The sequence below is a fragment of the Muscardinus avellanarius genome (genome assembly GCF_963383645.1).
Source record: "Muscardinus avellanarius genome assembly, chromosome: 9".
Lineage (NCBI taxonomy): Eukaryota > Metazoa > Chordata > Mammalia > Rodentia > Gliridae > Muscardinus > Muscardinus avellanarius.
This window is the reverse complement of record NC_137795.1, coordinates 64,512,259-64,573,206: the sequence shown is the minus strand read 5'-3', so window position 1 is coordinate 64,573,206 and position 60,948 is coordinate 64,512,259. Positions and strand designations below refer to the sequence as shown.

General features: G+C 40.3%; 1 protein-coding gene across 2 annotated transcripts; it reads left to right on the top strand.

Moving 5' to 3' along the window:
• Positions 1-7,810: 7,810 nt before the first annotated feature.
• HEPACAM2 (HEPACAM family member 2) lies at positions 7,811-53,100 on the top strand (the record flags this gene model as incomplete). Of its 2 annotated transcripts, none has more annotated exons than XM_080700955.1 (9): positions 7,811-7,889; positions 15,320-15,670; positions 19,700-19,984; positions 29,026-29,322; positions 47,127-47,252; positions 47,343-47,367; positions 47,455-47,492; positions 49,220-49,293; positions 52,987-53,100. In XM_080700955.1, the coding sequence occupies 9 exons, from the start codon at positions 7,811-7,813 to the stop codon at positions 53,098-53,100; spliced, it is 1,389 nt and encodes a 462-aa protein (XP_080557081.1). The 2 variants fall into 2 exon arrangements, with proteins under 2 accessions (XP_080557081.1, XP_080557080.1); XM_080700954.1 differs by having other exon boundaries at positions 15,317-15,670.
• Positions 53,101-60,948: the final 7,848 nt, after the last annotated feature.

The window sequence follows — 60,948 nt, the reverse complement described above, 5'->3', positions numbered from 1 at the left end:
GGCTCAGTAGCAGAGTGCCCCTGGGTTTAATCCCCAATACTAATAATAACAGTAAAAACAATGAAACAGGTATGGAGAAATTAAAGAATGTCCCTGTTATGTGCAGATGCACTACACAAATTAAGGCAAAAACAGAAAAACGAATTATTCAGATGTTTTAAGCAAGGGTTTCATATATTAAAAGAGCAAGCTCTAAAGCATTGTACCAGAAGCATTACATTTACTTCAAGATTTGTTTATTAGGGGAAAAAAATGACAATCCAGGGTTTCAAATGAATTTCCAGGACAACTAAATATTGTTAAAATATACCAACCTCATGAAAAATATTAGTCAAGCCGATCCTAGTGGCACATACTTGTAATCCCAGCTTAGACAGGAGGATTGATTGTAGGTTCAAAGCCAGCCTCAGCAACTTGAAGCTCTCAGCAGCTTAGAGAGAAACTGTTTCCAAATTAAAAAAAAAAAAAAGGAATGGGGGTGTGCCTTGAAGGTAGAATGCCCTTGGGTTCAATCCCCAGCACCATAAATTAATTAACTAATTAAGAGAAAAATATTAGTCAAACAATAAAATGGATGGCAAAGGCAGTAAAAACAATACAGGTATTTTGCAAATGACTGAAGTTTGAGAAACATAGAGGTTATTTTTAATCCCAAAATATCTGTTCTCAGAGACTTGTTACTTTTTTAAAATGAGGTTATAATATTTTATTTAGGATTTTGTAAGGATGATATAAGAGAATGCAACTTATAAATTGTAAAGTACAATAAATTCTTATCAAGAATTATCAGTCATAATTCTTCCTACTCCTCTATTTCTACAGAACCACCTCATACATACATCATAGTGCTTAGCAGTTCCTTTTAAAATTATGTTCCTATATGAGTCTCTGACTTTATTATTTTTTGTTATCTTTATATGCATTTATTGGTTCCTTATAATCTCACATCATAATGTAAATCATGTTGACAGTGACATACATGTACACAGCACTTGGTGCCCCTACCTCCCCATGTCCCCCCTTCCCCATACAGGTACCAAGACTGATGTTGGTATTTTCACATATGTGCACATAGCTGATGGTAGTAATTCCTTCAATGAACCTCACTCTTCCCCTTCCCCTTCCCTTATACCACCTACCTGGCTCTACTGAGATTTCTCCTTATTATCTAGAGTCCCTTTGGTATCCCTATTACTTCTGACTTCCACCTGTTAGAGAACACATATGACCCTTCACTTTCTGTGACTAGCTAATCTCACTTAACATGATGTTCTCCAGGTCCTTCAATATTTTGGAAATTACAGAATTTTTTTTTTTAGTGGTACTGGGGATGGAACCCTTCTGCCTCTGGGATAAACTCCCAGATATATAGATAGATAGATAGATAGATAGATAGATAGATAGATAGATAGATAGATATAGATATATATAGATATGTGTGTATATATATATATATATATATATATATATACACATTTTTTTTTGAAACAGGGTCTCTTAAGCCAGAGAGGCTGGCTTTGAACCTGCGCGATCCTCCTGTCTCCACCTCCCAATCGCGGGGATTACAAGCGTGTGCCACCACGCCCCGCTAAATGACAGAATTTTGTTCTTTATTGATGAATAGAATTCCACTATGTGTATTTCCCATAATTTGGTGATCCATTCATCAACTGATGGACACCTAGGTTAGTTCCATAATTTGACTATTGTGAATTGTGCTACTATGGACATGGGTATGCATATATTACTGTAGTTGTCTGGTTTCAACACCTTTGGGAAGATACCCAGGAGTGGCATATCTAGATCATATAATGGATCCATTCCCAGTTTTTTGAGGAGTCTCCACGCTGATGACTTTGTTGTTTCTAACCCCTTAAAATTTTCCTGTTAATTTAGGGCAATTCTAGTTTAGTTCATTTTTCATCTAATCTTAGTTGTTAGACTGTTCTTCTTGTATGGAAAACTTCAATATTTAAAAGTCCCTGAAAACATCAAAAGAACCAAACCTACCAACCATATTAGCATATAAAATAAAACCCAAATTCAATAAGCATTTATTGAATATTTGGCACAAGGTGACACTACATTGAGAACTTTAGAATACTGAGACATGGCCGTGGTCCTCAAGGAGTTCACAGTTTAAATTAACATCATAGCTTAAGGATGATTCCATTCTAGTAGTTCTCTACCTGCCTATTCAGATTCACTTGAGGAGTATGCTGTTGTTATTATTTGGGGGAGTTGCTGGTTTAAGATCTTCAGTGATTCTTATAGGCAGCCCAGCTCTACCATTTTAAATCCATTCCTTAGAAATGAGGGAATTTATACATAAAAGGCTTTGGGGCCACACATTTCATTAGGGCTCAATCCAGGACTAGAACCCGTATTATTTCTCGTATTGCTTCCCTTATACACTCAGACACACAAAGGTAAAAGTTATCAAATAAACATTTTTATCCAGTATATTTACTTTATTCTCTAGGCCAAACTGAAAAAAAAAAATGATGTTTTGCATATCTTTTTTTTGGGGGGGGGGGTCTGTGGATGGAACCCAGGGGCATTTGACCTCGAAGCCACACCCCCTGCCCTATTTTTATTCTTTATTTGGAAACAGGGTCTCACTAAGTTGCAGAGGGTCTCACTATGTAGCCGAGGCTGGCTGAGAGATCATCCATTCTCAGCCTCCTGAATGCTGGGATTACAAGCATGCGTCACCACGCCCGGCATTTTGCATATCTTTTGAAACAAAAAAGCAAGAAATCATTAAAACTTTTTTGCTCTAAAACTTCACAGTTTACTATACTTCTTATAATGGAAAAAGATAGACAATCCAGGCTTCTACAAGCCCCAAAGCTATTGGTGTAATATTGAAAACATATAAATTTCTGCTATTATCTAATAAACTGTATCAACATATACTAACACTGTATAAAATAATTAAGCCATACATGCTGTAGTTTCAGCTTGATAAACTTCAAAATGCCTAAAGAACACTTCTTAAAAGGTGGGTAATGTCTTTTTTTTGGTGGTGGTGGTGGTGGTACTGGGGTTCCTGGAAGCCCTTCTACCTCCGGGCTACACTCCCAGACCTATTTTTACATTTTTATTTGGAAACAGGGTCTCCTAAGCCAGCGTGCGCGGCTGGCTTCGAACCTGCACGATCCTCCTTTCTCTGCCTCCCAAGCGCGGGGATTACAAGCGTGTGCCACCACGCCTGGCCATTTTATTTAAAAAAAAAAAAACATATGCATAAGATTTCTTTTTGACTCTCATATTTGTCTGAGAACTGTTGTTAGTAGTCGGCCAGTGCAGACTAGTGGGAAGTTTGAGTGGCATGTCAACAGGTCTTGAGGAAAGCTTGCTGTAGAATAGTCTCTTAGTAAAAAAGTGTCATTCCTGATTTTGCAGATTGGAACATCAAAACTCAGAGTTAAGTAAATTGATCCCATATTGGATAATGTTAATATCAGTAAGTAAGATAAGAGACTATTTCTAATGGCCTAAATAGGAAGAGTCCTCAAATCTTAAGAAAAGAGCCGGAATCATGGCTAGATTAGGAAAATAAATTTCTTAGGATGCTATAAATACCAAAGCAGTGGAGAAGTTTGCCTTCCAGGATGACATGACTACTTCCTGAGCAGGCAATAGCAGAAAACAGAACACTTCCTGGAGGTGAAGCAGTGGCCTGAGAGGTCCCGGGAAGGAAGGCATTGCTGCGTAGTTAACTAGCCATAGAAGGCAGATGTAGGTCTCTAGGGTACAGCATTGCAGACTCTGCCATATGGGAGTGAACACCTGCACCGGCATAGGCATTTGTGATGGCCTGATCTCGGTACGACAGTAAGAAAATGCTTCCTTTCCCAGTTCCTCTAGGAGCAAAGTCATTGTACCACCTCTGCTTCTCAATTATTTTTGCCATTACAAAATAATTTAAAACTGTTTACTGGAGAATATGGGCATTTAAATTTTGTGTAGCAGACCTTTGCTGCTGTGTAAAGCAAGATCAGCGATCAGCCTTGCAATTATTTATTAACTGGGTTGAATCCAGGGGCCTTTTACCTCTGAGCTACACCCCAGCCCTATTTTATATTCTTAATTTTGAAACAGGGTCTCACTAAGTTGCAAAGGGCCTCACGAAGTAGCTGAGGCTAGCTCCGAACCTGCGATCCTCCTGTCTCAGCCTCCCAAATGCTGGGGTTACAAGCATGTGCCACCACACCCAGCCAGCCTTACAATTTAAATAGACTGTAAACTATGAACTGTGACTTGAGAGATAACAAAAGATCCCTGCCCTCCCAATACACACGCAATATCCTCATTCTCTCTCTTCTCTCTCTCTCTCTCTCTCTCTCTCTCTCTCTCTCTCTCTCTCTCTCCCTCTCTCCCTCTCTCTCCCTCTATCTCCCTCTATCTCCCTCTATCTCCCTCTTTCTCTATCTCCCTCTCCCTCTCTCTGACCATATATGTGTTTATATAAAATTGCAAACACACATACAATACCCCACTGGCTCCTTTCATTGCTTGAAATTTAATAATTATAGAAACAGATCATTTTACATTAATCAGCCTTCTCATCTAAGTGCAAATATAACTAAGATCAGTAAACAGTAAGGCTATAGGCCCTTTTTTCCTGAAGATGATAGAACAGAATTTCCCAGTGGTTTGCAAGAGAGGTGTGAAACATTGATGGTGAGAAGTTTCTTATAATGATAAGATACTTCAGACTTTTTAAAGATCATGTAAAAATTAGCAACAGTTGAAGCTAAACTTGAAAGTTACTTGTATGACTTCTGTGTAAACACTGAAAAATAAAAAAATTACTTCAGCAGATAAGAGTGTCTTTCTACCAAGCCACCACTAGAGGGCACTTTGTCGTGTTTATGCCAAGCAGCACTTTCCTGACATATACCATACTGATAGTGTCAATTTTTTAATGAGTCATGACATGAAAAGATCACAAGTATGGTTCATTCTAGTACTTAATTTACTTGAATAACATCTACTATCAATTTGTGTCATAAAATATGTTTTTAAATGTAAAGAAATTAGAAAAAAATCAGAAAAATCCTTTAAATTGAGTACATTTAACAATAGAAAAAACACATTACAATACCTTTATTCCTCTCATTTGCCAATGACCCAGCAAACTTGAGCCATAACTTTATTGTAAAATACTAGAAATCGCTTATTTAATAGGGTAATTGGAGATTAATACTGATCTAAATGGAATTGGGAGAACTTATGTGATATTTGTAGAGCTTTCACAATACAAAAAAATGTATTTTTGCCATCCAGTACTAAAATTTGTGTGCATCTGGATGTGGTGGCACATACCTATAATCCCATTACTTGAGAGTATAAAACAGGAGGATACAGGTTTGAAGCCAGCCTCAGCAATTTAGTAAGGCATTCAGCAACTGAGCACTACCCTTCTGTTTCAAAATAAAAATAAATAAAGGCTAGGGGTGAAACTCAGAGCTAGAATGCCTCTAAGCATTTTTAAGCATCTACTGATAAGGGGAAGGCATGAGCCAAAGAGCATTTGAAATTTTTTGGAGGGGGGAACTGTGGATGGAACATAGGAGCGTTCTACCTCCAAGCTACATCTCCAGCCCTACTTCTTATTCTTTATTTTGAAGCAGGATCTCACTGAGTTGCAAAGGGCCTCACTAAGCAGCTGAGGCTGTCTGCAAACCATGATCCTCCTGTCTCCGCCTCCCAAATGCTAGGATTATAAGTGTGTGCCAACATGCCCAGTAGGACACATCTTTAAAGTACTAGTTGAAGCTAGGTGTTATGGCACACACCTGTAATCCCAGTGTTTGGAAGGCTGAGGCAGGAGGATCACAGGTTCAAGGACAGCCTCAGCAAGTAGTAAGAGTCTCAGCAACTTTGCAAGACCCTGTTTCAAAAACAGTAAAATTATATTAGAAGGGTGTAGCTGGAGGTAGAATGCCCCTGGGTTCAATCCCCAGTACTACAACAACAAAAACAACAACAACAAAACCTAGTTTAGTACTCTGTCTTGATGCCAAAGATCCACAAATACAATTATTCTGTATTCATGGAGTTCAAACGGAAAATAAACATTTAATGAAGTAAATTTAGGCTAATGAGATACGTGTTGCAACAGATGTAGGTACAAGACTTAGAGACAGCACAGAGAAAGTCGTGCTGTAATTGTGTCGGGTTGGAGAGCTCTTGCCATTTTTCTGAAACATGGAGAGATGATAGAGTGACCGGCCTCTGAAGAGGACTAATTTCCTGAAAGCTTCTTTCCTTCTAGACAAGTTGGGAGCTTGGATGCAAAAAGTATTTTCAAACTTGGATTCCATAGTAATGATTATTCCTTTTTAACTTTTCATTTCACTTGAACAGTATTCATTGTTCCCCTCTCATCTTTGAACTTCTTCAGTGGGCGTCTAAAACTGACTTATACAGGCTTTTACTTGATCAGATGCCAATTTGGTTATACACTTTCCACTTTATAGAGGAAGGCTTGAATGAGAGCCTTCTTGCAAGTGAGAGTTAACTTATAACTTAGTCAATTGAGCAGAAGTGCTTAGAGTACCTGCTTCCATGACAATGAAAAGGATAGGCTGGAAAACTGTAGCCAGGACACCACGTTAAAGATCTTTTCTGGATCGCTGATTTGCTTCCTTTAAGTTTCAGCTGTGAAAATGTAGCCTCCAATATCATCTGTTGGCATAGGCTTTTCATTGTAATTATGCACAAGCCATGCTTCAGACCTTCTTGGAAACACACCTGCAATTTGCTTTTTTTTTTTTTTTTTGGTGGTACTGGGGTTCCTGGAAGCCCTTCTACCTCCAGGCTACACTCCCAGACCTATTTTTTCATTTTTATTTGGAAACAGGGTCTCCTAAGCCAGCGCGCGCGGCTGGCTTCGAACCTGCGTGATCCTCCTGTCTCTGCCTCCCAAGCGCGGGGATTACAAGCGTGCGCCACCACGCCCGGCTGCAATTTACTTTTAAAAATAAGATGAACCTATGGATTCAATAAAACCATAGCATTCATTTGTAATGGAAATACTACTTAGAAAGATATATTTTTAAAGATACCCTGGTGCTCTGTTTTGATTCCTTGGTATGATTTTTACATATTAATCAGTGACTTCATGGAGATTTATAACTGCCGAGCTTGTGCACACACTACTTTAATTTTCATAGAAAAATATTTTTTTGGTGGTATTGGGGGTGGAACCCAGAGCCTTCCTACCTCTGGGCTATACTCCCAGACCTATTTTTTTTACATTTTATTTGGAAACAGGTTCTCACTAAGTTGCTGAGAGCCTCACTAAGTAGCTGATTCTGGCTTCAAACCTGTGCAATCCTCCTGTGTCAGCCTCCCAAGCACAGGGATTATAAGCATGCACCACCACGCCCGGCCCATAGAAAAAACTTTTTAAATTTCAAAATAATGTTATAATTTTGCATGATAGGAAGCCAGCTTAAGTTTTTATTATTAGAGCATGCCATTTTTTCAATAGTCGACCCAAAAGGATTTTTCCCCTTGTGATTATTAGTAACTAAGAATAATTCATAAACTATACTGACAGTTACTGATAATTGCTAAGAAACTATTCTGAAAGTCATAAGCCTGTAGTCTTGCAAAGCACATAACAGGTGTTCCCACTCCCTGTGTCCTTTGTATACACATTCATTCTGTATTCAAATCACAGGAGCAAGAGGCAGGGTAGGGTCTGTTACCTCACTGCTAATTTCCCTAGCAAATAAACCAGCAGCTGCTGGTCCATGAACCAACTTACTCCTCAGAACAGGGCACTGTATGCATGGGACAGGATGCTTTTATGGAGCCCTTTGGCAGCAAGATTGGGATCTTTCACTGCATAATATACCTCCTTCTCTTAGGTAAGGTCTTGTGTGGATTGTATTTTAAGTGTTTGGGTTTTTTTTTTAGTTTTGTTTTTTATTGTGAGCATAAGATACATATTTTCTTTAGACTTTTGATTCTGTCAGATAATTGAAGAGTAAATCAGAAGCTTTTAACAACAACACACTGTTCCAACAAAGAAGTAGGAACATTTAGGAGAAATGGGGTTCAATGAATAGATTGTCATTGTTTACTTAGGAAACTGGTATTGTCAGCAGCACTCATTAATAAAGTTAATACATAAAAATCTAATGAATTTCTTCTTTGATGGAATTTACCTATAGGACCAATAGCCTTTAAGGTATTTGTTTTAGCAAATATTCTAATAGGCCATGAAATTGTGACCGCTTAGAATGAAACTCAAAACAATTTACGAAAGTGGTTTTCTTTTAATTAAGGATGTTGCCATAATTAAAGATATTGTTGCAAACAATTTATTCTTTTTTATTTTAAATTACCTATCTTATTTTATGAAATAGGGTAAAAGGCCAAGTTTTCAACTGAGAAAAAGGAGAAATGTGTTAAAAATAATTATTCCTCCAAAATGCCTTGCGCTTTTCTCTTTGCCCAATGTCTAATCTATTAAATTGCTTTATTTTTATTTTTTAATTTATTTTTTATTTTTATGTGGGACATATTGAAAATGGCATACGATATCTTAATGTTTTTTCTCGTTCTCCTCTTTATTCTTAGAGTTTAAAGGTGTCTCTCTTCAGTGTTCCCACTGTTTTTATCCATCGAAACTATTTTACCATATTTTCATGTTTCCATTCTTCCTATTTGTGGGTTTTAAGTCAAGTTAGTTTCTGTTTTGTTTACATTTGACAAAAATTTAAAATAGGCTTTAATCCTTAAACTTTAAGAAAAATTTAGCTACATAACCAATTTGAGTTTTAGACTTTTTCAGTTAGTTAGAGCCTTATTTTCACTTGTGTACTTTGTTACAGTTTCACTTGCAGATATGGTTGTTATTCAAATGTATGCCTAATGTACTATATAGCGCCCATATGTGAAATATATAGTTTATAAAAATGATGTGTTTCAGTTTTCCATAGTTGTGATCGTTCCAGTTATTACAGTGTTTATGTCATCACATTCAAGCCTATGCTATATTTTTATTTTTTAATTTTATGAAAATTTGAAGAATTATAATGACAAAATTGAAGAATTACAATAGCTTTGATAATTTTCTTAGCTTTGAAATTACTGTGTCTATATCAACTTAAATTTTAATTTTAAAGTCATAGGGCAGCTGTTGTTTCATAAGTGAGGTTTTGTAATTGGCCTTGAGAAGAACTTAAGAGACAATCCAGTTGAGATACTTGACTAAAATAAAATGAGATACCCTAAATCGCATGTTCATAAATAAAGCTGTTATTATATATATGAAGACTTACTTTCTTATGCAAATTTACCTTCCTCATAGGTAGTACATTGAAAAGACCACTGTGAAAATCTTCTTTGCTTTAGGGAGTAATACATTTTTGTTTTTATCTTTTTTAAAAAAAAAATCTTAAAAATGAAGCCAAACATACAGTTTGTTCAGGCTATTCAAAACACAACTTTGTACTTCCTATTTTCTCTAAAAATTCAAGAGTTTATTTTCAGTCAATAATGTTGTGTTATGCTTGCTAATATCGTGCATGGTAAAAGAGAAATAAATGACAGCTATTTTGAGCTATGGTAGAGGTCACTTTGTGAAGCCTAATATTTATATTCAATACAATGAAACTGGTCAAGGGAGTTCTTTGTTTCTGAAATGCAGGTAAAAGTGTTCCTTAACACTACATATTTTAAAGATACTATTTTGTACATTTTAAGAAAGATTCTATAAGAAAAATATTGCTGAAATTTTGTATGCAGATTATAAAGAGCATTATTAAGTTTCTCCAGATTAGCGTTTATGTCTTACATGCGAGAAGTTTTCCTGTTTTAAAAATCACATTAACTACAACTATATATTTATTTTCGTATTTTCTATTTTTATATATTTCACAAATTTTTCATTTTATTACAATTCTTAATGCATACTAATTGTATAAGCAGAACTCACAATGGAATATCCAGACATTGCATATATTATGTGTTGATCATGTTTGTCCTCCATACTTCTACCCTCTCCCCAAGTCTTCCTTTTTAATACTTAGAAAATATTAATGAGTCTAATAAAATTAAGTTTCTATTAATTTGAATAGATCAGGCTCAAATATTTGAAATATCAAAAGGAAATTAAAATTTCAGCAACTCTTTATATTATTTATTTTCTTAAAGTTTGTTCATTTAGAGGATGACTTTATGAAATCATTAGTTTTAGTCTTTTAGGGCAGTTAAAAATATCTCTCAAGTTGAATCTAATTTTTCTAAAATTAGTAAAATACTGTGTTTAACAGCATGAATTTGTTGCATCTGTCTCAGAAAACACATCAATGGCGAGAACATGTGTTCCTAAAATATAGAAGCATCTAATTACATATTTTTTCACTAAAGTTTACTCTAAGTATTTTATCATATCAGTAGGTATGTGTCTTTTCTACAAATGAACAGAATTTAGGGAGGTGAGATAAAATATTGTCTATATAAAAACTTCTTACTAATATCCTTATAAGTTGTTACCTATAATTTATCTCATAAAAATAATACAGGTAATCTCTAAAGTTGTTACCTATAATTTATCTCATAAAAATAATACAGGTAATCTCTAATCTATTTTAGCAGCTATGTTATCTCTTACTGTCATACACATGTTTGAAAAAGAAAACACACATATTTGGAAAAACATTTTTTCATTTGATGTGGAATCATTGAATACATTCAGAGAGGCTGATGGCAATATATGCTCTAGGGTATTATTACATGATGCGGCCTAAAATGGCCCAAAGAACCAGTTTTGGCCCCTTAAACAGTGAATATAAGTACAAAATAAGTTATTTTCTACTAAAGCAGTTTCATTTTTCTCTGAGCTGCAATATTTGCATTATTTTATTTATTTATTTATTTCTGGTGGTACTGGGGTTCCTGGAAACCCTTCTACCTCCGGGCTAGACTCCCAGACCTACTTTTTTATATTTTTTTTTTAATTTGGAAACAGGGTCTCTTAAGCTGGCGCGGCTGGCTTTGAACCTGCGCGATCCTCCTATCTCTGCCTCCTAAGCGCAGGGATTACAAGCATGCGCCACCATGCCTGGCTGCATTATTTTATTAAATAAAATTTTTTCTTATAATTTTAGTCATAAACTAAGTAACAAGTCTTTTCATACTTAAGATCCAACCTTTTGAATCAAGTTCCAAAAGCCAGCAAAATTTTCCTTCTACTGACATTGTCACTCCATAGTAATGGGAGTGCTACCCAGTCACTTCCAGAATATTAGCTAAATCTTAATCAATTGATATTTTTATCTATAATTTCAAAAAGTAGAGGGGCTTCTACCCTTTACAAAACAAAAGCAAAAATGAGAACTTCTGCAATGACTTCCCCAAATGACAAGAACAGATTGCCCAAAATCTCAGCCAGGCTATCTATATTGACATCTCAGTCTAGCTGTGGTTTCTAGATTGAGCTGTGAAATGTCTTAAATGGACCAATAAGTCAATGACAAAACTGCTCATTGCCAGGGGCAACCATCTCATTTTATGGCAGCAGCCAGACAGCTTTTCCCAGTGCATTCTCATGGCAGTGATGTGCATTCCCATCATTCCCCTTGATTTCTTGGTAACACACACAATTGCCACTTTATTAAAGAATATCCAGAGTCTGACAACTTAATAAGCAGACTAAAAACTGAGACTCAGTATTTCAAAATTCTTTTGACCCTTCATCTTTAAAGGTAAGTTGCTGCTACCCCGAGAGAAACATCTTAGATGTCAAGAACATAAACAGAGATTCAAAAAAGACTTTAGACCCCATCTAATATTACCCCCTTTCCACGCATAAGAGGCTAAGATTTAAACTGCCTGCAATTAGAGGATATGTTCCTGAATATCCTTATTTCAGGGTAATTAGCAAGTGACAAATTTGAGGCTGGTAGACATAAGACAAAGGAGTCCAAGATCAGTACTGAACCATGAGAACTTCATAAATATTTTCATGTTCATTTTAAAAAAAAGAGAGAAAGACAGGAGTCAGGTATGGTGGCTCATGCTTGTAATCCCAGCATTTGGAGGCTGAGACCGGAGGATCATGGTTAGCAGACATCCTCAGCTACTTAAGTGAGGCCCTTTTCAACTCAGTGAAACCCTGTTTCTAACTAAAGAATAAAAAAAAAATAGGGCTGGGGATGTAGCTCGGAGGTAGAATGCCCCTGGGTTCCATCCCCAGTACTGCAAAAGAAAGAAGGAAGAAGAAAGGAAGGAAGGGAGGAAGGGAGGAAGGGAGGAAGGGAGGGAAGGAAGAAGGAAGGAAGGAAGGAGAGAGAGAAAAAAGAGAGAGAAAGAAAGGCAGCAGTATACTTAATAGATGTAATGAAAGTTATATTTTAACTATCTTAAGTTAGCAATAATTGGTACTACTATTTATTGCTTACTAGGAACTTGTCAGGAGTTCCCTATCTCCAAAGTTAATGTAGGCAAATATATGCATTTTGTTTGGTGTAGAAAGCATGTGAACTAGGAAGAATTTTTCATGTCCCAGACTTCCATTCAAATGCCTACTGTCTTTCTAAATCTATGGCTTTAAGAGCTTCACCCCCTCGCTGAGCCTCTTAGACCTATCTTAGACCTCACTAGTTTTAAGAAATAGATTTAGTCTGGCATGGTGGTATGTGCCTGTAATACCAGTTCTTGAGTATATACCATATACCAGTTCATGAGTATATCAAGTTCAAGGCCAGCCTCAACAACTTAGTGTGAACTTGTTTCAAAATTAAAAAAAAAAATACAGCCAGGCATGGTGGTGCACGCCTGTAATACCAGAAAGGAGGATCACAGGTTCAAGACCAGCCTTGGCAACACAACAAGGTTTTCTGCAACTTAGTGAGACCCTGTTTCAAAATTTAATAAAAAATAGGAATGAGGGTATAGCTCATAAGTAGAATGCCCATGGAGCCAATCCCCAGCACCAAAAACATTAATAAAAAAACAAATGAAATTTATTCTCCATCTTCCTTTCTCTCTTTTACCATTTTCCTACAAAACCTACTACTCTTTTTCTATAATCTACTTTATCTACTATCCATGTTTCTCAACACCCTGATTTTTATTTTCCTAATCAGTCAAATTTGGAAAAACTCCAAACTTAGCACTCTTGCACTTGCCAGAATAGAACACAGAAGTAAGTGCTCTTCTTTTCCTCTTTGTGCTTTCTTTTGAATCCTTTGCTCTAACTTCCCTGCCAGCCCCAGAGTCCTACTGATAACTTGCCAGAAGCCAAAACCATGGGAATCTTTGCCCTTGCCTCTACCTTGGGAAAGAAGAAGAGGAATTTACTGTTGATAGAACTTGATTCTTCATAAGAGCAGGTTTACATATTTTTCTCCAAAGAAATCATTGCAAAAAACAAACAGATCTTTTTAACCATACCTTTTTTTATCAGTGGCCATCATAACATGGTTTGAATGAAGCTTAAAGATCTATACCCACTTCCTAATGATAATGAGAAGGGAAAGCAACCAAGAGAATAGACATTTTGTATATAAGAACATTGAACTTGTACAATCCCCCTATTTGTGTCTAATTTTCATCTCTTATCACCTGCTCATGGATTCCACTCCATTTTCACCCATCTCTATTCTGCTTCATCAACATTTCCCATTTAAGTGGATCATTTGCAATGGCTAAAATTTCAATTTAACATTTTACGTTCCTGCCTGGCTTCTAGCCCATTTCTCTGCTCTCCCTTACCACAAATGCCTCCAAAATGTCTACAGTGTGTCTCCAGTCGCCACTCCATTCTCTTCTTTATCTCACCGTTCAAAATACTGTGTTTTAAGTTCTTACATTCTCTTCCCTACTGTTGCTAATGTTCCTGCGATAGAGGAATCATATTGACTCCCTTTTAAAATGAAGATTTAATTGAGTTCCAGAAACATGGTAGCCAGGACTACCAGGACTCTTCTTTTCACTGAAAATACATGGAAAGGCTAAATAAAATAAACCAATATATCATGATTTGAGATGAGGCTATCTCCAGGTGCCAGAAACTAGGAAGACACCTGCAGAGTTAAATCACCAACGTGAGTACAGGGACTCGAACAGCCCAGGCCTTGCCCAAAACTATGCACTAGGCTGAGCTCCAGGCACCAGGGCCATCTGAACCTCTTTCATTCTCTGCCAAACTTGCTTTACTCCGACTTTCATGTCAGTATATTTACGCAGGGTTGCCTCTTATATTCCTAATGAACATTTCAAAATTAATATGTCCCAGACTGACTCATGTTCTTTCCCCAAAAAGTCCTGTTCTTCCCCATAATTAATTCATCAGTTGCAATTTCTTTCATTCAGTAGGTCTAAGTCAAGAATATGGAGGTCATTCTTGAATCCTCTTTGTTTCTTATATCCCACCCTCAGTGTGTCAGAAAATCTTTTTCATATCACTAGGCTTTTCTCATGATGTCATTTACTACCACCCTGGTCAACAGCAGCAACATCTGTTTCCAGTTTTATTTTGGTCCCCTCTAAGTGGCCTCCCTGTTTCTGCTCTTGTCCTTAGATCTGTCTTTTCTCACAGCAAGCTGGAGTGAATCTAATAAAACATAAGAAAAATACCAGCCGTCCTCTGCTGGAAGGCTCCAGTTGCGTTTCCATCGCCGTGGTCCTAAGGTCCTGGGCAACTTGTCTTGGCCATCTCACTGACTTAGTGTCCTATCCTGCTCCTGCTCCATTCAGCTCCATCTGTGCCTGCCCTCAAACAAGGTTCCTCTTCCAGGAAGGAATGACTGTTCATGACTGATAATGGTTTAATACTACTCTCCATGAATTATTTGAACTTGGCAAGGCTTGGCTAAAGGAGAAAAAAAATCCAAACATGGGATATTTATCCATTTATAAAGCTTTGGGAAAATACTTAGAAGGAAGTATCCCCTAGCCCTTTAATCAGAATATATGACACAGACATTATTAGCATCATAATGTCAATTTTAAATGTTTTCGGTGGACTTTAGAACTAATAATCTTTCCCAGTTCTCCTTTTTCCATTACCTCTTAACAGTCGTAAATAATAACTTCTGCTTTTCCTTTTCATCTCACCTTTAAAGAAGCCATGCAATCAGCATGGACTTTGGGTGGAGTCTTCTAAATGCATGAGCTTTCAGAGACAAATATTTACCTCTGCCTGACACTGGTACTAGAATGGTCAGTACTTAGAATCCTCCCTACTTTGGGAAGGATTACCACCTGATCAGTTCTCTCTGCAGTTGCCCTTTGGATTATGAGATGTGGCTCGGAATCCTCACTGCTTTCCTTTCCTTTGCAGCAGTTGTTTGTTCGGGGCTTAAGGTGACTGTACCATCACACACTGTGCATGGTATCAGGGGTCAGGCCCTGTACCTTCCCGTGCACTATGGCTTTCACACTCCAGCATCAGACATCCAGATCATATGGCTATTTGAGAGGCCTCACACGATGCCCAAGTACCTACTGGGCTCTGTAAATAAGTCTGTGGTTCCCGACTTGGAATATCAACACAAGTTCACCATGATGCCACCCAATGCATCGCTGCTTATCAACCCACTGCAGTTCACTGATGAAGGCAACTACATCGTGAAGGTCAACGTCCAGGGAAATAGAACACTCTCCTCGAGTCAGAAGATCCAAGTCACCGTTGATGGTGAGTCTCCTGTGGCTGGACAAGGCAAGCTAGTGTGGGTTTAAGCAGAAGCTCAGGATGCTAAATATCCTAGGTTTAAGGTCCTGAGCCCTGGCTCTACAACTTTGGGGAAAATCAATTAACCCTCAAAGTCTTAACATCTCATCATGAGATGTTAAGACTAATGATATTACTTCCTTACAAGGCTTTCTGAGGATTAAATTAGATGTGTGTATAAGAGATATGCACATTGCCCAGCAAAAGATAATTAAGTAGTAAGTATAATTATTATTCTTAGTTTCTTTTGGAACTACCAAGTATAAATTTGCTAATATAATTGAGATAAAGACATTTTTATTTTTTCTGTAGTAGAATGCACTGTGGGAAGAGCCCTATTTTTGCTACATAAAGTCTTTTATTTTGATACACCATCTGAATGGCGGATGAACTGAAGAACCACACCTAAGACTAATATAAGTTTCTGGAAATGTTCTCTCAGAAAGAGTGGGGTTAGCAAACTTTCAGACATTTATTTATCTTATTAAGATAGGTAGTCAGGTGTGGTGGCACACACCTGTAATCCCAGTACTTGAGAGGCAGGAGGGTCACGGGTCTGAGGCCAGCCTTGGCAATTTAGCAAGACTTTATATATAGATATGTGTGTGTGTGTGTGTGTGTATGTGTGTGTGAGAGAGAGAGAGAGAGAGAGAGAGAGAGAGAGAGAGAGATAGCTTAAATATATTTTGTCCAAAATCCCAGCTTCTGATTTTTCTCTCTAGATCTGTTTATTTGTTAATTTTTCTTATTTAATAAATATTAATTTCATTCTATCCATTGATCAGCCATAGTTTAATCATAGACACCCCCCCCTTTTCTTATAACCCACACCCAGTCCACAAGAAAACCACACTGGCTTTACCTTCAAAATACACACACAGTCCAAGCACTTCTCACCACCCGCATCACTGCCCAGCTCACCCGCACAGCTGTGGCCTGGCCTGTGCTACTAGCCTGCCACCTAGCCACCCTGCTTCTTCTACTGCCTCTTGCCCTCTAAAAGTCCTCCCATAGCTTTCTATCTCACTCAAAATAAAATGTTAGTACTAATCCTCCTTGAACAGACCAAACACACATGGCAGGGTGTTTGCCCTTGCTATTTACTCTGCCTACATGTCTTTGTTTTTCTTTTTCTTTCTTTTTTTTTTTTTTTTTTGCCATACTGGGGATTGAACCCAGGGGCATTCGGCCTCTAAGCTACACCCTCAGCCCTATTTTTTTGTTCTTTATCTTGAAACAGGGTCTTACAAAGTTGGAGAAGTCGTTACTAACTTGCTGACACTGAATCTGCGATCCTCCTGTCTCAGCCTCCCAAATACTGGGATTACAAGCATGCGCCACCATGCCCAGCTCCTACGTGGTGTTTCTGCCAAATATTATTTCCTATAGGTCTTAGCTCGAATATCAAATTATCTGTGAAGTCTGACCACCCAATATAAAATATAATCTCACTCCCTCGAGCACACACTCACATGTGGGCACGAGCGTACACACGTCACTATCGTCATTTCTGCTTTTCTCTTTTTCATAGCACTTATTACTTCTTAGACATATTAGATAATATTTACTTATTGTTCCTCTTCCCTGACTAGAATACAAGGTCCATGGGAGCAGGAACTTAGTGTTGTCTGCTGACCTGTCCTCAGTGCCTCAAACCTTGCTGCCCATTAGCAGACTCCATAACTCTCCGTGTATTAGTGAGTGGTAAGGCTGCAGGGAAGTAGAAGCTCAGAGAGCAACTGTAAGGAAAAGCCAGAGAATATTTAACATGACTGCTCATGATGTGTTCCTGTGTGGTGCCTCGTCTCTCCCCCAACTGTGTTGAGGGAGTGCTGGGGATTGAACCCAGGAACATTCTACCTCGGAGTTATACTGTCAGATATATATATATACACATACTTATTTGAACACACGATCTCTCTAGGTTACTGAGAGTCTTGCTAAGTTGCTGAGGTTGGCCTCGAATTTACCATCCTCCTATTTCAGTCTTCCAAGTACTGGGATTCCAGGCATATACCACTGTGCCTGCCCAAAAAAGCTTTTTCTAGACCATCCCTAACATGTTAATGAATAGTGAGGTTATATCTGTTCAGGGAAATGCAAGCAAAAATTTGCTAAAACCTTCACAGGCTTTTAAGACCTGAACAAAAGTTCTTCTCAGAAGGGAAACTCCCACGTGCGAGTTACACTGTTCTAGATAAGTGTCTGATCACAGCACCAGTGACTACACCATTGATAGGTTCTGTTCATACAAGACTGATCACGTGTTTCCTGTTTATTCCATCCCACATATATTTCCATACAGTGATGTGCTTAAAATGTAAGCTTTTATAATAAATGCACACAATTCATACTTCTTCTTAAACCATAATAATGTAAAAAAAAATGGCTGTTCTAAATTATTTTCTCTGGCCAGAGAAAACAAGAAATGAACAAGCCACTTGATTACATCCACTTTGAAAAATGCTGGAGATTTCAGAACTGTTCAAATCCCCTACAAGTTGCTTTCAGCCTCTTTTCTTCTTATCTTTTGTTTATTTCTAACTTCTCTGGGATGGATTGTTGGGTCTGCGTGTGCTCTAGTGCACATTTACCATTGTAGGGAAACATAAGCGTAATTCAAAATAAATTTGAAGGAGAAAGATGTATTAACCCCAGATACCAGCTTGATAAGAAATCAAAGTCTAAGTATTAGAGTCAATTCTCAGTCACTTACGGGTCATCCTGTTCCCTTTGTGCTGTTTAATCACTTACAGAAGGAGATTGCTAAATGTATATTTCTCCAAAATACAGGAGAGAAACACGGCTAAATATAAAGCCCTCTTTCTTTTGCCATTGAATGCTGTGTAACTCTGGGCAAGTCCCTGAGTTTATCAAACAGAGAGTACAGAACCTCGAAGACTGGTGAAAGTTGCTGAAAATATTTGCAAATGCATAGGTAACTTCCACCCTTATCCATCAACTCCAGAGTTTAAAATCAGAGGGGAAAGACTCATACTTGGAAATGTATTTATTTGGCAAGTAGTTAAGTACCTGCTATGTGCTATTCTCATACCATAAAACTATTTTTCTATAATTTGACTTTCCAAAAACTTTATATTGGATTTCTTTTATAGCTCTAATGTGGTGGTATAATCCCAGTAACACATTTTATCCTATTATCAGATTGAGTCAATGTAGGCACTGGCTTGTTAAAATAACTAACATAGCTAACATAGTGTTGCAACACAAAATGATTAAAACATATCATCATTTCTCTCACATAGAAAAGGAAATTGTATGCTGGGTGTGGTGGCGCACATTTATAATCCCCGTGCTTGAGAGGTGGAGACAGGAGGATAGCACAGGTTCGAAGCTAGCCGCACTGGCTTAAGAGACCCTGTTTCAAAATATAAAATAGGTCTGGGAGTGTAGCCCGGAGGTAGAAGGGCTTCCAGGAACCCCAGTACCACCAAAAAAAAAAAAAAAGGAAATTGTGCTACATGAATCCCTAACACTTTCCCTAAATTCTCCAAAATTCTATGTATGAGCTGTATACTTTGTATATAGTGGATGAAAATCTAGACTCACTACATCTACTCTAACCAGCTGCTCTTAGTACATTAGGACAAGTCCAGGGGGGAATAACCATATAAACTTTGCCTGTGAGAGTATAGTTTTATCATGTTGGGGAATAAACAGGATAATAAGGAAGCTGGGGTTCCCCGCCACTGGCTACATTATCTACAAAGCAAAGGGTTTTGTTAGACAATCTTTGAAGAGTTAAGCTCTAGAATTTGATTAACTCTGACTCTAAGTAAAATTTTTATATTTTATCATTTTTCTATTTTTATGAATTCTCATTTTCTTCTGTAATTATTGCCTCAACTGTCTACATTTACAGGTATCAAATTCTGGGACCATTTCCCCAAGATTTAACATTTTAAAAACCTTATAGTTTTATTTTAATTCCATGGATGTCTAAAATAATTTCTACCTTTCTTGATGTTGCAGATCCTGTCACAAAGCCTATGGTACTAAGTCACCCCTCCTCAGGGGCTGTTGAGTATGTGGGGAACATGACCCTGATGTGCTGGGTGGAAGGGGGCACCCGGCTGGTGTACCAGTGGCTGAAGAATGGGAGGCCCATCCGCACAAGCTCTACCTACACCTTTGCTCCCCCAAACAACACCCTTCATATTGCTCCAGTGACCAAGGAAGACATTGGGAATTACAGTTGCCTGGTGAAGAACCCCGTCAGTAAGATGGAGAGTGACATCATCACACCCACCATATATTGTAAGTGATTCTTTTTTTTTTTTTAAAGATACTCCTGAGGGTTTTTTTCCCCTAGGAAGTTCTCACTGAGGTATGTATAGAGAATATTAGCACCAGATACCATCTGGTCTGTACCATTATTGTAGTTCAGTACCATTGATAATCACATCTCTGAGGTACCGGTTTGCCATGAAATTGATTTACTAGCATGACTCTATTTCTTAAAGATCAAGTTGAAATATTGGCTAGTCAGGATACAATTTGTGATTTAGTACAGACATCATTTCCAGTGGAAGGTGAGACTCTCAACTTTAAGAACCCAAAACTGTGCAGAGGTGCTAACTGTTCCCCAAAAAGGAAGAGTTGTCAGTGATAAATGGAGAGAGGGATGTACTCTGTAGATGATCCCAAGATAAAAGAATATTCCCAAGTTACTCCTGGGTAGTACACCCCATGGCATGGTTGTTCTCTCTGTCCATTATCTAAAGCATTTTTAGAAGAAGGATGCAGGAAGGGTCATAGTCATAGGAAATGTAAATTATTCTGCCATGAGGTATTCAGGTTCCTAGGAAATCAGTGATTATTTCTGCTTTTTGTTTCTTCTTCTCATATACACAGTGAAGTTTATCAAACCCTTCAGCTCATGTCATGTTACCATCACCAACCAAAACAAGGACCCACTCCTTTCTTATTATATTATTTTCCCAGTTTCTTCTACTCCATAGCACTACCGCTAATGTGTTCAATATTGCATTTTAACTTCAGCTTAGTAGGGAGTTTACAGACCTCTGCACTAGAGACATGTTAGGCTGGATGGTGCTTTACTGTTCCAGGAAGAACAGGATGTTTGGCAGCTTCCCTGGCTTCTAACCAATGCATGCCAGTAGCCTGCCCCTCCATTTGTCACAACTAGAAATGTCTCTGGACATTGTCATATGTCCTCTGGGAGGCAAATATCCTCAACTTTAGAACCAGCAGCCTATCTGATATACAGTCCTCTTATCGGTTACCACCTAGCTTAGAGCATGGATACAATACCTTAACAAAAGAACAGTGAGGTATGGCAAAAGAAAACTTGCCACCTCTATCATAAGAGCAGAGGTTTCAGCTGTTTGCATTGTAAGAAGCGAATATATATCCATTCATATATGTATCCAGTCAATTGTCAACTATATCCTGGAAATACTTGATGAGGTACTAAAGTCTTATACTTAAGTACTTAGGAGTCAGACTAACTCAGTTGGGAAGTGGGTTTGGTTATTACCTGTGTCACTTGAAATAAACCTCTTGATGGAGAGTGACATCATCACACCCACCATATATTGTGATTCTTTTTTAGATGATCCTGAGGCTTTGATACTTCTGAGACAGACACCTATAAAATGAATAGTTAAAACTGCCTCCCCACACTGCTGTAGTTAATAAGGTGTTGCCCATCACTTAGCCAATGACTGACACAGAGCAAGCACTTCACATATAGATGCTGTTGTCATGGTCAGCACATCCACTTCCCTCATTAGTACTCTGATTGTATTCTCTCGAGGAAATGTGTCATCACCCCTTTTTTGTGGTCCTGGGGGTGGAACCCAGGGTCCCTCTACCTCTGGGATACACTCCCAGGCCTATTTTATATTTTATTTGGAAACAGGGTCTCACTAAGTTGCTAAGAGCCTCACAAAGTAGCTGAGGCTGGCTTCAAACCTGTGCGATCCTCCTGTTCAGTCTCCCAACTGCTGGGATTATAAGTGTGCGCCACCACATCTGGTGTTATTACCTCTTTTTTTTAAGCACCAGTACAAAATGCAGCCTTTCCCCAACCTTATGATGCTTCTGGCTAAAACTGAGTACCAGTAGTATGACAGGAAAGGGAACTAACTGGTGGGAAGAAAAGAAGAGGTAAGGAGTGAAATGGTAGACAGAGAAGTTTAGCTTGACCAGCACAATTAAGCTACGTGAAAAGAATCATTGACTTTTGAAGCTGGATTGACCTTTATTTTAGTAGAAGAGAGAGAGTTTACACAACCAAATATATGAACTAGAATAGCACAGATACCATAGAGATGTTACATTTAAACTCTGGCCATAAATTTAAATGAAGAATTCCTGAGGGGAAAGTGCATAAACAAATACGGGCATATAAAAATATCGTTTTCAAAACACACTTTTATTACTGCATAGTTTATTTTAATCTGGAAAAGTGAAATAAGATATTTCTTTCAACATGTGCAAGTCAGTATACCAATTTCATTATTGTCACAGGATATACTGATGCACAATGTTTAAAATATAAAAATGGCCGGGCGTGGTGGCTCACATTTGTAATCCCCGTGTTTGGGAGGCGGAGACAGGAGGATCGCTCAGATTCTCAGCCAGTCTCGCTGGCTTAGGAGACCCTGTTTCCAAATTTAAAAATATAACGCCGGACGTGGTGGCGCACGCTTGTAATCCCCGCGCTTGGGAGGCGGAGACAGGAGGATCGCGCAGGTTCGAAGCCAGCCGCGCGCGCTGGCTTAGGAGACCCTGTTTCTAAATAAAAATATAAAAATAGGTCTGGGAGTGTAGCCCAGAGGTAGAAGGGCTTCCAGGAACCCCAGTACCACCAAAAAATAAATAAATAAATAAATAAATAAATAAATAAATAAATAAATAAAAAATAAAAAATAGGTCTGGGAGTGTATCCCGGAGGTAGAAGGGTTTTCAGGAACCTTAGTACCACAAGTAAATAAATAAATAAATAAGTAAATAAATAAATAAATAAATAATAAAAATGAGAGCATAACCCATAATCACGCCTGAAAATGTTAAGTAGTTTGCTTTAGACTCCTAAGCCTTCTTTCCTTTTCTATGTTATTTAAAATATCCCAGTTTGGCCAGGTGTGGCGGTGCACGCTTGTAATCCCCGCACTTGGGAGACGAGACAGGAGGATCACGCAGGTTCGAAGCTGGCTGCGTGCACTGGCTTAAGAGACCCTGTTTCCAAATAAAAAAAGTATAAAAATATGTCTGGGAGTGTAGCCCGGAGGTATAAAGGTTTCCAGGAAGCCGGGCGTGGTGGCGCACGCTTCTAATCCCCGCGCTTGGGAGGCTGAGACAGGAGGATCGCACAGGTTCGAAGCCAGCCGCGCGCGCTGGCTTAGGAGACCCTGTTTCCAAATAAAAATGTAAAAATAGGTCTGGGAGTGTAGCCCAGAAGTAGAAGGGCTTCCAGGAACCCCAGTACCACCCAAAAAATAAAAATAAAAATAAAAAAATAAAGGTTTCCAGGAACCTCAGTACCACCAAAAACAAATAAATAAAATATCCCAATTTGAATAAGTTCGTGTTTCACAAAACATGTCTTTTGTTTATAGGATGAACTTTCTTCTTTATAATCTTGTCACCATGGCCTATGAAAATATGAGTAAAAAACAGACCATAGAAAAATAACACTTAGAAAATTCACAAATATGCATTTCATTTACCCAAATCTTTGTAAAAAATCTACATGCTTAAAATTATTGTTTACTCTTATTAACTGGTAATTGTAAATCTAGTATTATTTTTGTCTTGATTACCTTTATGTTAAAATACAGAAACATTCACTTGGTCAACATTTCATCTTACTGATATTCATTCATTCATTCATTCATTCATTCACTCTTTCATAGTTTGATTTGGTTAAAAAATCAAACATCAGGGTCATTTTTGTGCTAAGCAATAATCATCAACCACATACCATATAGGAACAAAATCCAGGTTCATTAATTTAATAGTTTCTCTTGCTATTACTGTTTCAGCTCTGAGTTATTGTTTGTTTTTGTTTTAATTTTCTCTGTGTTGGGTAACAAATAAAATGCATACTATGAAGATTTTTCATCTCTTGCATCTGTTGACTTTGTACCAGTATGTCTACAAACTTGATTCTTCATGCACACTGGGAATCTGTGCTTGATTCAGTCATTCTCACTGCTCTTTCTTCTCCTGGCCCTCCTCTTTCTTCTAACATCTTCTCCAGAATGGCTCACCTGCCCTACCTGGTCTCATCTCCTCAGTGTCACTAAGAAATTCACTGTGGTCCTACAGGGTCTTATACCATCTCTTCCCTGGTTCTCACTACATTGTCTTTTCTTTGACTCTTCTCCACTCCAGCCTCAAATAGAGATCCTACATCATTCATCTTTGTATCTATAAGACAGCACTTGACACAGATTAAGAACTCAATAAAGTTTCTTGAACTTGACTAAAATGGAATAGATTATCTTTGTTCACATCCATTTCAGATTTCAGTGTTACTTGATGATGCTGTGGAAAGGTTAAGTTTCTATTACTAGATGACAGCCTCTTCATTATAGTGCATTGGCCCCTTTTTTCTGACCTTTAGCAAAGTTCCTCAATAGTCTAGTAAATGTCATAGTCCAATATTTCCCTATTGAGGTCCACATCATAATTTAGAATACCAGCATGAAGCATCTATTTGTTTTCTAAAAGCAGCTCTCATGACAGTCTTCTTTATGAAAGCAGGAATTATTTTTTTATTTCGGCAGAAGAAAAGTATAACCTAGTCAGATTGATCATATAGTTATGAGGTTATATCATAATTTGGTATTGGCCTTGGCGGAATATAATGCCAAGTCAATAGTTTAAAAAAATGTCTACATGCATATGTATAACACACACACACACACACACACACACACACACACACACACTTTCCAGCTTCAGCTGTAAATAATAACCCAACAACCACTACATTTTTTGTGCAACATATGGTATTGCTGCAGGGGAGTACTCTAAGTGATAAAAATTAAAGGAAAAAAAACAAAAGGGTCATTCACGGTAAATACTTACCATCTGCTCCCAAGCAGAGTGGCAAGCAGCATCATGGCAGAAATTTCGGTATTGTTCCCACCCAGCCATAAATCGTTAAAGAGAACAGATGATATGTGATTTTACAAGTCATTTAGTAAACAGCCATTTTTGAGACAGGGGGTTAATTTCCATTGGGAGATCGCTGCCAAAGGCAAGAAAGTGAACCATAATCCAAAGTCAAATGGAATTGTCCTTCTGCTTTCTCTTCATATCAGAGGCCACTTGGGTTGAATCACTCCAAATGTCTCCAACTGGATCACTCATCCACATGAACAATGCCTCCACCCCAAAGTAGAGGGATGGTCAGTCTGAAGTACTAATTATAAAAGAAATGACATGTAGTCAGAAGGAAAGAGATTGTAAGCAGTGTGTACATTGTGAGATATAGTTAGATAGGGGTGTGTGTGTGTGTGTGTGAGAGAGAGAGAGAGAGAGAGAGAGAGAGAGAGAGAGAGAGAGAGAGAGAGAGAGAGAAAGAGAGAGAGAGAGACAGAGAGAGAGACAGAGACAGACAGAGACAGAGAGACAGAGAGACAGACAGGGACAGACAGAGAAGCAAAATGTGATCATACACTGAAATGTGGACGTTGGTTCTCTGAGCAGTAAAAGTGACTTTTCATTGTTGAGCTTCTCAGAGTCCTTTTAGGATTCTCTTTTTGTAAGTGCATTAGTCTCACAGCATAAGGCAGTACACAGTGATAGTGACATACATACACACAGCACTTGGTGGATTTTCTCCCAACTCCCTCCCCTCACTCCCCTTCCCATATGGATACTAAGCTTGACATTGGTATTCTCACACATGCGTGTAATGTCAATGAAAGGGATTTCTTAATTGATTCTCCCTCTCACCCTCCCTTTTCCTAGACCACTTCCTTGGCTCCCCTGGAGTTTCTCCTCCATTTTCTGAAGTCCCTCTGGTATCCTGACTACTCCTTAGCTTCCACATATGAGAGAAAACATATGACTCTTCACTTTCTGTAACTGGCTAATCTTACTTAATGTAATGTTCTCCAAGTCCATCCATTTTCCTACAAATATCATAATTTTGTTCTTTATGGCTGAGTAGAATTCCATTGTGTGCATATCCCATAATTTTGTGATCCATTCATCTGTTGATAGACGCCTGTGTTGGTTCCATAATTTGGCTACTGTGAATTTTTGCACTGCTATAAATATCATAATTTTGTTCTTTATGGCTGAGTAGAATTCCATTGTGTGCATATCCCATAATTTTGTGATCCATTCATCTGTTGATAGACGCCTGTGTTGGTTCCATAATTTGGCTACTGTGAATTGCACTGCTATAAACACCGGTATGCATATACTTCTATAATATTCTGATTCCAGTCGCTTTAGAAAGATACCTAGGAGTGGTATAGTTGGATATGTTTAAGGATTTTATTTCTTATACTGTGTGATCAGATAAAATATGATACATTTTCAAAAGTCAGAAACAAAGAATTTAAATGCCTCAAGGTGTTAGGATCTGAGGCTGACTCTGAGGAGCTAGATAGAGCATATAAGTTAAGACAGAAAGAAATGATTATGCCAATCATGAAACCCAACGAATGAGAAAGAAGCAAAATAAAATAATGAAAAGTTAGTAAAGAAGATAAGCTGAAATGACCAGATTCCTTTCTTTAAAGTGGGTTTTATTTTTCAACGAGAGTGATTTTTTTAGCTAAGTCATTGACTTTATTTCCCAGCCTTGGTGTTACATGATTGTGGGTTTCCTCTGCAAAGTGAACCCACTCTCCAAAACTGAGGAATTACTATGTGTTAGAAAACTCCATCATGCTGCAAGGTCCTAAGGTGATTCCAAATGAGTTCCAAAGGAGTTCTGAGTAATGTCAGCACACACTGTAAACACTCATTTTTTTCACATGCATAAAATTAGGAGGCAATTCAGAGGCTGCAACAGAAGGATCAAAGGTTCAAGGCCAGCTTCAGCAACTTTGCAAGAGCCTCAACAACTTAATGAGGACCTGTTTCAAATAAAAAATGAGATAGGGCAGAGGATATAGCTCAGAGGTAGAACAGACCTGAGTTCAATCCCCAGTACCACAACACAAACACCAAAAAACAAAAACCTAAACAGGAGGCAATTTGTTCTTCTAGCCACATTCTATAAACCCTAAAAGCCGATGGGAACACAGAAACCTAAACTAAATGGCCATATTTTAATGATTACTCTTGTCTTCTTTACCAAGTCTGCCTTGGTCTCCTCTCAAAAAGGTTCTTGGACTTTAGTGTGTGTACGGAGACTCAGTTCTATTGCCCTTCCAAGCCACAGTGACCTCCTCCCTTTCTTTCCTCCCTACTGGAACCATAGCACATGCCCCTAATTGGCAGTCTTTGCTTCTCTAATGTTCTATCCACTCTGGCAGTGTCTGCCTGAAGGGACTGAACCTGGAAAACAACCTTAGGAGCCATGTCTTCAACATCTCAGATTCCCTCACAGCACCTAGGACAGCATCAGGCTCACAGTAGCATCTCATGATTTTGGTTGAGTGAGTAAAAGCCAATTTTAATTTCCATTACACTACTCACTATTTAGTGGAATTCAGAAAAAGAGGATTCCACTTCTCAGTGCACTGCTCTAAACCCCTGATCACAGTGGTCCTACCTGCAACTGCATTAGAGCCTAAAATGAGGAGACAGTGTGGCAAGGTCCTCACATAGTTACAGGAAGGAGGCATATGTTCCTCTTCATTTTACTCTACCTAAGGCTGCTGGTTACTTTTTTATTAATGTTTATGCAAGTTTTTTATTTTCTTTTGTATATATTTTTAATGGTGCATTGTGATTATACATCATAATGAGGTATAGAGTGATAGAAATATACATGCACACAGATCTAGAGAAATCCGTCTTAAAATTAGTGTTACTGGGTATTGAACCCAGAGGCATTCTACCTTGAAGCTACACCCCCAGGATGATTTTATTTCTTTAAAAACAGGGTCTCACTAGATTGATGAGAGTCTTATTTACCTCATATGGTTGCTTTGGAGAATAAATGTAGTTTAATATATATATTTGCTAAAAGTGCCTTCACAATGCAAATATCTAATAAATATCAGTCATGATCAGCTGAAAAATGAGGGCAATCATCTAAAATGTGAAGATTTTACAATATAAGCCAAGATTTAGAGTAGATGAGAAAGCTTAAGTAGCTGGAGGATGTTTTTAATCTCTTTATTTTCTGAAAAAGGAAGTGGGACATGTGCCTTCACTTGCTGGTGACCTGATGCCACAGGAATGGTCATATGCTACAAGAGTCTTATAGTGGGTTGGAGGAGCACCATGGAATGTCCATTGTTAAGAGGTTTACTGATGATCAACAAATGTTTGTTAATGACAATTTTCAAAATATATATTTTTCCAAATAGAATTTTTAGTTTAGGGGACAGGATATTTTAAATTCTTTAACAATTAAAATGCCATGAAAATATGAAACACTCCTATATTTATTTGCACAAATCTGTGTTCCTTGTGAAACTATGTCTTGATAAATATTTGCATGACCTAGAACTAAGAATAAAAGGAAACACTACCTTGTCAAAAAGAAAACAGTGACCATAATATTCTGTAAAGATATTTTCAAGTGGAATTATTGTTTTAGATTGAATTCGTCCAACAAGATTTTACAAATATTAATACATTACTGAAAAGCTTAGCAGCATAATGATGATGTATGTAAAATTATAAACTAAGTTTCAGCCTTTTTTTTTTTTTTGGTGGTACTGGGGTTCCTGGAAGCCCTTCTATCTCCGGGCTACACTCCCAGACCTATTTTTACATTTTTATTTGGAAACAGGGTCTCCTAAGCCAGCGTGCGCGGCTGGCTTCGAACCTGTGCGATCCTCCTTTCTCTGCCTCCCAAGTGCAGGGATTACAAGCGTGCGCCACCACGCCCAGCCTAAGTTTCAGCCTTTTAATATTGCAAATAAATTCAATGACATCTCAAATCATTTCCATTTTCATAAATATCAGAATTAAACACAAAAGAATTAAACATTTTTATATCCTCATCATTTATTGGAGTCTAAGTGAGGACCTGTTTGCCTGAGTCTCATAAGATGACATTCAAAGAAAGTAATGCTATTAAGCTACCCCAAGCCCCCTAATTATGACATAATTACATATATTATCCATAATTATGAATAATTATTATATTATCTATTTTATTTTATATTTTTGCATTGATGCAGATGGACCTTATGGACTTCAGGTCAATTCTGATAAAGGGCTAAAGGTAGGGGAAGTGTTTACTGTTGACCTTGGAGAAGCCATCCTGTTCGATTGCTCTGCTGATTCTTATCCCCCCAACACCTACTCTTGGATCCGGAGAACTGACAATACAACATATGTCATTAAGCACGGGCCTCGCTTGGAAGTTGCATCTGAGAAAGTAGCCCAGAAGACAGCAGACTACATGTGCTGTGCTTACAACAACATAACAGGGAGGCGAGATGAAACTCACTTCACAGTTATAATCACTTCTGTAGGTAAGTGTGATGTAAAAGGACAAAACGCCAACAAGACACAAATGCCTTACTTTGCCTTATCTAATAACTTTGTGGAGGAGAAAACCATTGTGGGGTTGTTCATACACTTTAAGAAGTTCTCTTTCCTAAGTTAACTAAGCTATGGTTACTGTGACTTAAAGAAAGAAAACCCAAAACAAAATGGAGGGAAATTTAATTGCTCACTTTGAGGGACTATAAAGAAAAATGCAATTCAGTAAATTCTTTCTTTCTTTCTTTTTTTTTTTTTTTTGGCGGATCTGGGGATGGAACCCAGGGGCATTCAACCTCCGAGCTATACCCCCTGCCCTATCTTTTATTCCTTATTTTGAAACCGGGTCTCACTGAGTTGCAGAGGGCCTCACTAAGTAGCTGAGGCTGTCCGCGAACTGCGATCCTCCAGGTCTCAGCCTCCCGAATGCTGGGATTACAAGTGTGTGCCACCACGCCCGGCAGTAAATTATTTCTAAACATACTATTACTTTCCTGATTTTACAAGCAGCAATATGAGAAGCAGGCTGTTCTTTTGGAGGTTTCTATCTACTCTTGGAATAGATCAGAGGAACGAATCTCCATGCGTTGGAAATCTGGTTTTTCTACTTGATATTCTCATTGTCCTTTAGAGGTTTCCCTTCTTTTGCCTTTTAAATTCCTAAAATCGGTGGAAGTTCTCAATAGTAGTCTCAACACCTTGGAAACTAGAATATTTTGTAAATCTAGAAATATTTTGTAAATTAAGAAGTCTCTAGAAATTAACTTTTTATCAAAGATACCATGAGCCCACAAAAGGTTAAGAATCACTGCCTAAAATATTCTCATCCTTCTGAGTCTTGTCTTCTCTCCATATAGTATTACCTCATTCTCCTGTTTGATCTCACTTATTACTATGATTTCATGAAATATTAATAAAAATATTTACCTTCAAGCTGGGTGTGGTGACACACACTTGTAATCCTAGTACTTGGGAGGCTGAGACAGGAGGATGGCATAGGTTTGAAGTCAGCTTCAGCTACTTAGTGAGGCTCTCAGCAACTCAGTGAAACCGTTTCCAAATAAAATATAAAATAGATCTGGGAGTGTACCCCGGAAGCAGAAGGCCCTTGGATTTCATCCCCAGCACCACAAAAAAATATATATTTACCTTCAAAGCTCTAAAACTGAATACCTTCTAGACATCTATATATCTCTATTTGGAGGTAGCATATAAGTCCAATATATCAAAACAGAAAATACTCTTTTCCCCAATTGTTATACTGACTATATTCGCTATTTAAGTGATGCCCCTACAATCCACCTAAGATACAAAGCTAAATATCATCTCAAACTCTTGCCTCTTGCTTATTTCCCTGCCTCCCATTCAGTTACCAGGTTCAGGACATTCCTTCCTTCCTGTCTCTAAAGCTATCCAGTTCCCTCTGTCTTCCTTCCTCTTCTTTCTTTTCTCCTCATCTCACCTTCCCTCCCCCTCTTCTTCTCCTTTCCTTCTCCACCTCCTTCCTGATCCCCTCGTCATTCACTTCAATTACTACTTCAACTAACTACTGCTCTCAAGTACTTCTTAGACTCCCCATTGCATATAGAAAAAGATAAATGATATTCCACTTGGAGGAAATATTGAGGCATGTTGAACAGAAAGACGTGATTAGATGTCCATAATTGGTGAAGAAACAGATTCACAAAGGCCAATACCCATTAATACATTTTTCTCTTTTTCTCCATCTTTATGTCCTTGGTGCTTATAATAGGACTCATAACATGAGAAGTTCAATATATTTTGTTGAATAAATGAAGCAAGAATATAGTCCTTATATTCTTTGGGCTAAAATTTTCCATATGTGACCCTTGGACCACTGACATCAAATTCATATGGAGAGGTTGCTAAAAATGTAATTTCATTAAGACACTTTAGACCTATTGTATCAGAATCTTACGCGTAGGATGTGAGAATTAGAATATTTAGCAATAACAGTTTTGACAACCACTTGTTTAAAGTGTTTTCCTACATAATTTTTTTTCTGGGTCTGGGGATGGACCCCAGGGGCATTCGACCTCCGAACTACAGCCCCTACCCCATTTTTTATTCTTTATTTTGAAACCAGGTCTCACCGAGTTGCAGAGGACCTCAGTAAGTAGCTGAGGCTGTCCGCGAACCGCGATCCTCTGGTCTCAGCCTCCCAAATTCTGGGATTACAAGCGTGCGCCACCATGCCCGGCCCCTACATAAAATTTTGAAATTATTTTTTAATTTCTAAATAACTGGGTGTGATGTATGTACCTTTCCTACCAACTACTTGGAAACCTGAAGCAAGTAGATCACTTGAACCCATACATTTGAGAATAATGTAACATTAGAAAAACTCTGTCTCAAAGAAAGCTCTTAAAGTGCCAACAAGAATCATAAGAGCATCATAAACCTGAAAATTTATGAAGAAATGTATAATGGATAGGGTCCTCCTAGAACTCCTAACATTGAGGATATTCATAGTTGCAAAATCACACCAATATAGTGTACTGGAATTTATATACTGCGGTGTGGATTTTTATATATGAAGAAAATATTGCACTTTCTATGAGTGCTATCCAGTAGCATTTTCTGCATTCAGTATCTGCATTTTTCAATATGGTAGTCACTAACCTCATTTGGCTTTTGAGAAATTAAAATATGACTATGCAACTGAAGACCTGAATTTATTTCATCTTTTTTATTTTAGATTAAATTTTAATAGTTGTATCTTTCTAGTGGCTACTATATTGGAGAACGCAGATCTAGAATTTGTACCTGAATGATGTTTTATTGGGTCAGTAAGTAATAATATATTGCTCTTATATACCCACAAAGCACATGTGTTTAGGGAGGTTAGAATTATGCATTCATTCACTCATTACTTAACTACTTATTATGGGCCAAAATATAAGTAGGATAAGCACTGAGAATACTCTATGAAAACAAATCCTGCTAATAAGAATTTCTGCTTACAATCTAATATAGGTGGCAAACATACATTCTTGTTTTCTACTTTACTAAAAAAATTTTTTTGGTGTACTTGGGTCCCTGGAAACCCTTCTACCTCCAGGCTACACTCCCAGACCTATTTTATATATATTTTGGAAACAGGGTCTCTTAAGCCAGTATGGCTGCCTTTGAACCTGCGCGATCCTCCTGTCTCTGCCTCCCAAGCGCCGGGATCACAAGCCTGCGCCACCACGCCCGGCCTGCTTTACTAAATTTTTATAGGTGTAATCAGTTTCTCACCCAAGCATAATTTTAAAGCAAGCCATAAATAATCATATAAAAGAGTTTGGTAGCAATATGTATTCCATCTTAGACTTGTTCTTTATGCTCACTGCAAGCGAAGACATGGCTATGCTATGCAAAATTTTTATTACCACTAAGGCTTTTCTGCTGCCTAAACTTTCTCCATTAATATTTGGCATGGGTGTTTTCATAATATTAGAAGCCCCCAATATTTGATTGAGATCTTATTACCAAAACCCAAAGACAGGTACAGTCTTAATGTCAGATAATTATCTGTTGCAAAATCTAAAAAAAACCAGTTTGACTTGTGCAAAGACCAGGCATTTGTTATTATAGTAAATATGAAGAGCAGGTGCTTATTTCTCAGAGGGTTTCAGGGTTGTCAACATTAGTGACCGCTTGTGGTTTTCAGAACTATTTTCTAACCCTCAGATGTCCACAGAACTTTAACTCAAAATGGGGAAGAAGCCAGGCGTGGTGGCGCACACTTGTAATCCCTGCGTTTGGGAGGCTGAGGTAGGAGGATCGCGCAGGTTGGAAGCCAGCCTCAGCTACTTAGTGAGGCTCTCAGCAACTTAGTGAGATCCTGTTTCCAAATAAAATATAAAATAGGTCACTGGGCGTGGTGGCGCATGCTTGTAATCCCCGCACTTGGGAAGCGGAGACAGGAGAATCTCTCAGGTCCGAAGCCAGCCTAGGTCTCTTAGACCCTGTTTCCAAATACAATATACAATATATATGTGTGTGTGTATGTATGTATGTATGTATATAAAATAGGTCTGGGAGTGTAGCTGGGAGTGTAACCCGGAGGTAGAGGGTTCTATCCCCAGTAACACACACACACACACACACACACACACATTAAAAAAAAGGAAAAAGGAGTCAAAGATGACTCTGAGGTCACATATATGGAAAGAAAACAACAAGGTCAGGAAATAATAAAAATATTTATTGGGAACTTTCAGATGGGAAGGGGAAAGTTGAAGAATATGACAATTAGCCTGTGTAAAACTAGACCAGATGGCAACTTCTACCTTTGTGGGCTATAATTCCCATCTAATTTGAGATATTATTAATTGAACTTTCTGTGGCTCAGTGTAGATATTCTAAAGAAAAAAGAAACCGTAGGCAAACTAATCACACAGCTACTAAGTGACAAAATAATGTATGAATTTAAAGACTTTCTGTTTAACCACTATACAAACTACATCTCTTGATATCTCCAAAAATATTGATGGGGCTATCATCTTTCTAAAACACATGTATAGGTCATGCATATAGAGTACAGTGTGTAAGTTCTCATCATCTTATCTAATTAAAAACTATAGAGATGGGGCCCGGGTCGCGGGACTCTGGGCCCCAGGCAGAACTGCGAGTAGCACGCCAGATCCCTGGAGAAACCAGGCCCAGTAAGACGCTGGGTTCTGGGCAGGGGTCGCGCGCGGCGCACAAAAGCCTGGGCTTGGGTCGCGGGACCCTGGGCCCCGGGCCGAACTGCGCGTAGCACGCCAGACCCCTGGAGAAACCAGACCCAGTAAGACGCTGGGTTCTGGGCGGGGGTCGCGGGCTGGGCACGCCAGATGGGGCCCGGGTCGCGGGACTCTGGGCCCCTGCCGAACTGCGCGTAGCACGCCAGACCCCTGGAGAAACCAGACCCAGTAAGACGCTGGGTTCTGGGCGGGGGTCGCGGGCTGGGCACGCCAGATGGGGCCCGGGTCGCGGGACTCTGGGCCCCAGGCAGAACTGCGAGTAGCATGCCAGACCCCTGGAGAAACAAGGCCCAGTAAGACGCTGGGTTCTGGGCGGGGGTCGAGCACAGGGCACGACAGCTGGAGCCCGGATCGCGGGACTCTGGGTCCCGGCCGAACTGCGAGTAGCACGCCAGACCCCTGGAGAAACCGGGCCCAGAACAGAAAAAGATAAAGAAAAATATCGGAGAGGTGGTAAGAAAGCCGTTATGGATGCCAGGACACTGGAGATGCAGACAAAACTTATCTAAATGCACTGGAACTTATGGAAAAATTCGCCGTGAAAGAGGACTGCTATTTCTCTATATTGTTAAGAATCTCAGACATCACATATAAGGAGAGAGTTTAGCGGAGACCAAGGAGAAATGCGGTGTTGAAAGAGTTCTTCGCGATGGTGGTAGAGACTTGTATTCAGGAGAAGCAGAAACCGGATTTTACCAACTTTATTTTTTTGGAGAAATTACACCAAATGTCGAATGCTACCATCACGCATGCTTAGGAACACTGGACAACATTCAGAGTGGAAGAAGAGCCTGGGAAGGATTTGAAACGGTGGAGGCAGTGGCAATGCCAGTGGCCAATATTCGGGGGAGGCAGAGATCTGATACATTACAACTGGAACCTTTGAAATACTAACCACAGAGACTGTGATCGGAACCTGATGAGGGGTTAGGCGGGCGCCGGGGCCAGTGGCCGACATCGGAGCTTGCTGTGAGGCAGGGCCACTACTGAGGCCTCCGTGGCCGGGATTGGAACCTGCAGAGGGGTTAGACCGATGCTGGGGCCAGCGAGGCCGGCATTGGAGCCTGCCATGATGCAAGGCTTGTGCTAGGGCCTCCGAGGTCGGGTCCGGAACTTGCTGAGGGGTTAGGCCGGTGCTGGGGTCAGCGAGGCCGGCATCGGAGCCTGCCGTGAGGCAAGGCCAGTGTTGGGGCCCCCGAGGATGGGACCGGAGCCTGCTGAGGGGTTAGGCCGGTGCTGGGGCCAGCGAGGCTGGCATCAGAGCCTGCCATGAGGCAAGGCCGGTACTTGGGCCTCCGAGGCCAGGATAAGAGCCTGCCGAGGGGTTAGGCCAGTGCTGGGGCCTCCAGGGCAGAATAAGAGCCTGCTGAGGGGTTAGGCCGGTGCTGGGGCCAGCGAGGCCGGCATCGGAGCCTGCCTTGAGGCAAGGCCGGTACTGGGGCCTCCGAGGCCAGGACAAGAGCCTGCCGAGGGGTTAGGCCGGTGCTGGGGCCAGCGAGGCCGCCATCGGAGCCTGCCTTGAGGCATGACCAGTGCTGGGGCCTCCGAGGCCGGGATCGGAGCCTGCCGAGGGGTTAGGCCGCTGCTGGGGCCAGCGAGGCCGGCATCGGAGCCTGCCGTGAGGCAAGGCCGGTACTGGGGCCTCTGAGGCCGGGATCGGAGCCTGCCGAGGGGTTAGGCCGCTGCTGGGGCCAGTGAGGCCGGCATCGGAGCCTGCCGTGAGGCAAGGCCGGTACTGGGGCCTCCGAGGCCAGGATAAGAGCCTGCTGAGGGGTTAGGCCGGTGCTGGGGCCAGCGAGGCCGGCATCGGAGCCTGCCTTGAGGCAAGGCCGGTACTGGGGCCTCGAGGCCAGGATAAGAGCCTGCCGAGGGGTTAGGCCGGTGCTGGGGCCAGCGAGGCCGGCATCGGAGCCTGCCGTGAGGCAAGGCCGGTACTGGGGCCTCCGAGGCCAGGATAAGAGCTTGCCGAGGGGTTAGGCCGGTGCTGGGGCCAACGAGGCCGGCAGCGGAGCCTGCCGTGAGGCATGACCAGTGCTGGGGCCTCCGAGGCCGGGATCGGAGCATGCCGAGGGGTTAGGCCGGTGCTGGGGCCAGCGAGGCCGGCATCGGAGCCTGCCGTGAGGCAAGGCCGGTACTGGGGCCTCCGAGGCCAGGATAAGAGCCTGCCAAGGGGCTAGGCCGGTGCTGGGGCCAGCGAGGCCGCCATCGGAGCCTGCCTTGAGGCATGACCAGTGCTGGGGCCTCCGAGGCCGGGATCGGAGCCTGCCGAGGGGTTAGGCCGGTGCTGGGGCCAGCGAGGCCGGCATCGGAGCCTGCCGAAGGCAGGGCCGGTACTGGGGCCTCTGAGGCCGGGATCGGAGCATGCCGAGGGGTTAGGCCGCTGCTGGGGCCAGTGAGGCCGGCATCGGAGCCTGCCTTGAGGCATGACCAGTGCTGGGGCCTCCGAGGCTCGGATCGGAGCCTGCCGAGGGGTTAGGCCGCTGCTGGGGCCAGCGAGGCCGGCATCGGAGCCTGCCGTGAGGCAAGGCCGGTACTGGGGCCTCCCAGGCCAGGATAAGAGCCTGCCGAGGGGTTAGGCCAGTGCTGGGACCAGTGAGGCCGGCATCGGAGCCTGCCTTGAGGCAAGGCCGGTACTGGGGCCTCTAGGCCAGGATAAGAGCCTGCCGAGGGGTTAGGCCGGTGCTGGGGACAGCGAGGCCGGCAGCGGAGCCTGCCGTGAGGCAAGGCCAGTACTGGGGCCTCCGAGGCCAGGATAAGAGCCTGCCAAGGGGTTAGGCCGGTGCTGGGGCCAGCGAGGCCGCCATCGGAGCCTGCCTTGAGGCATGACCAGTGCTGGGGCCTCCGAGGCCGGGATCGGAGCCTGCCGAGGGGTTAGGCCGCTGCTGGGGCCAGCGAGGCCGCCATCGGAGCCTGCCATGAGGCAAGGCCGGTACTGGGGCCTCTGAGGCCGGGATCGGAGCCTGCCGAGGGGTTAGGCCGCTGCTGGGGCCAGTGAGGCCGGCATCGGAGCCTGCCGTGAGGCAAGGCCGGTACTGGGGCCTCTGAGGCCAGAATAAAAGCCTGCTGAGGGGTTAGGCTGGTGCTGGGGCCAGCGAGGCCGGCATCGGAGCCTGCCTTGAGGCAAGGCCGGTACTGGGGCCTCGAGGCCAGGATAAGAGCCTGCCGAGGGGTTAGGCCAGTGCTGGGGCCAGCGAGGCCGGCATCGGAGCCTGCCGTGAGGCAAGGCCGGTACTGGGGCCTCCGAGGCCAGGACAAGAGCCTGCCGAGGGGTTAGGCCGCTGCTGGGGCCAGCGAGGCCGGCAGCGGAGCCTGCCGTGAGGCATGACCAGTGCTGGGGCCTCCGAGGCCGGGATCGGAGCATGCCGAGGGGTTAGGCCGGTGCTGGGGCCAGCGAGGCCGGCATCGGAGCCTGCCGTGAGGCAAGGCCGGTACTGGGGCCTCCGAGGCCAGGATAAGAGCTTGCCGAGGGGTTAGGCCGGTGCTGGGGCCAACGAGGCCGGCAGCGGAGACTGCCGTGAGGCATGACCAGTGCTGGGGCCTCCGAGGCCGGGATCGGAGCATGCCGAGGGGTTAGGCCGGTGCTGGGGCCAGCGAGGCCGGCATCGGAGCCTGCCGTGAGGCAAGGCCAGTACTGGGGCCTCCGAGGCCAGGATAAGAGCCTGCCAAGGGGTTAGGCCGGTGCTGGGGCCAGCGAGGCCGGCATCGGAGCCTGCCTTGAGGCAAGGCCGGTACTGGGGCCTCTGAGGCTGGGATCGGAGCCTGCCGAGGGGTTAGGCCGCTGCTGGGGCCAGTGAGGCCGGCATCGGAGCCTGCCGTGAGGCAAGGCCGGTACTGGGGCCTCCGAGGCCAGGATAAGAGCTTGCCGAGAGGTTAGGCCGGTTCTGGGGCCAACGAGGCCGGCAGCGGAGCCTGCCGTGAGGCATGACCAGTCCTGGGGCCTCCGAGGCCGGGATCGGAGCATGCCGAGGGGTTAGGCCGGTGCTGGGGCCAGCGAGGCCGGCATCGGAGCCTGCCGTGAGGCAAGGCCGGTACTGGGGCCTCCGAGGCCAGGATAAGAGCCTGCCAAGGGGCTAGGCCGGTGCTGGGGCCAGCGAGGCCGCCATCGGAGCCTGCCTTGAGGCATGACCAGTGCTGGGGCCTCCGAGGCCGGGATCGGAGCCTGCCGAGGGGTTAGGCCGCTGCTGGGGCCAGCGAGGCCGGCATCGGAGCCTGCCGTGAGGCAAGGCCGGTACTGGGGCCTCTGAGGCCAGGATAAGAGCCTGTCAAGGGGTTAGGCCGGTGCTGGGGCCAGTGAGGCCGGCATTGGAGCCTGCCGTGAGGTATTACCAGTGTTGGGGCCTCCGAGGCCGGGATTGGAATCCTGCCAAGGGGTTAGACCGGTGCAGGGGCCAATGGCCAGCATCGGAGCCTGGCGTGAGGCAAGTTCACTCCTGCGGCCTCCAAGGTCGGGACCAAAGCCAGCTTAGGGGTTTGACCGGTTCAGGGGCCAGCGAGACCAGAACTGGGTCCTCCCATGAGGCAAGGCCGCTGCGTGAGCCAGCGAGGTCTGGATCAGTCCACTGAGTAGCCAGGCCACTACTGGGACCATCAAGAGTGGGATTGGTACTTGCAACGCAGCATGCACAGAGAAATATCGCAGAAAATATAAATCAGACGCTTCTCTTAATCAGCAATAACTAGGAGGAAAAGGGCAACAGGAAGAGGTTGAGCTATAGAAAGGGCCCTATAGTGAAGCAACTAATGTGATCAATCAGAGGGTATGTAATACCGGAGGACGGAGCCTCTTTAAAATGCAGGAGGTACATAAACAAATGTATCAAAGTAAATCACCAAAGAAGTGTGGGATGGAGGGAGGGGGAGGGAATGGGACGGGGGCTGGAGGAGGGCTAATTGGATGATGTGTGCTTGTATATCCTCTCAAGTCTTGTACTCCAATGTGATTGATATATGACTACAATGCACCAATTTAAAAAATAAATTAATTAAAAAAATTAAAAAAAAAATAAAATAAAATAAAATAAAATAGGGCTGGGGTGTAGCTCAGAGAAGAATTACCTAGACTCAATATCCAGTTCTTTAAGGGAAAAAATAAAAGACAATTGCATAAAAAAAAAACACAGCTATTTAAATAGCATTTGCATTTTACTAGGTATTAGGAATGATCTAGAGATGATTTAAAGTATACAAGAGAACGTGTGTAACTTAAACGCAATATATATGGGATATGAGCATCTCTCGTGGGTTCTGTAACAAGTCCCCCATGGGTACTGGACAACTATACGCAGATCTCTATTTCCATGTAACAAGTGTATTACCAAAATTGGTTATTACCCTTATTATCTTTAATTTTCTCTGGCCTTGTCTTATAAAACATAAAGAATGAGAGAGAAAAAAATAATGTAATGAGAAAGGACCACAAGGTTAATGTGGATGTGAAGTTGGAGCAGGAGGAATAAGAGACAGCAAATGAGCCAGAGATATTGTCTTATAAGCTAAGCATGGATTTCTAAGAAGGAAAGGAGAAGAAAGCAGAGGACAAATAGGAAGTGTTTGTGTGTAAACAGAAAGCCATCTCTCAGTGAAACTGGCTGAGGATAACCGATACAGCAAAGCAACATGGTGCAGGATGAGGATGGTGGGATGTTGGAAAGACTGAAAGAGAAGTAAATGAGGGAGTGATGTTTCATCTTGGAACAAATAGAAAGATGGATGGTGAGGGAATGGGGTGGAGATTGGGTAGGGGCTGACTGGGTGATGTGTGCATGTATGTCTACACAAGTTTTTTACCCCATTATGATGTATGAATATAATGCATCAATAAAAAATAAAAAAAAGAAAAAAAAAAAAAAAAAAAAAAAAAAAAAAAAAAAAAAAAAAAAAAAAAAACTATATACATGCAGATACTTTGCTTTGTCCATGAGAGTACATAATTTCACATTGATTAGAAATTAGAAAATATCTATAACTAAAAATAATATCTAGAATTTTCAAATAAAGAATTGCTACTAACAAAAGTAGAGCTGGGCATGGTGGCACATGCTTGTAATCTCAGTACTTGGGAGGCTGAGACAGGAGAATCTGGGTTTGTGGCCAACATCATCTACTTAGTAAGGCCCTCCGCAACCTAGTGAGACCCTGTTTCAAAATAAAGAACAAAAAATAGGACTGGGGGTGTAGCTCTGAGGTAGAATGCTCCTGGATTCAATCCCCAACACTACACACACAAAAAAAAGGAATAAAAAATAGGGCTGGGGATATAGCTCATAGGTAGACTGTCCCTGGGTTCAATCCCCAGCACCGCAAAAATAAATTTTAAAAAAGTAACATTTATATTTTAAAAAGCAATAATTTTAATACATTAGTTAAAGACCTCCTTGAATACAGATGTCCCTACTTCAAAGTTTTAACTGAGCCTGAATCACCATTAGGACATGCAATATATATAAAACAAAACTATTTATGGAAATATGTTTATCTGATCAAAATTTGAATCTTCTCATTTAATAAAGGCATTCAAATGTATAAATACGGAGAATTCCCTAAGGCCACATGGCAATAGTTTGAGGTTTAGCCACAAAAGAAATGTTTGGAGTTTGTATGTACTCCCAAGAAAGCTATCATTTTTATAATTATTTACATTCTAAATTTCTTCATAAAAAGAATGAGAAAAGAACCCGAGGCAGGAAAATAAACCTACTATCTATCTACAAATATCTCACGTGAAGGTATCCAAAAGATTTACTTTACTTGGGGTCACTAGAGGTAACAACTGAGATAGAACTACAACCCTGACATCCAGACTCTGAGACCTTGTGTGACATCCCTCTGAGCATCCACCACAGAATAGCTGCATCTTCTCGGGTAGGGCCATGGCAGAGAGTGGGAGCAGCACACCCCTCTGTAAAGCACCTGTGCCTCCATGAGGACATGAATCAGCTTCCATAATCAAGGAACGCATTGGGTGGAGGGATCTCAGGACTCCATTCCGCTCTAGAAATAGGCCGACTGACTGGGAGCAGATGGCTGTCCTGTTTGGGGTACAGTCTCTTTAACAGCAGGGTTGCGATACCATGGATACCACACCTCTTGCCCATATTTGCACTTCCATGTTATTCCATTTTATTTGTTTGCCTAAGGAGGGAGCAAATAGCATTTGCACTCGGGCTTTGGTAAAGAAGTCAGTCATGTTTAAATAATGGGGAGAATAGCATGCGGTGTGCTAACAAATAGTGTAAACTTTCTGAAAGGAGAAACAAGGAACCCCTGCAAGTGCCCAGAACTACGTGGGGATCCCTAGAGTCTCTGGGATACTAGGGCTAGAGTTTGCTTACTGTCTTATTTTATTATGCATCAGCAAAAGATATCAGAACTTTGTGTATCCAAAACCCAGTTGCCTAGGGCTGAGACCACAGCAACGGTGCCCCTTGACTTGTGTTCTGGGATATAGATGCAGTGTGAAGAGCAGATGGCCAGGATGCTCTGGAGCAGAAGGGAGCCAGGAAAGATCCATTGTTCTGAGAAAAGGACCATGCTCATTCCTCATGCTCCCTGAGGATGTTGCCTAGCCTTTGATACAGCCAAGGTTTGGGGCTGACAGGTGCTGATTATTAATGGGGTGACTCCTTCATGTAGGGCAAACAGAGGCCCAGGAGAAGAGGCAAAGGGGACAATAAGGAAGGAATATAAAGAAATAAGGACAAAATGGGCATGGGAAGAATGTAATCCTCTATAGATACGAATGTAAAACTTAGGTTAGCCGGGTGTGGTGACACACGCTTGTAATCCCTGCGCTTGGGAGGCTGAGACAGGAGGATCGCACAGGCTCAAAGCCAGCCTCAGCTACTTAGTGAAGCTCTCAGTAACTTAGTGAGACCCTGTTTCCAAATAAGGTATAAAATAGGTCTGGGAGTATAGCCCAGAAATAGAAAAGCCCCTGGGACAACAACAAAAAAATTAGGACATTTTTTAGTAAATACATATCAAAAGAGACAAAATGTTAAAAACAAAGTAGAGGAGAGGAAATGGGTCTATGCATCAGCAAAATATATCCAATAATTGTTTGTAAGACCTACTAACAAACTCCAAAATCCTAGAATTGTCTGGCAAAGAGTGATGTATGACAGACCAAAACTTCCCTAGGAGAATGAGAAGTACTCAGAAATAATTATAATTAACAAAATTGCTGGGTGGTTTGGTTGGTTGGTTGGTTGGTTGGTTGTTGTAGTACTAGAAACTGACCCCAGAGGTGTTTTACCTCTGAACTACAACCCCAGTCCTATTTTATTTTTATTTTAAAAAAGAGTCTCACTAAATCACCCAGACTGGACTTGAACTCGTCCTCTTGCCTCAGCCTGCTGAGTAGTTGGGATTATAGGCATGCACCACCGTGACTATCTGTTTTCAGGTTGAAAAGATACAAAACAATTGAAACTATATGAAAATTATTTTCTGCAGTTTTACTCATGGAAAAGCACATCACAGGAGCTTGAATAGAATAAATTCGTATTTATATTTTTCTGAGGGTCAAGGATTATTGAATTTTGGCAAAGAGCCTGGATAACACAAAATAAGAGTTGAAGCATCTGAAGTTTGGTATTAGAAAATATTAGAAGAGCCGGGCGTGGTGGCGCACGCTTGTAATCCCCACGCTTGGGAGGCAGAGACAGGAGGATTGTGCAGGTTTGAAGCCGCGCTGGGTTGAGACCCTGTTTACAAATTAAAAATATAAAAAATAGGTCTGGGAGTGTAGCCCGGAGGTAGAAGGGCTTCCAGGAACCCCAGTACCACCAAAAAGAGAGAGAGAGAGAGAGAAAATATTAGAAGAAAAAAAATGGTAGAAAGAGCATAGAATTATTGACAAAATTAATTGAGTCAAGTTTGAATTCTGAAGTCTTATATATCCATCTTCAATACTGATCTTATCCTTGCATTGTCAAAGCAGAAAGAAGCAGTAAGTGTTAAAATCATTAACTTGATTCAGATTCCTTAAGTCTCTGAAGTCTAAAAAATTAAGAAAATGTATTACTAACAATCAAAGATGAATAAAAATATTCAAAGTAAGATGAGAAAAAGAAACAGAAATGCAAAATATATAGAAAAGATAGTAAGATTGCAGACCTAGGTGAAAATATAGTAGTAAAAATAATATATACAATATAAAGTATTAATGTGCTAAATATTACAACTAAAAGACAAATGTTGTCAAACTGTATCTTTAAAATACTATTAAAATACTATTAAAATACTATTAAAATACTATTAGAATACTATTAAAATACTATTAAAATACTATTAAAATATTAAAAACCTGCGCAATCCTCCTGTCTCTGCCTCCCAATACACATCTTATGAAGACAGTGAAAGGTTAAACAGAAAAAGATGAACAAATAAACCATATAAGTAGCCAGAAGAAAGGTAGCATAGCCATGCCAATATCAGGTAACTTATATAAGAATTAGATAGCTGGGCATGGTGGCGCACGCTTGTAATCCCCATGCTTGGGAGTAGGAGACAGGAGGATTGTGTAGGTTCGAAGCCAGCCTCTTTGGCTTAAGAAATCCTGTTTCCAAATAAAAAACATAAAATAGGTCTGGGAGTGTAGCACAGAAGTAGAAGTGTTTCATCCCCAGTACCACCAAAAAGAAAGAAAGAAAGAAAGAAAGAAAGAAAGAAAGAAAGAAAGAAAGAAAGAAAGAATTAGATAAACTAGGGAAAAAGGTATTACCTTGGATGAAAAGAGAACATTTCACAAAAGTAAAGTGATGTAAAAATTCTAAATTCAACTGCATCTAGTAGGATAGCCTCAAAATATACTTAATAAATATACAAAATTAACAGAAAAAATTAAAATCTACAATCAAAACAGATTTTAACATATATCTCTCAGTAACTCATTGAATAAACAGAAATTTAGTAAGAATAGAAAAAATTCAATCTGACCTAACTAAAACAACATAAAATACTACTTAACAATTGCAGAACACTCTTTTCATGACCACTTGTCATATGAAAAAATGCAATCTTTCATAGAATTGCATTCTAGCAAGTATGAAGTTAAACTAAAAATCAGTAACAGGGAAAAAAACTAGAAAACTCCCAACCTTAAGGAAATTAAGTGACCAGTTTCTACAAAAGCCATAGGTTAAATAGAAAATAATGAAAATTATAAAACATTTTGATCCTAATAGTAAAAGTGCTGCTTTTCAAAACTCAGTGAATGCTGTCTATAATTTGACTATTTACACTTAAAGAAATGATGGAGAAAATATTAATACAGGTTAAACTCAGTATGTATTACCTATAGCCATTACATTGTTGAAGGTGCCAAAAAACCCTGAAAAATATTCATTCCATATTCAGAAACCATTATTTGATTTGATAAAATCTTTGAAGTCACTGGTAAATGAAGTTCTAATGTATGCCATTGCTCCACTTTCATCTTATTAAATATCAAACAACGTTCGTATTAAAGTTCCTGAGAGATCAAAGTAATTCTTTGCTGAATTAGTTGTAGATTTATTTGAAGTTTAATTTTGTCAAAACATGGTTGAATTTCACCCATGGGTTGACTTTAAGTAAGGGTTCAGCCACAGTCAACAAAAGTGCTATTATTTGATAATATGAATTAACAACAAAATGTATCGCATTATATTGTTACTTATAAGTTATGTGCTACAAGTCCTTTCTTTTTTTTTCTTTTTATGTGGATCATATTGAAAATGGCATACATTCAGACTGTGCTTGGTGCCCTCCCCCCCCACATAATGAGTGTCCAGGCTGACCATGCTACATTCACACTTCAGCACATATTCGAATGTAGCTCCTCCATTAATCAACCTCAGCCTTTTTCCTCTCCTATCCTTCCTTTCTAGCTTTGCCGAGGTTTCCCCTCCATTATCTGGAGTCCCTCAGGTATTCCTAATACTCTCTAGTTTGGGAATATTAGAGCATTATGCCCCTTCTCTTTCTGTGCTTGACCGATCTCACTTAACATAATGTCCTCCAGGTCTTTCCATCTTCTTACAAATGGCATGATTTTGTTCTTCTTTATAGATGAGTAGAATTCCGTTGTATTTCCCATAATTTTGCAATGCATGCATCTGTTGATCAGTGAAATCTGTAGCATTTGTATGTGTGTGTGTGTATGTATATATATATATATATATATATATATATATATATATATATATATGCAGAGAACATTTTTTGAGACTGACTTACGACTGACTTACTAGTATGCCACTGGAGAGACTGTCCTATTTACAATAAGTTTAATGTAAACCTCACTGGCTGCCCCAAATAATAGAGTATCAGAGCAAGAGGACAATTTAAAGATAACCATTCTCACTTTCTCCTTACTAATGCAAAAATCAAAATCCTGAGTCAAGTGGTTCACCTAGGGTTATGTAGCTCTTTAGAGAAAACAAATCTGTGAAACAGTAGCACAATCAAAAAAAAAAAAAAAGACTGACTTGAACCTCACAAAGAGTCCACCCAAATACTAAAGCAATGCTAAACTAAAAGGCCAACTTTCTAATAGTAGGAAAATAAATTTACTCTACAACTTACTAACAAAGAGGACAACTCTTCTATTCAGTTATATGATTTTTCTAGTCTAGATCTAGAACCAATAAGTTGCCATTCCAGTTCATTTTAAGCCAACCTACATTTATTTCTTCTACCAAAGGTCCAGAAGAGCTTAATTTAAAGTCTATTTAAAGGCAATAGCAGCCAGGTTTGGTGGCGCACGCTTATAATCCCTGTGCTTGGGAGGCTGAGACAGGAGGATCGCACAGGTTCGAAGCCAGCCTCAGCTGGCTTAAGAGACCCTGTTTCCAAATAAAATATAAAATAGGTCTGGGAGTGTATCCTGGAGGTAGAAGGCCCCTGGGTTCCATCCCCAGTACCACCAAAAAATAAAAATTTAAAAAAGGAACATTTTAAGAATAAAATTTTCTGAATTTGTATCTAAAACTTATAAATTTGTCATCAGAATTGAGGATTTTGGATAACAATAAACAATCATGTTTATTTCTTGAGGACTTAGGAATATCAAAACAGCATTGCATAGAGAAATTAGAAGGGAAAAATTGATTTCCAGATGTGTTTACCAGAATTTGGCATATGATTACATAATCTATGTTACATTATGAAAAGATTCTGGGAAGACTGGAAAATGAAAGTATTCTTTTAGCCAGGTGTGATGGCGCATACTTATAATCCCAGTATTTGGGAGGCTGAGACAGGAGGATCACGGGTTCACAACCTGCCTCAGCACCTTAGTGAGGCTCTCCGCAACCTAATGAGACCCTGTTTCAAATAGAAAGGGCTGGGGATGTCGTTCAGAGGTAAAATGCCTCTGAATTCAAACCTCAGTGGTATCATCCCCTGCCCAATTTATGATATTACTAGCACCATATACCATTCTACTAGAAGCGCATTTTATACAGTGATATTAACAAAGAGAATGACTTACAAAGCAAAATGAATGTCGGTCACAAGGTGGGACTTTAAATCTCCTACTGAAAATCACATTCAATATATTTTCTAGACTGACATTTCTTGATTGGTCAAAAATTAATTAAATAAACATCTTCCCTCCCATAGCTTTAATTATATACCACAATCTTCTTAGAAAATTCATATTCTGCATTTACAATGAGTGAAACGCAATAGGAAAGAGAATATCTGGAATCTAGGAAAAATAAGCTGAGGCTGACCTAAGTTAAGATGGCAAAGACAATTGGAAGTATGACATGAGCTATTGTTACACCGAGTACAGTGTATCACTATTATCCCAGGCAGCTCGCTACAATTCCAATCACAAAATATCTCTAGGAAGTGAGGTGTGTGTGTGTGTGTGTGTGTGTGTGTGTGTGTGTGTGTGTGTGTTCTAAAAGAAGTGCATTCCTTCACTTGGTGTCTTTCTGAATAAATTGGGAGTATTGGCTATAGTGACTTATCTAAGACAATAAATAACCAGAAACATGTCAAATTATATGCTAATTTATTACTAAAATTATATTTGTCTTTCTATTTAGGACTGGAGAAGCTTGCACAAAAAGGAAAATCATTGTCCCCTTTAGCAAGTATAACTGGAATATCACTATTTTTGATTATATCCATGTGTCTTCTCTTCATATGGAAAAAATATCAACCCTACAAAGGTAGATTAAAATTAGAAAAAAAATCTAATATTTTATATATGCACTAAGAAGTACCTAACTGTGTTTTCTCTCTCTCTCTCTTGGTTTTAGTTATAAAACAGAAGCTAGAAGGCAGGTAATGAATATGTTTCTATGAAAATATTTTTTTCTTGAACATTTCTTCTTTATTACCTTTGATAGAAATACATATTTATCTTTTCAGACCAGAAACAGAATACAGGAGAACTCAAACATTTTCAGGTAATGGCCTGGCTAAAAATGGCTAGTATTGATGTTAATGTACATTAATTAATACTGCTATTTTATTGCAATTACTGTCTATGTATTAGAATTAATACAAGCTAATATTAACATAACATTAACAATAACTTACATTTGAATAGCATCTTTACTATTCAAATTGCTATTCCTGTATTGGTTTTATGTAGGCCACACAAGTTTGTAAAGTAAGTCCTGATATTATTTTATAGGAAAGATAGCTAAAAATCAAAGAGACTAAGTCACTGAATCCTAATTCATTGATTCAATTGTTGTTGTTATTATTATTGTTGGTACCAGGGATTTAACCCAGGGGCATTCTACCCCTGAGCCACACCCCCAGCCTTTGTGTGTGTGTGTGTGTATGGTACTGGGGTTCCTGGAAGTCCTTCTACCTCCGGGCTACACTCCCAGACCTATTCTATATTTATATTTGGAAACAGGGTATCTTAAGCCAGCACTGCTGGCTTCGAACCTGCGCGATCCTCCTGTCTCCGCCTCCCAAGCGCGGGGATTACAAGCGTGTGCCACCACGCCTGGCGCTATTTATTTATTTATTTATTTATTTATTTATTTATTTATTTTGAAACAGTGTTTCACTAAATTGCTGAGGCTGTCCCTGGAACCTGTGATCCTCCTGTATTTTAGTATTGCCTCTCAAGTCCTGGAATTACGGTACTCCCAAGTACTGCCTCCCAAGTACGCGAATTGTATGTGCCATCATGCCTGAATTACTCTTTTGGGAATGCTAAAGGGCCCGCTCACTTCCTTAATTTCTAGGGTGCCTATCATGCTAGCAGCAGCTCCCATCCAAGGGAGAAGGACAGGAGATTCAGCAGGGGCCAGTGCTGCTGCTTTGTCCCCCGCTGACTCCTTTGCCCTCACTACTTCCGCGGTACTCAGTTATAAATTAACAATGGAACTTCTGCTCAGGCTTTGGTGTCACAGGCTGCAGGTTTCAGTTCCAACCCATGCCACACTCCCTTAGGGAAATTATTTTTCTTGACCTCAATTTCCTCATCTCTCTAGTAGAGATGAAAAAAACTTCCTCCTAGAGTTGTAATGAAAATTAAATAAAATGATGTAGATAGAGAACCTAATATGATGCCTGGGTGCTTAATAACTGTAGGCTTGCTTCCTCTTAGCTAGCCCTGGCTCACTTATAAATGACTGAAGGCAGAGCAGGGAGGGGCCCTGAGCCCCTTAGGCTCCTCCCAACCTCCTCCACCCCCACCACGTTATAGACAAAGTTTTGTGATAGTGATGTTGTATTGTATGGTATTTTGTATGCCTGGGCAGCCAGAATTATTTACTTCATCTTTTCAGTTCTGGTGGTTCCTGTTAGATTAAGCAGGGTGCTGTAGATACTATGGGTGTACCAAAGGCTGCCATGACCTCCACGCTGAAGCTTCTATGTCTGTGAGTCTCTGATACCTGAAGGATGAGCCTGTCTGTGTGTACCTGAATATGCAATATACTGTTCCAACACAGGACTTCATGAATAATTGTCCCCATTTAGATTCAATTCTCAGCTTCAGAAGGATTGATTTCCAGCACTGTTTAATGGCAATATGACCATAGGAGATTAGGAAATGCTAAATGGGTTTTGTACACAGGCCATTGAAAACTGACAACAGTTTTTCAAAGGTTTTAAAAAACAACAATGGCAAGTTAAAGCATTGTGTTTGATGGATTATTTTCCATTGCAGGCCATGAAGATGCTCTGGATGACTTTGGAATATATGAATTTATTGCTTTTCCAGATGCCTCTGGTGTTCCCAGGGTTGGTATTTTAAGTGCTTAATTAACCAAAAACTAAAATTCTGCTTCACCAGAGGTATAAGCAGCATCTGTCAAGAACTTGGACAGTGTGGTCAAATGGCCACATGACCCCTGACTGCATTAAGTAGTGTTGACTAGTGTCAGATCTGGGGAACTAACTCATTTTTCTCAACCTTTATAAGCTAACATAAATAAGGAAGTTCTGCTAATTAATAAAACATTCTTAATCTGGTCAACTGAGTGAAGAGGAAATTAATTAGGTTGAAGGTCAAGAAAACTGTATAAATAGAGTCTCAGGAGTCCCAGGTTTAAACGATTCTACATCACTGCACTGGGTGTGCCCATCACTTTACTGAATTCTTCTCTGTTCCTCAGTTTTTCTTCATTTCCTCTTCATAACTCATAAGGACATTTCAAAGGTAATTGATCATGTCCTTGAAGGTACCTCATGATCTTCCTAAAAAACTTGTCATATAGTGTAGACATAAAGTATGCAGGTATACATTTTTATTATTATCCTAAAAGTATACTAATAAAGAGACCATAAAGTTTTTATACAGTTGATGCCATTTTCTTCAGTGTGCAAAAACATTCTTTTAATAGTTCTTTCAAAGCATCAGATAGGCAAAACTTGTCTCTGAGCACATCAGTTCACAAACCCTTGTGTAGATTTGCATAAGACCAGTTTTTCTCTACTTCCTTATTCTCTTAGGATAGTCTACCTGTGGAAGGAGCCATAGATGGATTAATTGCTTTCAGGGATTCTCACTTCCATTTTTTTTTTTTTTTTTTTTTGCAGGTCTGGGGATGGGACCCAGGGGCATTTGACCTCCAAGCTACACCCCCTGCCCTATTTTTTATTTTTTATTTTGAAACAGGGTCTCACTGAGTTGTGGAGGGCCTCAATAAGTAGCTGAGGCTGTCCGCGAACTGCGATCCTCCAGGTCTCAGCCTCACAAATACTGGTATTACAAGCATGTGCCACCACGCCCGGCTTTCACTTCCATTTTTTTAAAAGAACCATTTGCAGTTAGGAAATGGTCAGTTCACCTGTTCAGAGCATTCTATCAATGTGTAAAGTTCATCTAGTAAGTTTCCTGGGCCACATACATCATTTCAGAAATGCCATGTTAGTAACAGAAAGGAGTTTATTGGATTTCACTCTCCCTCAGGAAAATCAGTAGCACAGGGCACACATCGTCACAGATGGAAAGAGAACACTGCCTGGCAACGGCTTTTCAATGCCCTACTCAACCACAGGAAGGATCAACTCACCCTTCACTTCTATAATCAAAAAGACAAAAATAAATATTTGCTGGGTCAGTTATTTAGAACAGCTTCTCACCGTGGCCAAAAGCATCCCTCTAGGGTATGGCTTTAAAATAGTAGAGCAGGAAACTGAAAAGCTAAGAGGACTTAGCATTAAATTGTCTTTACTAGTTATTTATTAATGCATTGCAATGATACATCATAGTAAGGTTCAATGTGATAAAAAACATACATGTGTTGAATTGAATTTTTGAAGCAAAAATTTCTTTAAAATAATGGCACAATTTTTATTCCTAGGAATTCATTGGGAAAAGAGTGGGACTATACAGTATGAGGTACCAATTATCAGTCTTCAAGAACTTAAAGCAGAGAAACAGGTTGTTGAGTTGCATCTCAGAAGTCCCGCTTACTTCTGTCATCAACCAAATAACTGAATTTGGAGCTATGTCATTTTCAAAGCTGAAAACTGAAGCTCTTAGCTGACCATATAGGGAGCTTTGGGGAAGTGAGAAATCAAAACCAACAGCCAAAGGAGGACGAGGACAAGGACATGAGGAGGAGTGGGGAAAAGCCAGAACGGCCATTGCATGGGGAGATGAGCCTCAAATGCGGTGGCCTGAAGGAGTAAACAAGAAATGCTAACAAAACTAAGATCTCAGAAGAGAGTCCAGAAGGGAACCAGGTTGAATTACTAGGTTTTTAGCCTATAGAAGTAAAAGCAATCTCTTGGCTGATTGTGGCCCATGCACAAATGGAATGCTTCTTTATTGTACATTTCACCGTCCATTAAGCACCTCTGTCAAGAGTTGGGCAAAAGGCAGTTGAGTGAAATGAACAAATACATTACTCAACAGTTCTAATATTAGGTTAGGTTAAGTTACTGATCATCCATAGATCGCTTTTACCATAGCCCCTGTCCACCTCCTTACCAAAGAAAATAAAAATCTATATTAAATACAAATCATAAATCAAAACCTCCTCAAGGTTCCTTTTGAGAGCTTCAGTATGTGGGATGAAAACAGGCAGCTTCCTGGAAAACATACAGCTAGGACTTTCTAATATAACGTAGCAGGTCACATTGGGATGAGATAGGGAACTCAACCCATGTATCCAGGACAGAGTCTTCTAAGTAAAGCTGGATAAATATAAAGAACTAAAAATAGGCAAAAGTGTGATGGAAATAGGAAATGGGTAGGGAGAAAAAATAGACTTTGACTGAATAATTGGAAGGCGGTGTTTAAAGGAGGAAGGAAATCCTGACACACAAAGACTAGGAAACAATAAGACACAAAGCAGGTTCAATTACATTTATAATGGCTCTTTTGTCTTTTTTTTTTTTTACCAGACAAGTACACTACTACTCTTTACTTTTTCATCCAAGCCTTTAGGTTTTAGAGCCCATTACTACATTCAGCCCGAAATATTTCCCTTTGTGTTTCTCTCCTCTATGTTTATTTTTATTTATTTTATTTATTTTTGTGGGGGGGTCTGGGGATGGAACCCAGGGGCATTTTTCCTCTGAGCTACACCCCCTGCCCTATTTTTTATTCTTTATTTTGAAACCAGGTCTCACTGAGTTTCGGAGGGCCTCACTAAGTAGCTGAGGCTGTCCGCGAACCGCGATCCTCCGGTTTCAGCCTCCCGAATGCTGGGATTACAAGCGTGCGCCACCACACCCGGCTTCTCCTCTATGTTTAGAAGAGTATTTCCTCTATGTTTCTCTGTACTGTCTTTACTTACTTGCAATGTGAATAGAGCTTTGGACTGTACATTATTCTTTTATTTAAGCCACTTTTGCACATTTAATTGAAAATTAGTGTCAAAGGATAATTGAGATGTAATATGAAAGATAATAATGTATGTCTTCTGATTCTAAGCTGTCCAGATAGCTCCTATTTTTTATTTATTTATTTTTTTTTGGTGGTACTGGGGTTCCTGGAAGCCCTGCTACCTCTGGGCTACACTCCCAGACCTATTTTTACATTTTTATTTGGAAACAGGGTCTCTTAAGCCAGTGCGCGCAGCTGGCTTCGAACCTGCGCGATCCTCCTGTCTCTGCCTCCCAAGCGCGGGGATTACAAGCGTGCGCCACCACGCCCGGCGATAGCTCCTATTTTGCTACGTTTTCTTCTTGTTATATTTCCTTCACAGTATTACCAGCTTTCTTCTTAACTGAAGGGAAAAATGATATCTCTATCAAGCTCTTCCTCCTCTGATCTTATAGCTATCTGCTGCACAAACCACCATAGGGTAAGTGCAGGGAACCGTAGCAAGGAGGAAATAAGCATTCTAGGGATTGTAGGGATGACAAACAGTTCCAATTCTCTCATCTTCACTACTGCTGGTCGTTTTCAGCTGTGCATCACAATGGAAACACTAATGACTAAGTCTGGATTCATTTTTTTTGATGTGCCACTTTCTCTAGATGCCAAGTAGGCCTATTTCAGCCTCTGATGGTGTATCAGGGCAAGAACTGCACAGTACAATTTATGAAGTTATTCAGCACATCCCTGCCCAACAGCAAGATCATCCAGAGTAAGTTGGAATCTTCATTTGGTGGTGCTATGGATGAGCTCTGCATGTTGCCTTTGCCTTCTCCAGAATGTACTGACAGGCTCAGAAAAAAAGTGCTAAAACAGGAAATTATACCTTCTGTACATTTGAAAGTATACAGGACATTTTCCCCATCCGAGAATAATTTAAGAAATAAAACAGGCAAACACATATCTTCCAGGGCCTTGCCCTTGAGCCAGTGGACTAGATGGCAGAGCTCCAGAACAGACTGTCTATTGTGTTTATATCTCCCTGTCCCAGTGTTTCCCCCAGGGAATCCACACCTGGGTATGAAACGTATGTTCAGGCCAGTTCTCAAGCCATCTTGGTTATCTTCATAATTTTCCAGTAGTTGTGTAATTTGAGAGCCTTTATGATCTGTCACTAAAGTTAGGACCAAGACTGAAAGGCCTATGAAGATCCCCGGCACACGCAGCATGAAATGCCTAACCTCTTAGGATTCAAAGCAGTCTCTTTACAAGTGAACAGAGAACCTCAGTAAGGACTCCTCTCCCCAGGAGGAAACCTGTGTGGAGGCCAAAGCCAGAAAACCACTTCTCCAGTTAAACTCGAGGCCTCCACTGAAGTCGCTGCCCCTTCTCTGCCATGAAGAAACTAAGCCACAGTCTTTCAAAATAATGAAATGAACTTCTGTTTTTGTGAGCATGTGCGCCTACATTGCCTGTAGGCATAACTGCCACAAATCATCTTCCATCATTTCTTTATTTGTCATTTATTGACTTTGAAAAGAACATCAATAACCACACACAGGAACTTCCCCTCGGGCAGTAGAAACTGCCAGCAGAGGAGTTCATGTACACCTCTGGGTGAATACCAAAAATAACAGGTAGGAGTGAATAAGGGCATGGGAACTCATCTGGGTGTGGGGGGAGAAAACCCAGTCCTGGGAGGGCTAAGCAAGTGGCAAGACGCTTCATAGGACCCCATCAGGAAAATTAGGAACAGGTCCTAATGGTGCTAGGAAGTCCTAACTGGAAAAGAAAGTTAGTTTAAAGCAATATATCATTAACCTAATAAAACAAATTTAGAACACAGCATAGAGTAATTGGGTTGTTTTTCATGTGAAAAAAATTCAGCCATAATGAAGAACAGAATTATGTCATTTGCAGGAGAACGGATGAAACTGAAGAATATTATGCAAAGTAAGATTACGCAGAAAATCAAGGGTTGTTTTTTTTTCTAGTATGTGGAAACTAGAGAGAAAGGAAGAAACAAAGGGGACTTCAGATAAATGAGGAGACAGACAAGTAGAGGAGTGGAAGGAGATGAGGGGAGTGGAGAGGGGAAAAAAAAAGAGACTTGAAGAAAACAGTTCAAATAGTGCTATGCCCATCTATGAAAGTAGTGCTACCAATCTCCCTAGCACATAGAGGATAGAGGAGGGGGCAGCAGGATAGGATCAAGAGGGAAATATGCCAAGAGGCCCAAGTGACATGGCGTGTGCATGTATATTTGTATCACCTTAACTCTCACCACGATGTAGAATTACAGTGCACCAATAAAAATATTTTTAAAATGATTCTATAAAAAAATCCCCTTCTGAAACCAATGCCTTTCAGACATTATAAAAAATCTTTAAAAATTCTTCAGAATATAAAATTTAACTCAGAAATAAATTGTGAAGGTTGACCACAAAGCAGAAATGCTTTTCTTCAAGCATATGAAGGGCTTACTCAGGCTGCTATTGAGGAGGAGAACGGGCTTCTTAGAAAGGCAGTGGCCCCAGGACATCACTTACGCTCCCGGCCCAACCTGGAAGGCACCCCACACCCCAGCCCTGTCTTCTCACCAATTTCTCCCTTGTCTTCTGTGTCTTGTTTGTTTTGTTTTTTCTTGTTTCTCTGTGTGTTTTGTTTTCCAGTGCCTTTGTCTTTTCTTCATTCTTTGATTCCTTCTTTCCCAAGTGTGCCTTTTTCTCTTACCCTTGTTCTCTTTTAGACTTTAAGACTGACTTCTGTCTAAAATCTTTCTACAACTTTTATTTCTCTGTCTTTCAACTTACCTGAAAGGGGATCTAGCATTTTGAAAAGCATTCATTTCTCTCCATTCATATTTGTTACCTATTCTAAATTTTAAAAATGAATAAAAAGAATGTTTTCTTTTCCATCAGAAAATGTTTTGTTCTTATTTTATTTACAATCAATCCACAAACATTTAAATAATCTGAGTCTTTTAAGGATTTTGTAGTTTAGGAGGCACCTGTTTGCTTATTTAAACTATAGACTAAAAATCTTTCATAAAATAAATATTCCTGCGTAGAATAAATATTGCCTAGAAATGCAGAGTCCATTTTTCTCTCCTGAATGCCCGTGGTTTTATTCTCTAGGTCCAATTAAGTTTTAAAATCAATTTCATGAATAATTCAGTATTATGTGTGGTTAGTAAGTCTCTCCCATCCCCCATTGCCAATGTGCCTGTGCTAGCTTGGGAAATAATTCTAACCTACTGCTCTTATTTACCTTTCATTGACAGTCAGTTCTAAGGTAGGAAGACAGCCACAGTTTTGACCTTTGATTCTTAGACTATTTTCTTGAGTGCATGTGAATGTTATCTAGTTGGACTGGTGTTTGACAAATTAGCAGGTTGGTCTCTGTTCATATCCCAGTACTCAGCCCAACTATTTGTTGAACTTATATTTGCCCTATTTAAAAATGCTATCTGTTGACACTATTAAATGTTCTTGGCACAGTTTTAAACCGAAGGGTGACTGTTAGTATCTTGAAAGCAGGATATTTAAGTAACTAACCTTGAATTTCAACAGATCATTATCTATAGAATTTAATAATTTCTTACCCTTCATATGTCTTGATTGACAAAGACAATTTTTTTTGAACCAGCTCAATGCATTCATATGATTTGCAGCTATAGAAATGAATACAGGAAGTTAAGATTCTTTTACCTATAGACCTGGAGATCGAGAGAACAGTTCACACATCCTTTATATCTCCTCACCAGGTGAGCTTCAGGAGCAACCAGTACACAGCGCGAAATAATGAAGGAACATGTGAGAATAAACAGTGGCACTGTGTATCCATCTGGAGTCCGTGGAGAACTCAAGCCCAACGCCTCTCACTCATTACTTCTTCTGAATGCAGAAGTGAGGCATTTATGCAAATTGGACTGCAAGTGTGCGAGCAGTACACACAATGCTTGTGTGCCAGAGAAACCTGGCGGAGAAACATGCCTCAAGGACGATCTCTACTACTCTGACTTGGGGAAAGAGAAGAAAAAATGGAAACGTCCCCCCAAAAAAGAACTTTGTATATCCAGTTTCTCTAAAAAGGCCCACGCTGTCTTATCTCTTAACCTATACTTATACTTTCATTTGCAATAACACTCTCCTATCTCACCTACAAATGTGAAAAATCCATTTATAAAATTTTGAGTGGGCTTTGTTTTATTAAATTCTCATTGCTCTTAAGATGGCTCAGTTTTTTTTATTCCTAAGTTGATTTATTGTTTTTTGATGCCACACAATGATAAAGATGGTTGTTACAAAAGTGAAACTGCCTTCGCCTTGGTTGTCAATCAATTTGGTTGTTGAAAGTATATTTGGAAACTTGCAAAATGCTTAAGGAAATTACTTATTGAATTTTTTATTTTTGCTCAAAGAAAAAATTGATTCAAATAAATTATTCCCTTTTTGCTTTTATATGGCCTTGATTCTTTGTCTTGTGGTGTAAAAGCATGGCATAAAAGATTATAAAATTATATTTTCCAGTGTTATATGTTGTACATTATAGAGAACTATAAAAATAAAAGTCTTATTCTCTCATGACTGGTTGCTTTACACACAAGAGAATAAATTATAAAAAATAATTCCTTTAAAGGCCGGGCATGGCCGGGCATGGTGGCGCACACTTGTAATCCCTGCGCTTGGGAGGCAGAGACAGGAGGATTGCGCAGGTTCAAAGCCAGCCATGCTGGTTTAAGAGACCCAGTTTCAAAAAATATAAAATAGGTCTGGGAGTGTAGCCCAGAGGTAGAAGGGTTTCCAGGAACCCCAGTACCATAAAAAATAAAAAATAAAAAAGGGCCGGGCATGGTGGCGCACGCTTGTAATCCCCGCGCTTGGAAGGCAGAAACAGGAGGATCACGCAGGTTTGAAGACAGCCTCACTGGCTTAAGAGACCCTGTTTCCAAATAAAAAAATAGGTCTGGGAGTGTAGCCTGGAGGTAGAGGGGTTTCTAGGAACCCCAGACCACAAAAAAAAAAAAAAGGATAAAAAATATTTCCAGTAAACCAATGTTTTTTTTTTTTGGTTTTTTTTTTTTTTTTTTTTTTTTTTTTTTTTTTTTTTTGGTGGTACTGGGGTTCCTGGAAGCCCTTCTACCTCCGGGCTACACTACCAGACCTATTTTTACATTTTTATTTGGAAACAGGGTCTCCTAAACCAGCACGGCTGGCTTCGAACCTGCGCAATCCTCCTGTCTCTGCCTCCCAAGCGCGGGGATTACAAGCGTGCGCCACCACGCCCGGCTAAACCAATGTATTTATACCATCCCTCTTTCATCTTAATAGAAGCACATTATGAAAATAAAATTAAGATTCCTTTGTAATCTTGATTACTATCAGACTTGAGTATTTTTCTAGGAAAGGAAGTCAACCAGCACTGCCTCAAATTTCTCTCTTCAGTAAAAACAAAAACTACCAGATTAGAAAAAGGATCTGTGCTCTTGTAAACACATATGTATACCTGGAAATGCAGAAGACTCAGCCTAAGAAAACTAAAAGCACTTGGAATCTCACCTCTCAGAAGTAACTTGTTATCATTTCCCTAGGTTAGTTATTCATGTATGGTCACACTCCTTCCAGTTCCAGAAAGGATTTATGATACCTCATATGAACAGATAATGTAACAAGATAAATACAGAAAAAATAAAGTCGATAAGAAAAACAGGATGAAGGAACAGTGAAGGGCAAAGTGAAAGCAGAGTGAGCTTAATGACCAGTGTGATGAATTCCCCTTCACCTGTGAGCATTGTTCTACACCACCAAGGTCAAGTGGCATATGCAGGTGCCTATTAAGGAGTGGCTTCTAAGATGAACACCATTTGTAAGCCAGAGAAAAGCTGCAACCCCACTGCAGGGCCAGGAGAGCGCAAGTCAGAATTGGCAGTCACCCATGCGCCGGGCTCCGTGCACCCTTCCCCTCCTATCTGAATCGGGTGACCCTCCTTCCCTGGGGCTGTTGTCTTTGCTGGTGAATCTCTCACACAGAGGGCAGACACTAACGGCAAAGAACTCTGGCTGCAGCTCCATCTTCCCCTTCCTAAACCTAGCCCTGAAACACTGGAATCCACAGACAATCTTAAACAGACTTTTCTTGAAAAGCTAATAATGCGTTCACATGATTTCCAAATCAAAATCCCATAAAAAGTATGCACCAAGATAATGTATTTATTAGTTTTTGTATTTAGCTATTTTTGTATATTACTCCAGAGTTTCTTGCCACAAATTAAAGGAGATACAAATATATATATATATATATATATATATATATATATATACACACACATATGTGATATATATATATATTCATATTTCTTCAAATTCATTTTTCAATTACTTATAATTCCTCTCATTTCTGTATCTCTCTCGTGCACACAAAAATATACAGACTCCCTTAGCGCCTGGTTCCGCTCAAAGCAGCAAGGAATTGCTGAAGGGAGAAATGTGAAAAGATCTAGAATCCAATTAACTTTTGCCGTCATTGGTGTGTAACACCGGATGACTCACTGCTTTTTTTAGTAAATGGGGATGAAAATCTCATAAATTAATCAAGGTTTCCAAGGGAAGTGATGAACCAAAACCCAGATGTTCACCTAATTAACAAATTAATCTTTGAAAACCAGCCTGAAGTTTTTTTCTTATTACTAAACATAAGCTTAGCTATCCCTAGTTTTTAACTTTATATGACTGCTTCTAACTTGAAGTAGGATCATACTCTTTTTCTTTTTTTCCCTTTTGGTGGTACTGGGGTTCCTGGAAACCCTTCTACCTCTGGGCTACACTCCCAGACTTATTTTTATACTTTTTTATTTGGAAACAGGGTCTCTTAAGCCAGCTCGCGCGGCTGGCTTCGAACCTGCGCGATCCTCCTGTCTCCGCTTCCCAAGTGTACACCAGGCTAGGATCATACTCTTTTTAACGAGCATATCTGACAGACTTTTAAGCAAAAAATAAAATACTTATTAAAATGCATTATATAAATAAAATAATTATAAATAAAATGCAGTTCTCCTTGGTTTTCTGGCATTTGTACTTTTGTATGAAAAAGATAATTTCACTTAACCTGCACAAACACTCTCAGAGAGCAAGGTCCATGTGGCCTTTCATTTCTTTTAGAGATGTACCTTCCAACGTTGTGTTACAATAACAAACACTAAGTGATAATACAGTAATTAGCACATAGGTATCTTCTCTATTAAAGTTTTAATTTATTTTCAGGACTTTTTATTTTCCTTTGCTACATTGCTGTACATAACCAGGTGTACCCATATGTCATCCTCGTATATTCCTCTAAAGTTTATGTTCCAGTATACTTGTTTCATGAGGCAATAAGAAATAAAAGGGGTTTTTCAGAATTTCAACACAACCCTTGAACTCCCCCCCCATCCTTCTCATCTCATAGATACACTGTTGTGATTATCATATTAACCTTGAAGTTTATAAACACTTTCACATAGACCTCCTTCGATTTTCATGAGAACACGGTGGCCTACAAGTGTGCGCACTTCACAGATAGAGAAGCCATCTGTGAAGTTAATGGTTTTGCTAAAGACAATGAGTGTCAAAGCTACGCTTTGGCTCCGAGTCCAGGTCCTATTCCAAGGCACCACTTGAGTTCTCTGGTCATGGCATTCTGAGTAGAACACACACCAGTGGAGCCTCCATCAGCCTTACCTTGGGAAGTCTTGGGAATTTTATTAGTTTCAAATATACTCAGCCTCCAGAAAAGTTTCTTTACATTTGTTTGTGTCTCAGGATTTTCTCACTTTGAATATGCTCCTAGGAAACATGACAGCTCAGTGGCTAGCCATCAAGAGAACATGAGTTGGGAGATGGTTTTCATACCTGTGAAATTTCCCAGTATAATTATACCTTAGGTTTATGAGAGATGCTCTCTGAAGCTTCAAGGAAGTCCATTACATTCTGTGTAAACAGCTTTCACAGGAGATAGGACTTCAGGCCCCCAAGGCCAGCTCTTCTGGGTGTCCCCTATGCATCCAGCCTAATGTAGGCACCTTAGAACACAGATATTAAGTTTTTTTAATTGCACTGAGTTGAATTGCCTGCCCTCTGTATAGTTAATAAAGACCCTATGTACAGGTGTCAAATAAATTACTGTGTTCCCAATAAACAAGTTCCTTTGGATTTGACTCTCAGGGTCACTTAATAATTTTGGGAGTTGATTTTCCTTGCAGTTCATGGAACCTTTTTCAAAATGTTTTGTTTTCCAACTAGTACAGAGTTGTGACAATTAAATTTTGCCTATAAAATTTTATCCTCGTTCTTTGTAAGATAATCAATGGTGTATGACTCACAGATCACTGGTCACCAGACATTTTACAGACATGGAAAATATGACACAGGCATTGTACCCATATGAAGAGTGTGGACTAGCCCACCTCTGCCCTGCTTTAATTTACCCCACAGCGACTGCCTCCAAGCAGACAGCTCCAAGTAGGTCAATGCTCTAATGCTCTCCTTACATACCTATCAAAGGCCTTACCACACTACCACAATTATACTGTGAGCCAAACGGGTAAAAAGATAATTAAAATACTACACTCTAAATACAATAATAGT